General features: G+C 51.7%; 1 protein-coding gene across 1 annotated transcript; it reads left to right on the top strand.

Moving 5' to 3' along the window:
* Window positions 1-12038: 12038 nt before the first annotated feature.
* Window positions 12039-66573, top strand: Igsf3 (immunoglobulin superfamily member 3). Its single transcript, XM_090334090.1, is given in 14 exon segments — window positions 12039-12124; window positions 12763-13348; window positions 42320-42697; window positions 44462-44872; window positions 49143-49532; window positions 50975-51034; window positions 54484-54885; window positions 57072-57476; window positions 61491-61901; window positions 62771-62812; window positions 62815-62912; window positions 62914-63178; window positions 64007-64504; window positions 65381-66573. Coding segments are annotated over 13 exon segments (3654 nt in total). The 5' UTR covers window positions 12039-12124; window positions 12763-13305; the 3' UTR covers window positions 65632-66573.
* The last annotated feature ends 3950 nt before the right edge of the window (window positions 66574-70523 follow it).

Genomic DNA, 70523 nt, shown 5'->3' with positions numbered 1-70523 from the left:
TCACAGTTCAAAGCCAGCACAAGCAGGGCACGAAAGTCCATGAGACTTATTTCCAATTAACCAGAAATGGCGCTATGGATCAAAGTGGTATTTTGCTAGTATTGAGTTGAAGAGGTCAAGGAGAGCGCCTAGGCCCAGAGTTCAAGCCCCACGACCAACAACAACAACAACAAAAATGGAGTCAGCTTTAGTATAAGTTCTAGTCAATACACCAAAACTAAGCTGTTTATCTGAGTTTCTTGGAAATCAGAAGAAAGATGACAGCCACATTTGCTAAAGAGGACAGTTTGGGTCTGCATAATAATGAAGTTTCTTGGGCTTTAATCCCTGTGAAAGTGAGACAGAGACAGAGATAGTAGCAGAGACAGAGAGATAGAGACACGGAGAGAGAGCCCCTGAAATAGCCGGAAGTTAACGGATCCGTTGCTTTTCTATTGTTCTGTCTCCCCACCTGCCTTATAAGGAAAGCCATTATGGAATAAGCAATCTGCTTTTAGTTCTTTTTCTGCTTTCTTCAGCCTTTCTCTGACCATAAAACCAAACTCTTCCACTCAGCCCACTGGGAACATTGACTCTCCTTCGTGGAATGAAGTGTTTCTCCAATCACAAAGAAAGCCAATTAAAAAGTTTAAATCTCTTGTAATCTTGTCTTTGTGTGATACCGAGAGGTCCTTTCTTGTATAAAAGCATGGCAATAGCAGATACTCATTGGAATACATATTTGTGGCCTTGAAAGCCTTGGGTAAGTGGGACCAGCCTCATTCTGGAAGTGCCAGGGACAATTTCCAGCTCTGGCAAGCACTGGACTCCTGTCTCTGTTTTCTCATCCCAGCTCTGAGCCCCTCAGGCCCCTGGCACGGTGCTCACTCCCCTAAGAATGCTCTAGAAGTTAGGCCATAGCAAAGCACCAGTGGGTTCACATGTGTAAAACCAGCTACTCAGGAAGTTGAGATCTGAGGATCAAAAGTTCCAAGCTATACCAGCAGGAAAGTTCAAGAGACTCTTAATGTTCAATTAACCAGCAAAACCTGGAAGTAGAGTTGTAGTTCAAGTGGCAGAGCACCAGCCTTGAGCGTAAAAGCTACGGGATGGTACAAGGCCCTGAGTTCAAGCCCTATTACCAGCACACACAAAAATAAAAATTGCATCCTTGTTGTACAACGCCAGGCTTCATTACTCAATCTCTGTTACACAAATAAAGAACTATATTAATTCCCAGAAAAATTTAGTTAATGACTAGAATCTCTTTAGCTTTCAGTGTCATTTTTCCTCTCTCAACATTTTTATTGCTTCTCCACTGACCGGTGCTAACAGATGGCAGAAAGAATTAGCAAGTAGCAAATGAATATTAATGGAACCAGACATAGCCAACAGTGAGTGCTTAGTTTGACAGATTTTTTTTCTTTTGTATTTTTTTAACAGACAGGTGTTTGGGCTTATGGTTGTGGTTTGATATTGTTATGTTAGTGTCTGAAAATGTAATTAAATCTAACATTTTAAAGCAACTTAAGCATAAAGGTGCTAAATATGTGATTTTGTGCTAATTCATAAGCTATGTTTTGGCAAACACTAGTATTTCACAGCTCTTTGGCTGGTGAAAGGCATTGTGGCGTGAAAATACTAGAGCCTACAGGACAGAGATTCTCCATCCTGGTGTAAATCTGGGCTCTGGGGCAGGTTTTCATTGGCATGGGAGCCTCTGTGGTTACAGGAACCTAGAAGAAGCAATAGGATTCAGAGAAATGGTTGAGCGGGATAGCTGGATGTCAAGACAAGGTATCCACTGGGCTGGGAATGCGGCTTAATGGTAGTGTTTGCCTAGTATACTGAGTTCCATTCCTCAGTACCACATACACAGAAAATGCTGTAAGTGGCACTGTAGCTCATGTGGTAGAGTGCTAGTCTTGAGCAAAAGAAGCTCAGGGACAGTGCCCAGGCCCTGAGTTCAAGCTCCAGGACTAACCCGTCCCCCCCCCAAAAAAAAAGAGAGAGGAAAACAAAGACAAGGTCTCCACTAGGTCATGTTGCCTGACTCTAAGAGTGTGATTCTTATTTGTTGGTACAGAGGCTTTATTTAGGTATATCTCTACTAGACATCTGTGTATACTGAGAGTGTTGGTAAATGTTTAAAACAATTAGTGATTGCTGAGTGACTGACGGGTGGCTCATGACTGTAATCCTACCTGCTCAGGAGGCTGAGAGCTGAGGGCTGTGCTTTGAAGCCAGCCAAGGTGGGAATGTCTACCAGCAAAAAGCCAGAAGTTGAGGTGTGACTCAAGTCTCAACCTTGAGCAGAAAAACTAAGGGACAAAATCCAGGTCCTGAGTTCAAGACCCAGTGCTGGAACATAGGAACAAAAAAAAAGAGGAGCAGAGTGCTGGTGGCTCATGCCTATAATCCTAGCTACTCAGGAGGCTGAGATCTAAGGATAACGGTTCAAAGCCAGTCCAGGTATGAAAGTTTATGGAAGTGGTGCTGTGGTACAAAGTGGTAGAGCTCTAGCCTTGAGCTGAAGAGCTCAGGGACAGTGCTCAGACCTTGAGTTCAAGTCCCACAGCCAACAAAAAATGAAAAAGAGAGAAGAGAGGAAAGGGGAAGAGAGGGGAGGGAAGGGAAGGGCAGGGGAGGAGAGGGGAGGGGAGGAGCAAGCAATTATCTTAAATCCCCTCTTTAATAATCTTATCTATAATGAGAAACATCCTCTGCCGGGGCCTCTCTACTGTGTCCCCTCTCCCCCAGCAGTCCACAACCTTTTTGTCTTTCTCTCCAGTGCCAACATGTGTGGCAACTCCCACAGAGGAAGAGGAGTCCAGACCTCTGTCCACCCTCCTGAGGGAGGACAGATGAACACATTCTCGTGGGTCCCTGTGTTCTGTCCTCCCCCCTCACCCTCCTGTCTGCACTAGGCCCTAGCTCCAGGCTTGCTGGCTTCAATCAAATTTAGATCACCTGTGGGGAAAGAAGAGGGGAAGGGAGAGAAAGAGCTAGAAGGAAAGGGGGGAGGCCGGAAGCCAGGGGTGGTCCATCCCCTGTACACTTCCTCCTGCTTTACACTAGCAGCACGACCACCCAGCTAGGGTCTGGAGGAGGAGGGTAGGAGTGTGTATCTACACATGTGTCTTCATACCATACACACATTGCATGGACACACACATATACATACCACACACAGATGTACACATACACATCTACGTGAACGCTCTCTCTCTCTCTCTCTCTCTCTCTCTCTCTCTCTCTCTCTCTCTCTCTCTCTCTCTCTCTCTCACACACACACACACACACACACACACACACACACACACACACACACATACACACAACTTCCCGGGCTGTATCACCCCTTCCCTGGTGCCCCTGGGCGTGTGAGGGCTGGACCCCCAGGCTGAACTCAAACCTCTAATAAGCCTCACCAGTGGCTGAGTCTTGGCACAGCGCAGCACCCTGCCCTGGCCCAGGTGGGTTGGCTTTCTGGGCTCCACTGCTGGCCTCAGGCCAAAGGACTTATTTAGATCTGAGCTGGGGCTCAGAGAGTTCTGTGACCTCCACCACTGCCATGTGCTCAGAGAAGGAGGGCTGGCAGGGGGGGAAGGGGCACCAGTGGAAGCCAGCACTGGTTCTGACATCTGGCCACCAGAAGTGATGGGGGAGTCCACAAAAACCACACACACACACACACACACACACACACACACACACACACACACTGAAGAAATGTTTTTAAACAATGCAGGACCAAGATGGATGGCTGTGGAGGCTGGCAACTCCTTCATGTGAGAGGTCACAGGCAAAAGGGCTTTGTCCTGCCCTGCCCTGCCCTGCCCTGGCCTGGCCTGGCTCTGCCCTGCCCTGGCCTGACTCTGCCCTGCCCTGGCCTGACTCTGCCCTGCCCTGGCCTGGCCCTGCCCTGCCCTGGCCTGGCTCTGCCCTGCCCTGGCCTGGCTGGCATCCAGTCTCCACGAACCTAAATGTATGTGACTTCCCAGTGCTGACAGAAATACTGCACATACAAATCAGCCCCTTGGAATGCCTGCTGAAGGCCTCTCAGTCCTCCCCACTTTCTTTCCCCCTCCTCCCTCCTTCCTCCCCTTCCCCTTCCCCCCTCCCTTTTCTCTTCTTCCTTTTCTTTCCCTTCTGCCCCTTCTTCCTCCATTTCTGTCTTCTCTGTTCCATGGTCTCTCCCTTCTCCCCTCTCTTCCTCCCCTGTGCTCCTGTTGTGAGTGACGGGAGAGGGGATGGATAACTTTCTGGTCCAGAACCAGTGATTTGCATTATGACCATGGGAGCTGGTACAGGCTCATAGGAAGTGCTACTGCTAGGTCCTAGAAACTGGGGAGGTGCGGAGGACACGGCTGGCTGGGGACAGGGACAGGTCCTGGACTGGGGCTGGGCTGTGGAGTGGGCAGGTGTGGGTTTGTTAGGAAGATGGTCCTTGCCAGCGTCTATAGACAAAACCAGAGTGTGATTGCTAATTAAGGTTCTTGGTACAAGTTGAAACAAAAAGCTTCATCTCCTACTTGTTTGTGTGAATCACCTGCTCATAGCTGGTAAGGAGAGGCAGAGGCGGTGGGGAAGTCACCAGATAGAACTGAGGAAGTAGCCCAGGCCCCCAAAGCTGGCTGACACCGGGAGCCCCTGTGTGCCTGCAGGACATGGAGCAGGGTGTCCTTTCTTTCCACTCCGCTGACCCATGCTACTGTGCCTCACCTGAGTGTCTGCATGGCATGGGGAGATGACCCCCCCCACACACTCCGTGCTGGCTGTGGTGTCTCATGCCTGTAATCCCAGCTACTCGGGAGCCAGAAATCTGAGGATCACTATTCAAAGCCAGCCCAGACACTAAAGTGCATGAAACTCTTATCCCCAAGGAATCAGCATAAGCCAGAAGGAAAACTGGGTGTCAGCCTTGAACAAGATAAAAGCTCATGGACCGAGGCTAGGCCCTGCGTTAAAGCCCCAGTACTAGTACAAAACAAAACAAGTTAAGGGTTGGGAGTGTAACTCAGTGGTAGAGCATGTGCAAAGGGCATGGGTTCAATCACTAGAAAAATGACAATCCAAGCCAGGCATCAGTGGCTCATGCTTGTAATCCTAGCTACTCTGGAGGCTGAGATCAAAGGATTGTGGGTCAAAGCCAGCTTAGGCAGAAAAATCTGTGAGACTCTTATGTAGAATTAACCACCAAAGTGGTAAAGCACTATCCTTGAGGGAAAAAGCTCAGGCACCGCACCCAGGCCCTGAGTTCAAGCCCCACCAAACATATATATATATATATATATATATATATATATATATATATATATTTTTTTTTTTTTTTTAAAGCTATCTACAGTTTCCAACTGAACGCAGAAAACTGTAAAGTCTGAAATGAACCAAAAGTTCTATCTAAAGACTAGGCAAAAACTAACATCACAGACAGAGAAGAAACTGAGGAGTGAAAAGTAGTTTAGGGGAAACTCATGAGTGTGGGGTGAGTTCTGTTTGGCAACATCCATATGGAACATTCTAGAAGGCGCATGGCTCACTGCCTATCTAAAGTACACCATCTCAATCTAACGTACACCATCTTGCCTAAGCTCAAATCTCTCTCACCTGGACTATACAGTAATCTAGTTAGTAATCCTTCTCCTCTTTTTTCTTTCTGTATGTGTGTGTGTGTGTGTGTGTGTGTGTCTGTCTGTCTCTCACTTGGCTTTTTCTGATCAAGGCTGGCACTCTACTCCTTGAGCCACAGCTCCACTTCCAGCTTTTAGCATCTTGTAGACTTTCCTATCCAGGCTGGCTTTGAATCATGACCCTCAGAGCTCAGCCTCTTGAGTAGCTAGGATTACAGGCATGAGCCACTAGCTACTTTTGTTCCTCTATAGTCTAGTTCCTAAGCACAAGCTGGGTTGAACTTTTAAAATGTTTATTAAGCCATGTGTCTTTCTTCTCTGAAGTAACTATGGCTTCTTTTTTTGCCAGTCCTGGGCTTTAGCTTAGGGCCTGAGCCCTGTCCTTGGACTTTCTCAAGGCACTTTCTCTACCACTTGAGCCTCAGCACCACTTTCAGCTTTTTTCTATGTTTGTGGTACCAAGGAATCAAACCCGGGTCTTCATGCATGCTAGGCAAGCACTCTACCATTAGGCCAAACTCCCAGCCCCACTATGGCTTCTTTTGCTGCTAATATGGAACCTCAGGTTCCCCTGAGTGACACCTGGCCTGCCCTAGTTGTGCCTCCTCTCTGGAATTATTCATACCTCTGTCTCTTGCCCCACTACTTTCTAAAGAAAGTGTCACAGCCCTTGCATTGGCCTGGAACATTCTCCCCTAGGCTTTGACAAAGTTTTGAGTTTCTGCCAGAATCATCCAGTTCCTTCTTTCTTTTCTTTCTTCCTTTCTTTTTTTCTTCCTTCCTTCCTTCCTTCCTTGCTTCCTTCCTTCCTTCCTTCCTTCCTTCCCTCTCTCTCTCTCTCTCTCTCTCTCTCTCTCTCTCTCTCTCTCTCTCTCTCTCTCTCTCTCTCTCTCTCTCTCTCTTCCTTCCTTTCTTTCTTGTCCTGGGGCTTGAACTCAAGGTTTGAGCACTATCCTTGAGCTAGGATAGTGCTCTACCACCTGAGCCACAGCACCACTTCTGGCTTTTTCTATATGTGACACCAAGGAATCGACCCAGGTCTTTGTGCATGCTAGGCAAGCACTCTACCACAAGGTCAAAGTCCAGGCCCCTGGATTGTAGTTCTTTGAGCTTTGTAGACCTTACTCTGCCAGTCCTGTGCTGGATTGTTGCAGCATCTCTAGGCTGGGTGGGCCTGTCTCTGTCCCTATTCTTATTCCTAACTGCTTTTGATGTGCTGGGAAGTACATTGTGCAATAACTTGAGGTTCTGCCTCCGGGAAGGGCCTGCAATGGCTTCCTCAAGCCTGTTACTCTGGCTACTCAGGGTGTGAGGATCAAAGTTCAAAGCCAGCTCAGACAGATAAGTCTGTAAGATGTTCATCTCCACTTAACCAGCAAAAAGCCAAAAGTGAATCTATGACTCAAGTGGTAGAGCAGCAGCCTTGAGCAAAAGAGCAAAAAGAGAATTGAAGCCCCTGAGTTGAAGCCCCACTATTGGTATATACACAAAATGATTAAGCAATATGGAAATCTTCCCATGAGATTCTAGCTAGTCTCATTAGGAACATTGGTTCATATTTCCTGGTGTCATAGAGTACAGAATTCCAGAATTCCCATGGCTCTAGCTTTCATCTCTCTGTGCAAGCTTTCTTTGCTTCTTTTCTTCCCTTCTTTCCTTTCTTCCTCTTTTTCTCCTGCATTGTCTCTGTCCTTCTATTCTCTGATTTAATTCTTCTTTCCTCCTCCTCCTCCTCCTCCTCCTCCTCCCCCTCCCCCTCCTCCTCCTCCTCCTCCCCCTCTCTCTTTTGTCTAAGACTAGGGCTTGAGGCTTTTGCTCATTGTCTGGTGCTCCACCAACTGAGCCACACCTCCAATGCCTTGATTTCTTTTTCTCTGTGAAATTAACAGATATAGATATTAAATATTTGTTATTTTATTTTTTGTTGGATGTGGGCTGGCTTGAACTCATGGCCTGGACTCTGTCCCTGAGTTCTTTTGCTCAAGGCTGGCTCTCTACCAGCTGGAGCCACAGTACCATTTCCAGTTTTCTGAGGGTTAACTGGAGATGAGTGTCATGGACTCAAACCCCGGTCCTCAGATCTCAGCCTTCTGAGTATCATGAGCCACCAGCACCTGGTGATTATCTGATACGTGATGGCACACTCATTTGCTTTCCCTCCCACTGTCTCCCTAACTACATGTTATTTGTCATTCATTCAAGAAGTATCTGTTGAACACAGGCTAAGTGTGAGGCTTCATTCTAGCCATTGAGCAAGGGAATGAACCAGCCTCGGGGAACATGGATATTTCTGGAGGAGCCAGGTGAGAACCAGAGAAACAAATGAGACTCGAATCCTACCAGGACACAAAACTACCCGGGTTTCTTTACTGCTACAGGGCATGAACAATGCCTTACATTAATTGAATTAATTGAAAATATTCAAACAAAATAAAATATCTTATTCTGGTATCATTTTTCAGTATTGTTGAACTACTGCTATTCCAACGATCTTGTTAAAACTGCTTTTTGCTTCCACTTAAACGTGTAGCAATTCAGACACAAGAAGGGTTAAGCACGGGAGTATGTCAGTTTGGGAATATAATTAGCATTTATTATATTACTGTTATGGGAAAATATGTTCTGAGTTCCAACTGATTAACTTGCAAGTGAACTTTAGAAACTGTCAGGCAGGCTTGTGGATACTGGGGTGAGATGTGCCAATGGCTTTTCACTTCTTTGTAGGGAAGGCAGCCAGCCAGCCAGATCAGGCCAGACACCCTGGCTATCGCAGAGTAACATATGTCTTAGACGGAGCACCTTATCCAGTTCTGCTTTCAGTCATGATGGCTGAGAGTCTTAGAATCTTGGGTCCATAGTGACAAGCCCTTCCTTATGCAAGGACAGACAACTCTGGGAGCCAGAGGAAGAAGTGCCAAGACAAATTCTTGAGTCCCTCCTGGGTACTGGTGTTGTTCAAGCCTTTCATCTTAGTTACCCAGGAAGCTGAGAATATGAGGAACACAGTTTAATGGTAGCCTGGGGCAAACAAATCTGAGAGATACTTATCTCCAATTATCCAGCAAAAAGAAAGAAATTGAGCTGTGGCTCAAGGGGTAGAGCACCAGGCATGAGTGAGAAAAAGCCAAGCGAAGCCGGGTGCCAGTGGCTCAGGCCTGTAAACCTAACTACTCAGGAGACTGAGATCTGAAGATCATAGTTCAAAGCCAGCCTGGTCAGATAAGTCCGTGAGACTCTTATCTCCAGGAAACTGGAAATGGTGCTGAAAAAAGCTCTGAGGCAACACTCAGGCCCTGGGTTAAAGCCCTATGACAAACCCCATCCTCCCCCCAAAAAAGCCAAGCTGGAGCATGAGATCCTGCATGGACACGAATGCATGTATGCACTCACGTGCATACACATAGACACACAGAGATTATTGAATCTTCTACCTGGACCCCAGCATGGCTGAAAGTACACATAGCCTAAGTGTTCTGGGACATAAAGAGGGAGGAGGATTAGGGTCAGTCACTCCACCTCAGAGCGTCATTCCGCTGTGACCAGCACCCTGGCAGCCAGCCTACCTGCGGTCTCACTCTCTTCTTTCCTCTCTCTCTCTAGCAAAGGGAGGTCGGTCACAGCAGGAAGAGCATGGGCCAGGAGCCAGGGCTGTGTGAATAAGGTGGCAGAGCCAACGCTCTGACCAGAATCTGCTGAGATTTCAGAAAAGAGGAAGGGGGGGCAGGGGAGACAGGCACCCCTTGGCCATAGTGAAGACCTGGCTGAGCATGAGTGTGGAAAGATGAGCTCTTTTCATCTTGGCTGCCTCTGCATGATTAAGAGGCTTCTTCACTCATCACACGCGGACTTGGACCAGAGGCTTTGCAAGCGTGACTTTGCAAGGACCTTGTGTCCAGTTTGGTTTTTATTGCGATCTCATACCACCTGAGGCTGGAGGGTTTGTGACAAAGGATTACCTAGCTCAGAGTTCTGGAGGTCCAAGAGAACAGCATTGACATCTGCCAGCTTTAGGGAGGGGGTCCAGCTGCAGCAATGTAGAGGAGAATGGAGGGAAGTAAGGAGAGTGAAAGAGTGGGACAGCTTAGGGGCCGGGAGTTTGGCCTAGTGGTAGAGTGCTTGCCTAGCATGCATGAAGACCCGGGTTCGATTCCTCAGTACCACATACATAGAAAAAAGCCAGAAATGGTGCTGAGGCTCAAGTGGTAGAGCTCTAGCCTTGAGAAAGTCCAAGGACAGTGCTCAGGCCCTGAGCTCAAGCCCAGGATTGGCAAAAAAAAAAAAAAAGAGTGGGACAGCTTAAACCAGGTGGCAATCAAGGAAGCAGTCGCTTTATAGAAAATTATGCAGTCCCTCACCTGGGTGTGGCCACTGTGACCATATATGTGTGTGTATACGTAATACGTATATATTTATATATGTATATTTTATATACATACATCTGTGTGTACATATAGATATAATGTGTGTATGTGTGTATGAGTATTGGGGCTTGAATTCAAGAGTCTCACACTCCTGCTTGCCTTTTTCACTCGACACTGGTGCTCTACCACTCCAGCCCAGATTTTTTGCTGCTTAACTGTAGATAAAAGTCTCTTGGACTCTTCTATCCAGGCCGACCTCAAACCATAACCCTTCAGATCTCAGCCTCCTGATCACAGAAGTGAGCCTACCAGTGCCCACCCCTCTTGAAGGTCTGACCTCTAGTATGTTGGGTGAGTTTGGGTGGAGATAATTCCCCCTTAAATCATAGCATAAGCAAGGTAAAACGTTGGTCTAGAAGAGTCCTGAAAGGTCATCTGAGTCTAGGTTCTTACAGATCCTCAGAAACAGATCCTGCAGCCTGGGAAACTGCATTTGAATTGCACAGCTTGAAGTTTCCTAACCTTATGGACCTTATCATTGTCCAGAAGAAAGTTGGTAGAACAGAGCATCAGCAGCACAATCTAGAATAGAAGCTGGTTTCTCAGCTTCCCGGGGCTCTTGGACAGTGTGAAGAACACAGTAAAGAGAATGGGTACTGAGAACTAAGTACCAGGTATTCAGCTAAGTCCTCCACTGCATCAGATCACTTAATCTTTACAACTCCCCTCTGAGGTCATTGGCTCTTGTTACGCCCTTTTACAAATGAGGACACTGTCAGGCAAGGCAGGCTAAGTAACTTGACCAGGTGTCCAAAGTACAGACCTGGGACACAAATCCAGGCAGTGTCCTGGAAGCCACTGTCCTCTGTCAGTGGAGCAAAGAGGCAAGTAACAGCTCTGAGGTTTTGTAGCAAAGGAGAACATTAGCTGAATGGAATTTTATTTTTCCCATTAGGATAAACCAACGCTTGGAGGTCCCTCCAGGCAAACCCAGTGGCTCAGGTCTAGGCCCTACAATGGCAGGAACCTCTGGGAAAAGCCTTCACTGCTGTTCTTGTCAAGCCTGTTTTATGGTCTGGGTCCCTTCTGGTGTTCAGGGCTTGGGCAGGCCACTGTGGTCTGTGCTGCCGGGGTCAGCATCATGGAGCCAATGAGAAAGAAAGCATTACTCATAAAAGAAAGATCATTCGTATTTACCCACTGATTAGGGTACAGTGCTTTACAAGAACAGATATCTCATAATCTTATTGAGGATTATTTTCCCATGTAACAGATGAGGAAACAGAGGCACAGAGAGGTTAAACAATGGGGCGAAAGGGCTACAGTCAGGAAATGAGGCAGCCGAGGTCACACAGCCTAGGCGGTGGCACCAAACAAGGCCACCACATGGCTGGGCTCAGGGGCTTTGCTCTCCTTTCTGCGAGGACCCACGTGGTGTATGTGCGTACGTGTCTACACACGAGTGTGTGTGTGTGTATGCATGCGTGTGTATGTTGCAAGCCCCTGTGCTGGTCCCCAGGAATGAACTCAGGGCCTGGGCGCTGGCCCTGAGCTGCTTTTTCCCTCGAGGCTGGTGCTGTACCGCCAGAGCCACAGCCCCACTTCTGGCTTTTGGAGGTTCATTGGAGTTAAGAGTCTCTTGGCCTTCCCTGCCTGAGCTGGATTCGAACCTCGATCTCCAGGCCCTGGGAAGGGCCTGTGCGCCTCGCCTTCCGGCCAGTGTCAGCGTGAGAACCCCAGTAAACCTTCCCGTGTCGCAGGCCCGCAGGCCTGGCCTGGCGATCAGCTTGTGCAGTGCCTGGGCGGGCTGGCGGCGGTGCAGAGGGCCCCAGGCGGTGGGAGGTGGGCGTGGCCTGGAAGGGAGTGGGCGTCCGAGGGCGTGGCCTCCTTAGGCCACTAGGCTGGCCTTGCCGGGCTCAGTGGGGCGGGGCTGGAACTGGAGGGCGGGGCTTGGAATCGGAGGGGCGTGTCGATGGGCGTGGCTATCTTGAGGCCGGGTCTCCTGGGGGCGGGTCCTGGAGTGGGCGGGGCCCGGGCGGGGCCCGAGCGCGACTGCCCGTGCGGCGGCGGAGCGAGGAGGAAACCGCGGGTCCTCTGAGGCGCGCGTCGACCCGGTCGCCACGGACCGACGGGCGGACACGCGGACAGCGGGTGGGCCCGGGGAAGGTCAGGCTCGGCGCTCGCGGGCGGGCGGACGGGCTCGGGGCTCAGGCGGCGGCAGGGTGGGGCGGGGGCCCGGGAGGCGACCGTGACTCCGGCCCGGAGACCCCTGGTCGGCCGCGTGCCTGGCGAGCGCGCCCCGGCAGTCGCCCGCGGTCCGGACCCAGGCCTCCCCCGGGCTTTTCTTTTTAAAAGGCGGAAAATATATCCTGGCGAAGGTAAAACAATAGCGGGGCCACCTGGGGAGGCGGCGCGCGGGGCCGCGGCTGGGCCTGGGGCGGGGCGGGGCGGGAACCGCGGTCTCGGCCCGGGGGTCCCGGCCCCAGCGGAGCCCGGGCCCGGCCGAGTCCTCCGCGCGGCCAGGCGGAGGGCGGGGCGGTCGGCGCGGCGGCCGAGCCCGACCCGAGCCCGAGTTACCCCGAGAGTGAAGCCCGTGTGTTACGAACAATCGTGCTTCCCACGCCGCCTTGCCCGGGGCGAGGGGAAAACTGAGGCAGGGGGCGGCTGGTGACCGAGCCCAAGGTCAGAGTGCGGAGGTGGACTACTCAAGTGCCCCGACCCCGGGGTTCAAATCCTCTCCTCAATAAAACGTGGGGCTTTTGGTAAACCTCTGTTGTGTTCTGTTGTAGGACTCTGCTGTCTTTGTGGGGCCGCTGAGCCGAACCCCGCTTTGCTCAGGGCGTCTTGAGGCGCCTCGTGACCTGGCACCGGGGGATGGAGCTCTATGGGGCGCTGCAGAAATCCGACCTGTCCCTGTCAGCCTGGGGGATTTGACAAAACCGAACCCGAGTGAGGAGACAGACACCTTCACGGCGAAGCCAAGGACATTTCCGTATAATCAGAGGATGAAAGGATCTCCTCACTCCTTTCCCCATCTTTTTCCTTAAGGATTTAATACACCACAATCTACAGTTCCCGTGGAAGCCACCAGGCAGACAGTGTGGCTAGAGCCTGGAGTGCTTTGGAATGGCTCTGGGTCCCTCCCTTAGACTAGGATACCTAGGACTTTTCACACCTTGCCATCCTCCCCTTGTCCCCTCTCCCTCCTGCTGATGGCTCCTCTTCACGGTGTTTTCATTTCCTGAGTGAAGTTCCATTTCCTAAACTATTCTCTGGAGCTACAAATGGATTGCCAGAAATGAGAGATTAGGTGCTGGTGTTGAGTCCTCACCATGAAGTGCTTTGTCCCTGTGCTGAGTTATCTGGCTCTGCTGGGTAAGTGGCCTTGCATATCTCTGCAATCTGTGTGAAAGTCTAACCTGCCCTTGGTCCCTGTAATTCCTCTGATTCTTTTTCCATCAAGCCTTAGGCCTTGGGGTTGGGGGTGGGGGTGGGGACACCAAAAGGCTGCTGGTGTGTTACAGATTGGAATTCAGTACCTAGAAGCCTATTTCTGAAGGCGAAAGAATGAGTGAGATATTGTCTTTAAAGCAGGAGCATTTATTTGTTGGGTCTTGGGATGAGGCTACCCTCATGTGCATGAGGAGCACAAGTGTGTGGGCTGTGGACTGGCTTCTTGGAGTCTGACCACATGCTGCTTCAGTGTTTTCAGCATTTATGCCCTCTGCATGGAGTCCACTGTAGAAGGCAATGGCAGTGCCCATCATGCTAGGGAGAGGGGGTTCGATGATGATGATTTTATTTTGAAGAGGAGGTTGTGGATTGAAGGGTTGAGGACTGCTTTGTCTTACTTAAGCCATCAGTAGAGTGTTTGGAGGGTGCTAACCCTGAGTCTCCTCACCAAAGAAGCTTAGTTTATAGTCCTAGGAGGAGAGTAGACAGCAAGCATTGAAGCTTCCTGGGAAGGAGTGGAATGAGGTTGATTTTCATGCCCCCAGACAAGATCTGAACACTGGAGTGGGAGGAATTAGGAGGCCCTTGGCTCCTCTCAAGGAGCCCCCACATGCTCCCTGCAGCACTCCCCACCCTCTGCATTCTTTTCTTGTCTTGAAGCTCTTGTGAGGTGTCTCCTGTCTTATCTCAGGTCTTGAGTGATGCTGGAGCAGTTCTGGTGTCTCCTCTGCCTCTAGAGAGGGACACGCCCCCTGGGTCTCTCTGGAGGGGGACACACCCCTTCAGTCTGCAGGGGCTAGATCTCTGGCATTCCAGAGGGTTCAGGGTGATCAATCTTTGCACATCCAGGGGACCCACGGTGTTCCGGGGGGCTGTGGAGGCATCTTTCCAACATGGACCCACCACAGCCCTTTAAGAGTTCACCCATGTGGAATATGAATGTGGTAAACTTCAGGGGTAGAGGGAGGCCTCACCTCCACCTCAGCCTAACTCTGGCTGCCATTCAGGTGTCTGTCTAACATACCAGGGCTGCTGTGGCCATGGAAAGGGGCTGATATTTCCATTGTCATGAGGGTCTCTCATGGTGTTTGAAACTCATGAGAAATGTATTCTGTCAGTGTCTGTGAGATTTGGGTACAGGTTGGGGTGTCTGTGAGAGTTGGGTACGGGTTGGGATCATTAAAGGAACTTAAAAAAAAATTCTTGATAGTCAGGCATCGACCCTAGGCCATTTAAACCTGAATCTCTGGAGTGCCAGCCAGTTATCAGGCTTTGGGCTATCCTAGGACATTCCATGCATGACAGAGGCAGCGCGAGCGCGCGCGCACACACACACACACACACACACACACGTGGGTTCAGATACAGTGTGTTTCTCAGGCCCAGACAGGAAGGCCAGGAGCCCTCCAGCTACCTACAGTCTCTTAATATTGTGTTTGTATTTGTTAGACTGCATTTGCCAGTCACTTTGTATCTGGATTTGAATCAGCAATTAGTGATTCATGTTGATTCAAAAGGACTCAAATCAGAGGGAGTCCTGGAGGCCTCTGGGTGTAGGGTGGGGTGGGGTGGGGCGGTGGAGTGAGTGGGGACTGAGTGGATGGGCGGGGCCGGGGTGGAGAAGGAACCATCCAAGGGAAACCAGGAATGCAACATTTGGGTCTTTTGTCTTTTGGTTGTTCAAGAACTGTAAAGCTGTCTTCTGCTCTCCCTGCTGTTCACTGGCAGCTGAGGCGCTGGGGGGGGGGTAGCTGGCACAGGATGGGCGCTGCCATCTCGCCCCCCACACATATAGAGATGCCCTGGAGGAAAGTGGGCATTAAAGTGGCAGAAATCCAGACAATGCATGAGGGAGTGAATGTGCCAAGCTCACCCCACTGGAGGGGACCTCTTTTTCCATCACTGGGCCAGGGCAGAAGGCCTACTCCCTCCTACAGCCTCCACTCAGGAAAAGCAGAAGGCATTGAGGAATAGACAAAACCTAGGTTCGAATCTCCTGTTCTGTGTGTAGTCTGGTGTGGTCTGATTTGTGTAGCAGCATTCTTTGTAATGAACTGATGTGAATTCAAAACAGTAAACAATGCCAAAGTTTTGCCAGGCACCAGTGGCTCATGCCTGTAATCCTAGCTGCTCAGGAGACTGAGATCTGAGGATCATGATTGGAAGCCAGCCCTTGCAGGATTCTAATCTCCAGTTAAGAACTAAAAACTACAACCCAAAGTGAGCTGTGGCTCAAATGTTAGAGTGATAACCTTGAACAAAAAAGCTCAGGACAGTGCCTAGGCCCTGAGTTCAAGTCCCAGGACTGATACAAAAAAAGGGACGCCATAAGTTTGAGCCCACTCATGTGAGTCACATGCCTGGAATAAAATTTTACTTTTACAAACTTGTCTAAGGCTACAGTGCTTCAGGAGTGAGACCCACGAAAGGACCAGACTCCAGAAACGGAGGGAGTGGAGTCTGAGTGTGCAGATGGGTGGGGCACTGATGAACCTCTGAGACTAGACCTGGGCTCTTCTCCTTTCCTCGGCCCATGTCGAGTGAGTTCCTCTCGCTGTGATTCTGGGCCCATCCATTCCTTTGTCCTACTGCAGACCCAAGGCTTTGTGCTGGCATCCTGGCATAGCACACTCCTTTTTCTAGCCCTGCTGGCCAGAGCACCTTCTTTCCTTCTGTCCCGGCCTAGTGCCCACCCAGCTGGGAGCTGTTAGCTGTTGCCACCATTCTTCTTCCCATTCCAAAGCCACTTATGTGAGATCAGGGACATCTCTGCAGGAAAGAGATGGAGCTGGAGTGGCCAGAGGGTCTGAGTTGTGGGAGTGGGGAGGTTGGGGGGGTTAGGGGGGTGAGACTGGGACAGTCATTTTGTGTTGGCTCGCACAGGATGGTGCAATCAGTAGAGACTTGGCCCTTGGGTCTCACTGACCAGGAAGTTCTCCCAGCCTGGGGATCCACGTGACACAGCACAGAATGGCTTTAAAAGTGTTAGTGATAGCTCCACCCAGAACCTCTGGAGAGCACTAGAGATTGAGAGGTGTGTTCAAAGCAGCTTTGGGTTAGGGTGAGGTCACACCTGGTTTGGACTGCCAGGAAATGAGGAGAGGAGGATGGAGGGGCTGGGTCCTATTGTCTGCTTCCGGGTCATGAAGGCTGTGACCTGAAGACCCCTCAGACTCCTTGGAGCTTCCTGTACCTCCCCTTGCTGTTACCCCTGGGGAGAGAGCCTTTGGAACATGGGCCATGGGGGCCATTTCTGGTTCACTCTGTGGCATATTGCAGGGTGACCTGAGCCCTTTAGTCAGTCCTTTGAACAACCCTAACTGCTCCTCGGCCCCTTATCATCTTTATATAAATGAGGAGATCAAAGTCCAAGGAGATTTGAGTCACTCACCCTCTCCAGAGGTGGAGTTGTGTATGTGTTTCAGAGGGAGTGTGTGCGTGCGTGCATGTGTGCGTGCGTGCATACTGGGACATAACTCAGGGCCTTGCCCTCACTTGACAGACTTTCTTTCTTTCTTTCTTTCTTTCTTTCTTTCTTTCTTTCTTTCTTTCTTTCTTTCTTTCTTTCTTTCTTTCTTTCTGCCAGTCCTGGGGCTAGAACTCAGGACTGTCCTTGGACACTTTTTGCTCAAGGCTAGCACTCTGCCTCTTGAGCCACAGTGCCACTTCTGGCTTTTTCTGTGTATATGGTTCAGGGGTATCGAACCCAGAGCTTTGTGCATGCTTGGCAAGCATGCTAGCACTAGGCCACGTTCTTGGCCCTCACTTGACTTTTTCTAATCAAAGCTGGTGCGCTACCACTTGAGCCACAACTCCACATCTGACATTTTTTTCTGGTTAATTAGAGCTGAGTCTCACAGATCTGCCTGCCTGGGCTAGCTTTCAACTGTGATTCTCAGATCTCAGCTTCCTGAGTTGCTAAGATGACAGGCGTTGAGTCACTGGCAACACCTGGCATGAGAATGGTTGGCTTTTAGTGTAAGAAAATTCAGGATGCCTAGTGACGACCACCCCCGCCCCCCGATTTTCAAAAGAATCAGCGTATAGCTGTGGGAAATTACATGCTGCCAAGCCCCTTGTGGAACCCTCTATTAAGTGACTAATTGTGAGCCACCATGGCAGGCCCTGTACGAAGCCTGTGGTAGTAGGCCTCCCCCTTAGACAGGATCCTCAGTTAAGTGCAGTTTTTTTGGTCTTCCTGCCTTCCTACCTGTCTTTTCCTTTCCTTTTTTTTTTTGCCAGTCCTGGGCTTGAGCTCAGGGCCTGGGCACTGTCCTTGGACTTTCTCAAGGCTAGCACTCTACCACTTGAGCCTCAGCACCACTTCCAGCTTTTTGCTATGTATATGGGGTACTGAGGAATCAAACCTGGGTCTTTGTGCATGCTAGGCAAGCACTCTACCACTAGGCCAAACTCCCAGCCCTTTTTAAAACATTTTTTTAAAAAACCAATCCTAGGGCTTGAACTCAGGACTTGGGCACTGTCCCTGAGCTTCTTTTACTCAAGGCTAGCATTCTACCACTTGAGCCACAACACCACTTCTGGCCTTTTCTGTTTATGTAGTACTGAGGAATGGAAACCAGTGCTTCATGCATGCTAGGCAAGCACTTCACCATTAAGCAACATTCTTAGCTGCCTGCCTGCCTGCCTTCCTCCCTTCTTTCTTTCCTTCCTTCCTTCCTTCCTTCCTTCCTTCCTTCCTTCCTTCCTTCCTTCCTTCCTTCCTTCCTTCCTTCCTTCCTTTTTTGTGCCAGTCTTGGGTTTTGAATTCAGGGCCTGGGAGATTTCCCTGAGCTTTTCTCCTCAAGGCTAGCTCTCTTCTACTTGAACCATACCTCCACTTCTGACTTTTTGCTGGTTAATTGGAAATAAGAGTCTCATGGAATTTCCTTCCCAGGGCTGACTTTGAACCACTATCCTCAGATCTTAGCTTCCTGAGTAGAATTAAAGGCCTGAGCCATAGATATCCAGCATAGGTGGAGTTTTGTGTATATTTTCTATTTATGTCTTCTTTGGAAGGTGCAGAATCACACAATGAAGTGTAAAGGTTTTCCTAGATCGTACACTGTCAAATGAGTAATTCCAGGAACTGAAGACCCCACAAGTTCCTGAATCACAGATCCAGTTAATGTGGTCAGATGCATTGTGACAAGCTTTGTAATAGGCTTTAAAGAAAGAAGAGTTCAAGCAACGTTTCTGATCAAGTGTCCAGTTATTTCATTATTATTATTTTGTGCCAGTATTGGGGCTTGAACTTTCCCTTAGCTTTTTCTTTCAAGCCATTACACCTTAAGCCACACATCCACTTCTGGCTTTTTGTTGGTTCATTGGAGGTAAGAGCCTCACGGCCTGTGCTAGCTTCAAACCTCCATCTTCAGATCTTAGCTTCCTAAGTAGCTAGGATTACAGGTGTCAACCACCGGCTCCTAGCTTAGAGCAATGACATTCTAACAAAAGTGAAACTCAAATTATTACCTGGCCTCCTAGTTTTCTTCTTAATCAACTTTCTAGCCTGCTCTTTATTAAAGCAGGAATTTGCCATCTGATCCCAACTGTATTTTATTTCATATTTTGTTTCATATTGTGTGGGTGCTGATACAGAGATTTGAACTCATGGCCTCACACTTGTCAGCTTGTTTGCTCAGCTGGCACTCTACCACTTCAGACATGCTTCCAGCCCTGCTGTTTGCTGCTTATTTTTATTAAAGAATTTCTTAACATTGATTTTTACATCATATTTCAAATGACATGTTTAACAAGTGTTTAAGAAGGGAATCTCTATATACAATCACTGGTACTTAGTTTTTAGAACATAATCAAAATTAGGCTAAGGGTTTGTATATCATAGATACATATTAATTTATGAAATAAAACATTATATCTATAGAGTCATCGGTTTTTATGTCTATGTAGTTGTGTTTATATTTCCAATACCATGTCCACAGCATTGGGTATGTAAATATTGAGTCCTAGCTCTTGTACTGTTTGGATCTAATAGCCACATATTAAGGATACCATGAACCTTTTGTTCCTTTGGTCTTGACTTGTCTCACTCAACATGATTCGCTCTAGATTCATCCACTTCCCTGCAAATGCCATTATTTTATCTTGTCTGTTGGCTATGTAGAATTCCATTGTATATATATACCACATTTTCTGTATCCATTCATCTGTAGAGGGCATCTGGATTGTTTCCATCTCCTGGCTATTGTGAATAGTGCAGAGATAAGCATAGCTGAGCAGGTGTCCTTATCATCTCTTGGGTTATGATGTTCAGGATAGATGCCCAGAAGTGGTATGGCGGGATTGTAGGGAAGTTCAGTTTTCAGTTCTTTCAAATCACTGCTTTCCAGAGTGGCTGAACTAGTTTACAATCCCACCAGCAGTGTAGTAGGGTTCCTTTTTCTCCACAACCCCGCCATGTTTGCTGCTTATTTTGAAAATAGGGTCTTAATAGTCTTTTCTGCCCTGGCTGGCTTTGAACCACTATCCTCTGGATCTTAATCTTCTGAACAACTAAGCATGAGCTACTGGCTTGAGTTATGCTCTTTCTGCTCATGGTTCTCTGGTGTGTATGCCAAGGCTTGTCTTAAAGTTGCTGTTATTTTGATGTAGCAAATCCATTTTGCTTTTGGTTCCCGCCGTTGAGTGTGCTGCTGCCATGTGCATGGACCATCCCTGCTCTGGCAGAGCTGGCAGCCGTGATGTGGTTAGAGGCAGCCATGCCACCACCCCCTCTCAGGATCTGCTTTGTTCCACTCGGCCCCCAGGAATCCCACAGTTAGAAATTTGATTTCCAGAAAGACAATACTTAACTACTAGCCATGAACGGGTGTTTCCTCAGTGATAACCAGCATGATCACTCAGCACCCCAGAGCGTGGAGCTATAAGCTAAGTGCTGGGTGCTGGCTGCAGGGCCCTGGAGCATCCGTGGAACGTGGCACTCGTCACTGCCAGGTGACCAGCTTCCCCACTCCAAATGCTGCTTGGGCCTTACAGACTTCGGTGACCTGAGTGGTGCTGGTGCAGAATTGTCTGCCTCTGTAAACAGATCAGTAACTGCTTCCAGCCAGGAAGTGCTTTGAGTGGAGAGGGGGAAGAAGAGGGGAGAGTTCACACCTGGGTGAGGGTCAGGCCATGCTCACTCAGGTCAGCCCCAGCCCATGACTCCTTTTTATTTGTTCTTTTATGACTTCTAGAGAAGGTAAACATTATGTAATCAGGATATAATGTTTTAACTCATAAATGTATCCTAGAATTATATATCAATCCAAAAGGGGATAGAGAATATTATTTTTGACCCTCTTGGCTTCTTAGGAACAGATGTGGCTTGCATTCATTTTCTTAACGTGCTTGCTTGGCTGGTGCTCTACCACTTGAGCCACACTTCTATTCCAGCTTTTTTTTCTAGTTGGTTGAAGGTAAGAGTCTTAGACTTTCCTGGCTTGGCTGACTTTGAACCTTGATTCTCAAATCTCAGCCTCCTGAGTAGCTGGGATTAACTCTGGGCCTGGGTGCTGTCCCTGAGCTCTTCAGCTCTAGGCTACTGCTCTACCATGTTGAGCCACAGCACCACTTGCAGTTTTCTGGTGATTAATTGGAGATGAGACTCTGTGAACTTTTCTGCCTGTGTATTTTGAATCACAATCCTCAGATCTCAGCTTCCTGAGTAGCTGGGATTACAAGTTTGAGCCACTGGCTCGTGGCCTAAACAAATATAGAACTTTTTGTGTGTGATATAAATGCAGTTGTACAGAACATGATGTTCAACAACTTAATTAACATATTTTTGGTACCGGTACTGGGGCTTGAACCCAGGACCTTATGCTCTTGAACCACAGCTCCACATCTGGCTTTTTGGTAGTTAATTGGAGGTCAGAGTCTCACGAACTTCCCTGCTCACACTGGTTTTGAACCTGGATCCTCAGCTCTCAGGCCGTGTTCAGCAAAGAGGATGAAGGCCAATGGTCTGGTTGGTTGGAGGATAGGGTAGGGCCAGGGGTAAGGGGGAGCCCGTGGGGAAAGGACTAGAAAATGCCTTAAGGAGACTGGGCTGAGCTGCACTAGGTCTTTGTTTTAATTAAAATGTGACACAATACAAACTTTGCCTTTTAAGTCTTAAGCCTCCTTCTCCCCCCTACCTACCCCAGAGGAGCTATAGCTTTCCTTGTTTGGAAGAGAGGTGTGGGGGGAGGGAAGGCGGATTTGCTGCAGTGTTCCTGATCCCAGCCCTGTTGCTGGAGTGTTTATGGTGATGGGTGGCTTCTGAATCCCATTCCCCAGTCCCTCCAGTCCTGTCCTATCCTGCGCCCCTCCCCTCCTGATCCTGGGTCCCGTGGGATCCATGCTGTGGGGGCATGTGGCTTACTGTCACATCTTGGCCTGGGATGACAAGTCCTGGAGGATTTTAACTAATCTCTTAAAAGACACTCAGGTCCTAATCTGCCTCCCCGGCCCAGGGTCCCTCCTCCCATGGGGATTTGTGAGGCTCTATGGGGAGGATGGATGGGGACTGTCCAGCTTCAGAGGGATGTGTGACCTCCATGCTGGCATGGAGAGCAGGGATGGAGGGCAGTGAGGACTGAGGGCAAATCAGATGTGGACCCTACCAAGGCCCTCCAGTAGGTGCATGTGTCCTGGCTTCTGGGGGTCAGATCAGAGGCCCAGGCCTGCTGGCATTCCATGCCCATTTTCATGAAACTGCATCACCAAGTTGAAAGGTTGTGATGTAGGATCTGAGATTTTCATGAGCTTTGCTTATAATTTAAATGTACCTTGGCAGATAAATCATCTGTCAGAGTAAATCAGATGACAGTTGCTTCTCAACTGGTTGGTTTATTTATTCTTACTAGTCCTGGGGCTTAAACTCAGGGTGTGGGAGCTATTCCTAAGATGTTTCATTCAAGACTGGCACTCTACCACTTGAGCCATACCTCCATTTAAGTCTTTTTGCTGGTTAATTAGAGATTAAGAGTCTCACAGACTTTCCTGCCCTGCCTGGCTTTAAACCTGGAGCCTTAGATCTCAGTCTCTGGGAGTTGCTAGGATTACACTCCTGTTTACTTTGTTTTCATTCCTCTGATGTTATCTCAGTTTTCTGCTACCTGAGGTATGTCCTTCCAAAGCATTTAGGGAGAATGATCTACAGCCTGTGCTGTTTTCTCTTAATAGAATGATAAAAGCCCATTCAGTGTACACTAACGAGGAAGATTAGTTCAAATTAGTAAAATGCCTGAATTATCAAAGATTCTTCACAACTTTACTGTTAATACTTTTAAGTAAATTCTATAACTCAAACGAGGCTATAGAATGTCTAATAAACATCCTTCAGGGAAGAGTCTGCTTTGGGAGTAAAGTAGAATGATTTGCAATTAGTGCACCAATTGTTTATGTAAATTAAATTTCTGAAATACTAGAGCATCCTTTGTTCTCTCACATGTTTTAAGTAGTCCTTGCACTGGTAGTTGACCAGTTTTGTGAAGCACTGACTGCACTGTATCTGCAATACCAGAAATGCCAACTTACTAATAGCCCCAATCTTGCCAACCGAGAGCAGCTTGGCCTTCTAGATGGTAGATTCAGCAGATCTGGAGTGGGTGATATAAAGGAAGGGACCAGTAATGTCTGTGCCTGCCTGCACCCAGGTCCTGTGTGGTACACATCCACACAGGACGGCTGGATGCCCATAACTCTTACGGTGATTTAGTACCTCAAGTAGAACAGAGGCTGAGTGTCGTGGCTCACACCTGGAATCCTACCTACTCAGGAGGCTGAGATCTGAGCATCATAGTTCCAGCCTAGACAGGAAAGTCTGTGGGATTCTTAGCTCCAGTCAACCAACAAAGAGTCAGGTATCGGGTGTGGCTCAAGTGGTAGAGTACCACCCTTGAGCAAAATATAAGAAAGCAAAAGAGTACAAGAATCTGAGTTCCAGACCCAGGATTGGCTCTGAAAAAAAGCTGGAACGTGTGGCTGTCTGATGTAGCCTTGTGTCCTGCTCATGGTTCACTGAGTCCCAGCGCTTCCTGACCTCTAGCAACAGCTTGTGTTCTGGGGACTAGTGCTGTCTGTAGCCCTGGAAACCTGGGAGTGTGTGCTAGTAGATGGGGTAAACGGCAAGGATGGCAGAGGAAAGAGGGTGGAGTGGACTGGTAAGGCTGATGGTACCATCTCCATCAGCTTAGGTGATGGGGTGCGAGCTTTTCCAGACGAGTGTTCATGTACAGTTGTGCACTTAACAGGTGCATGTGAGTCCACATGCAGCATGTGAATGTCCTCTGGAGGCTCATGTAAAAGGGAGGTGGCTGGCCTGTGATGGGTGGGTCAGGAGTGGGGTCTGGAAGAAGTTACCAAGCACTTGTTTGTCCTCCACAAAGGTCACCCTTCCATGTCCTCCCCTGTTTTTTGTACCAGTCCTGGGGCTTGATCTCAGGGCCTGGGCACTGTCCCTGAGCCTTTTTTGTTCAAGGCTAACACTCTACCACTTGAGCCACAGCACCACTTATAGCTTTTTTTTTGTTTATGTGGTATTAAGGAATCAAACCCGGGGCGTCATGCATGCTGGGCAAACACTACCATGAAGCCACATTCCCAACCTGTCCTTACATCTTTTTAAGTTGATTTTCTCAGGTACAGAACTGCGTGTGTTGGGTGCCTGAGGGCCTGGACCTTTTGTGGATGAGTTCTGGGCCAGGCGGAAGACCATGAGAGGTGGGAGTTGAGCTGAGGCAAAGCCCCAGCTGGGTCTGCACTCAGGCCTTGGCCCGCTCCCATTTGGGGAACTTGGAGTCCGGCCCAGGCCTCTTGTGCTAGGGCAATTTTGCACCTGTTTGGGTCTCATGGCTCTTTGCTGTCTCTGCGCACACATGTGCAATTGTGCCCCTTATTACACCCGCAGGATAATTCCTAGTTCAGCCCAGTTCTGCAGTTATTTGTGTGCATCGTCCTGTGCCAGCACAGGATGGAGTGGACACCCGAGCACATGGCCTGGCCCTGTTCTTGGTGAACACCACGGATCTGCTGACAGCAGAGGCCCTTGGTACTCATGCCGTGTCGGGAAAGCTGACCTGCTTCTGGCACTTGTATGGGCCCCGGTGCACATACAGGCCTGTGACATGGGACTGGCCAAAAGAGGAGTGAGAAGTCTGTTGGAAAAGGCATCTCTCTTAAGAAGCATAGAATAACTGGGTGCAGGTCCTCATGCCTGTAATCCTAGCTACCCGGGAGGCTGAGATCTGAAGATCACAGAAGCCAGCCTACACAGAAAAGTCTTCAGTTAACCACCCAAAATGCCAAAAGTCGAGCTGTGGATCAGGTGGTAGAACACCAGCCTTGGGGGGAAAAACAAAAAAAGCAAGAGCATGAGGCTTTGAGTTCAAACCCCAATCCTAGCACAAGGTTGATTGAAAGTTGGAGTGGGGGTTAGAGAGGGGTAAAGCCTACAAGACTGTGGCTTGATTATCTGAGAGAGGTTAAACAGAGAAGAGGTGGATTGGAGAATGGGGTTTTGAGGTAATACTAAAAGATCCACAGGAGAGGCCTTGTCACTACTGTGGCTCGAGATTCCCAGCCCTGGTTGTCCTCCTCCTTACCTGCTTTGCTCCAGGGTCAGAGCTTGCTAGCCATGCTCTAGGACTGAGTGTTGTGGATGCAGCTGCCCCACTGGTCCCCAAAGCTCTCAGCTTTCCTGGGGAGGCATCCCTATTAATCAGTGAGGCAGGCTGCTCCCCACGGGGTGCCTGTGTTGGTGGCTTGTTTAGTTGTTGGCTTGTTAGTGGTTAGATCTACCAGTTACTACATGAGTGACTCAACATGGAGTCTGGAGAAAAGCCCCAGAGTTCAGGCCTGGACTGGAAGCCAACTGCTTTGGCTTATTCCTGTTCTCTGTAGACCCCAAAATGTGCCTTGTCTCGTTTTTGTGCCAGCCCTCCTAGACTTGAACTCAGCCTGAGCTTGTTTTTGCTCAAGGCTGGTGTTCTACCACTTGAGTCACAGTTCCACTTCTGCTTCTGTCTGGTTCCTTAGAGATAAGACTCTGTGGACTCTCTTGCCTGGGCTAGTTTTGAATCATGATCCTCAGATCATAGCCTCCTGAGTAGCTAGGATTTCAGGCATAAGCTACCAGAGTGCCCGGCACATTGCATCTTAAAGGCTTAGGTGTCCGGAGCTGGGCACCAGTCTGTACACTCTTTGTGAGGTGCTGTAGCATTGTGCCTGGCTGCATCCATGGTTATCCTAATGTCCAGGAAGCATTGGCATCTGGTTTGCCCATAGCAGGCAGAGGTGATTCTGCCTTAAAGTGGACTGGAGGGGAGGGAAAGCTCCACAGTGAACCCGTCCTATGTGTGAGCTGAGGCGCCTTCCCTCTTCCAACTGAACACCCTTGAATCCTGAGTACCCCAAAACTCCTTGAGCCCTGAAGGGGACAGCTAGCTTTCTAAGTTTGAAGTGTGTGTGTGTGTGTGTGTGTGTGTGTGCGCGCTCGCGCGCGCGCACGCGCGCATGTGGATGTGTGTGTGCCAATTCTGGGGCTTAAACTCAGGGCCTAAGCACTGTCCCTGCCCTTTTGTGCTGGAGCTTAGCGCTCTACCACAGGGCTAGTGCATATCGGCCAGTTGCCACTGTCACCTGTGATGAACTCTGCCACTTTCTGCCCATCCCTTCTACCACCACCACCTCTGACCAATCCATCCACCTGAACGCTGCTCCCACCTGCCTCCACCCCTCATCCTGGCAGGCAGGTCCCCTGTATGCCTGGGGCTTTTGCTGTCCAAAAGTGGCACTATGGGCGAACGTTCTTGCTAGCTCCTGGAAGGGCTTTTGGATCTGTCCACGTTTTGATCTCACCCCAGAACTCTTTCTTCCCCCTAAACAGAGTAGTAACAGACCACAAATCCCCAGGTACCCCAATGGAGACAAGCGCCCTGTCCCCTGCCAGTACAAGTGACAGAGTGCCCGTGCCTGTGCCCGGGTCATAGGGCCTCCAGGGTCGCACAGCCCACGGATCATAAAGGAGACTGCGCGTCTACACCAAGTGTGGGTGCCAACCTTGTAGGAAGGCGCTCGTGGCATATACTGAAGTCGGGCTGTGCAGGGGCCACCCTGCTCTCCAGTCACCTCAGCTGCCACCCAGGCCTGTGTGCAGATCTATGGCTCCATGGTATACAGCACGTGGAGGGGGGGCTGGAGCCCCCACAGGGCTCTCTTGGACACTGCCAAGGCGGGGCTGTGCTTCCCTGCTGCTTCTGTTTTGAAAGGACTGCACTGTTCTGTCTAGTTTCAGCCCGGCTGACTGCAGCCTGAGCAGGAGGGAAAGCCAGGAGCCGGCAGTGGTTGATAACTTGGGCATTCTTTGGTCCCCTTTTTGTTAAAGAAGTCACTGCAGGAGTGCCAGCACAGAAGCTTGTCCTACACACCAAGCAGTGTGTCCAGTGTGTGGGGCCAAGCCCCGGGGGCTAGGGAGACTGCCTGCTTGGCTCAAGATCCTGGCTAACTATGTGTGTACATGCATATGTGTGCATGTGTAAGCATGTGTGTATGCAAGTATATGTTGGTCCTGGGGCTTGAACTTAGGGCTTGGGCTCTGTCTCTGAACTACTTTGCTCAAGGCTAGCACTCTACAACTGGAGCCACAACTCCACTCTGGCTCTTGGCTGGTTAATTGGAGATAAGAGTCCTATGGACAGTACTGCCTGGACGGTCTTTGACCCCCAATCCTTAGATCTCAGCCTCTTGAGTCGCTGGGATTACAGGTGTGAGCACTAGTGCCCGGCCTGCTGTCTTTCTGACCCTGGGTTGCTCCTTGATGGTGGGGGATTCGGTCCCTTCCTATGTGTAGAGATGGTGTCTCTGCTGGAGGCTGGCCAGTGGCCGGAGCCCTGTGGCCCACCAGACTGCTAGGACCTGGCCATGGCCTCTGCTGATGAGTGTTTGGCCAGGGACACAAAGCTGGCACCAAGGCAACTACCTGCCACTCCTCTCCTGGTCCTGTCAGCCACTGTGCCTGCATTCCCGGAGGGCCCAGCTGGTGTGGGCAGTGAGAGCAGGCCGGGTCCCCAGCTGGCATCTGTGCACTGGTCTGGAACCTTCCTGCTGGTTCCTCAGGCTGACAGTAACAAGTGCAGGAAGAAGACAGAGCTGTGGGAGAGCCGCCTGTACACAGCGTGTCCCAGGAGTGGGTCAGGGCACCTGCCTGTCACTCCGGAGTGACCCCTAGTAGCTAGGATTTTGGAATTGACACTGAGGGGGGGCCTTGGTGGACGTTGAGGGAACAAGAAGTGTATTTGGGAGCCAGGAGATGTGGATTCTCAAACCACTGTGGGGATCCTGCTCTGGGACCCTCAGAGATTGTCCTTGATTTCCTTTTCTGTGAGTTTTTGCTGGGGCTTGAACTCAGGGCCTGTGTGCTGTTCCTGAGCTCTTTTCCACTCAAGGTTGGGGCTCCACCACCTGAGCCACAGCTTTACTTGGCTTTCTGCTGGGGATGGCTTTGAACCTCAATTCTCAGATCTCAGCTTCCTGGTAAGATTATAGGCATGAGCCTCCCAGTACCTGGCTGTTTCCTTTTTTTCTTTTTCTTTTCTTTTTTTCCTGTCAAATGAGGGTCAGGAACAATCCAATGAACCTCTGTGCTTCTGCCAGGGTTGACATGGGGTGGGGGCTATTTGCTCACTGTGTTTCTTTGGATGAGAAGTGCAGGAGCTTGCAGCCTCTTTGTGTCTGGTGAGAAGTCCCTGTAGTGGCTGAATGAATAATTTCTTAGGGCCCAAGGTCATGCAGTGTTGGCAGAGAGCCTCCTCCAGGGGGGAAGAGGTTCCCGACCACTCTGCGTGGGCACCTGGCAGGGACCTTGCCAAGCAGTTTGCCCAGCCTTCTGGCTATCTGCCCTGAGGCCCCACCTGACACCTGCCACCCCAGCCCCATGGCCCCAGCGCAGAGCCACACCGCCACCCAGAGCCATGCCGGCCGTGACCCTGGGCCCTGACACCAATCGCTCCCTCCTGCTTGCTGAGGGCATTTCTATCCATGTCTTGTCAGACCATGAAAGCTGTGTACTCCTTCCCAGTGTTTGTTCCCCCTTGTGCCCAAAATCCCACTCAGGGCATCTTTTTTCCCCCTGATGACTACAGCTCCGCATCCCTTTGCCTTATGCCACTGTTCCAGCTGCCCAGAAACTTCCAGAATCCTCCTGATATGGGTCAACATTCGGATGCATTGTTCGTGGTTTGGGTGAGAACTCCCGTCCTTACCAAGGCATTCTGGACTACAGCCATCCACCCAAGCCCAGCAGAACCCCATGACCAATTTTCTTCTTTAGCTAGAAATACTGTGTGTGTGTGTGTGTGTGTGTTTTAAAATAACCTGTGCTTCTGTTATAATAATACAGAAGTGAGGAGTATGAAGACAAATGGAATGGTCTGTATTCCATAGTAAAATTTTGGGAATTAAAAACTCAAGTGGCTAAGTGCCAGGAGAACACGTGTAATCCTATCTGCTCGAGAGGCTGAGCTCTGAGGAATGAGATTGGAGGCCAACCCAGGTAGGAAAGTCCATGAGGCGCTTTTTTTTTTTTTTTTTTTGGCAGTCCTGGGGCTTGAATTCAGAGCCTGGGCACTGTCTTGGATACTGTTTGCTCAAGGATAGTACTCTACCACTTGAGCCATAGCTCCACTTCTGGCTTTTTCTGAATATGGGGCACCAAGGTATCAAACCCAGAGCTTCATGCATGCTAGACGAGCACTCTACCACTAGGCTATGTTCCCTGTCGCCATAAGGCTCTTATTTTGCATTAACCAGGAAGAAGGCAGAAATGGAGCTATGGCTCAAGTGGTAGAATGCCAACTATGAATGAAAAGGCTAAGAGACAATGCAAAACCAAGCCTTAGTACTAGCATATGTATACACACACACACACACACACACACACACACACACACACACACAGATTATAGTAGGTGAGGGAGGCCCAGAACAAGTCAATTAATCAGTCCAGTGACAAACTCACAAGCACACCCCCTGTCCCCAACCCTTGTGTATAATTTCTAGATGAAGCATCCTCTTGGGAGATGGCGTCAAGGAGAATTTAAGGGCATGACTTGTGGTCATCTGCTCAGCTTTGTGGCCCAGACCCGTGGGGCCTCTTATCACAATTCCTTTTCCTTCCCTGAAGCTCCAGTGAGGAGGGACCCTGCTTTCAGGATGTGGAGGGGGCTCTGGGGATAGAGGGGCCTGGTGTGGGGAGGCAGGACCCTCACCCGCTGGCTGGTGACCTTGGTGAATCACACAGCCTGGCCTTGCGGCAGGGCAGACTTCAGGCCATCCAAGGCAGGGTGGCCACTCCCAGCATGCATCTATGCCCCGCACTGTGGGCCCTGCAGTGCCAGTGCTGTTTTTAGTGTTAGCAGCCAAGATACGTCCTCTTCACGATGCCTTCAGAGAGCAGTGTCGTGGCGTTGGTTTGGGGTTTGGGGATTTGGTTTTGGTTGGTGATGGTCTGGGGCTTGGACTCAGGGCCTCATGACTTTGCTTGGCTTTTCTGCTCAAGGATGGTGCTCTGCCGTTTGAGCCACACCTCCACTTCTGGCTCTTTGCTGGTTCATTGGAAATGAGCACCATAGCTTCAGACTAAGATCCTCAGATCTCAGCCTCCTGAGTGGCTAGGTCTACAGACGTGAACTGCAGCATCCGGCTCTGCCTTTGTTCTTGACCAAGCAGGAGGGAGGCCCAAAGAGGTGGTTACCAGTGCCACTGATGCGGGAGGACGGGCCAGGCTCGTGGGCAGGGGTTCTCCACAGGGGTGGGGTGCTCCTGTGTAGGACTGGGGGCTATTGGGTGAGAGGCCCAGGGAGGCTGAAGGGCGCCCTGGGGAGGTCTCATCCTGGGAAAGCGATTGCTAGCACAGCAGCTAGCCAACTCATCCTACAGGCGCGATTAAGGAGGGACAAAGATGCCTACGCACAGTCAGGCACCAGATGTGGAGGTGTCATTCCGTGTGGTTGCAGGCACAGGATTCGGTGAGGACCATTACCTGCCCATGGCGGGGAGGGGTTTTCTAGAGTGTAATTAGACATGGCTGGGTGTGGGGTACTGGGCACAAAGTGGAAGATGTGGGGTTCTGGGTACAGCATAGAAGATGCTGGGTGCAGGGTAGAAGAGGTGGGGTGGTGGGTGCAGAGTGAAGGACATGGGGTGCTGGGTGTGAGTAGAGGGAGCAGGATGCTCAGCATGGGATGGGGGATGTGGAGTGCTGGGTGCAGGGTGCTTTCGGGGGCAGAGGCCTTGGTGGGCTTTCTGCGCCCACCTCTGCTGTGTGGAGCTGGGGCTGGGTGTTTGATTTGGTTTTTGGAGCGGGGCTGTGTTTCGGCCCCTACAATGCTAGTCATTAGTGTTCTTCGTACTCGAGCTGCCTTTGTCTTTTCTGGAACATCGTGGGTGGGAAACCGGAAACAATCCTTTCTGCTTGTGTGTGGGGTTGGGAAAGGCGGTGTGCAAAGTGGGGTGCTGAGGTACCCCGGGCATGGCTATTGGAAGACAAGGTAAGACTGTGCTAACAGGTGTCAGGGATGTGCAGAAGCCACGCACAGCTCTGCACAAGGGCTTGCTGGGGTCCAGCGTGGGGAGGTGAGGGCCTGGCAGGTAGGAGGTGGTGTGGAATGGGGAGGCTGGCTGAGGCCTCCTTATAATGTTGGCTGCTCAGAAAGAGTCCTGGGCACCTAGCATTGTGGTCTTGGGGTGTCATCTATGCCAGTCTCGGCCTCCCAAGATTGAGGGGGGGGAGGAAACACTGCCCCCCTCCTCCATGGACAGGGTGGAAGTCACGGCCTGCGGAGGGCAGTTGGTCAGAGTACCTTGGTGAGTCTGCTGAGCCTCAGTGGACACCCTAAGACCCAGCAAGGCCAGAGGCACGAGTGACCAGGGAGGTCTTGGGACGGAGGTGGAGATGACAGAGGTGTTGTGGGGACAGTGCTAGGCTGTGGGTCCCCCAGGCAGATGTGAGCCAGGACAGGGGGAGGAGGGTGTCGGAGGGCCACGTGGGAGGACTCCTGTTTTCTAGTTGTTTCCCTTCAGCTCAGCCACCCCCTCCCCCACAAGCCCTTCCTTAGACTTCTAAATAACATTTTATTTGAAGAAATTTTAAATTATCTATTTTTTTTTACTTTCTCCTGATTTTGTTTTGGCATATGTTTTAATTCATTTATTTTTGAGTAGGCAATGCATGCCATGTTTAATTTAGAAGGAGAGCAAGGATGTGTAGACAGTACAAATTAAGTCAGCCTCACCCCACCCTCCCAGAGGCTCCATGGGTCTTTTGGAAACCATCTAGTGCCTTTTTTTCGCTCACTGACGTGGATGCCCCACACAGCAGGGTGAACCTTCTGGTCTGGTCTCAGGTTTCCAGGCTCCCTAGGCTGATGGGGAGGGGGGCATCTCCTGTTCCCCCTCCCCCCAGGAGAAAACAGAGCTCATCCCCCTCTCCATGCCGTCCCCCCCCCCCCCGCCTTTCTCCCTCCCTCCCTTCCTTCCTCCTTTCCTCCTCCTCTTCTTCCTCTGTTTCCTCCTCTGTGCGTGTGTGTGTGTGTGTGTGTGTGTGTGTGTGTGTGTGTGTATTGGGATTCTAGCTTGCTTTTCTGCTTAAAGCTGGCACTCGCCTGAACCACACTTCCCCTCCAATTTTTTGCTCTACTTCTGCCTTTTTGCTGGTTAATTGTAGAAAAGAGTCTCACAGACTTCCCTGCCTGGGCTGGCTTTGAACTATGGTCCTCCAGATCTCAGCTTCTTGAATAGCTAGGATTACAATTGTGAGCCACCAGTGCCTGGTTCTTTCTTGCTCCTCAAGACAACTTTGTGTTTTCTTGAAGTTTGGCCTGCAGCCCTGCCAGGCTCTGTTAAGCAAGTGAATTGCAGTGTCAGCTCAGGCTGATGGGGGCAGTCACTTTTTTACCTCCTACAGTGTGAACTTCCTCTAGTGTCCTTCCATGGTTTGTGGAGACTAGACTGCCTGCAAGGTATGGCTTAGACCTGAGTTAATCTTTCCTTGTCACCTGCCAGTTGTCCATGCCTGTGGGTTTGCTGGCAGCTCTGTCTCTGTCGCTGTCTCTTAGGGCTCCTCATTCTGAATGCTGGGTGTTGTTTCTGGTTATCTATCCATAAATCCTGGAGAGCTGTCACTTCCAGGGGTGGGCAGGGCAGCTGCTGAGCCCGCAGCCCCTCTCTCCATTGCCATCTCACCTTCGTGACACTGATGACAGGTTGTGCGGATCTGTGGACCCGGGTGTATGTACTCCAAGGTGCATGTATTCAGATGTGTGCCTCTGGCCCCATGCCAGTCTCACACTGTGCCTCCAGAGCCCTCACTACTAGGGATTGAAGTCAAGGCCTGAATGCTATCCTTTGGGGGTTTTTTGCTCAAGGCTGTTGCTCTTCCCCTGGAAGCCGTGGATGTCCTGGCCTGGCTAGGCCCCTCCTGTCTGGAGATCAGGGGGGTGAGGGCTGTGTCTGATCCCACCTTAGGCTGGCAGCAGGAAATTGTTCAGGTTCACCTTGTCCAGAACTGATTATTAGCAGAGATTTGGATAGAGTTTAGCTCCACCCCTGGCTGCCCTCAGCTCCTGCCTGCACCCTGCCCCTCACTCCTGCTAAGTAATCCATACCACCCCCCCAAGATCCTCAGTCAATGGCTCTTGTTCTCAGTCATTACCCCCTGCCCCAGTGTCCACTTCCCTTTGCATTCTCTTAGTCTGACTCTATCCCTTGTGCTAAGCCCCTGTGGGGCTTGCCTCCCTGTCTCCTTCAACTGGAAGCAGCTCCACCTCCTAATTAGAACCTAGTCCTAGAAACTCTTCCCACCTGTGCTAGTAGTCTAGCTACTCAGGAGATTGAAATAGGAGGACTACAGTTCAAAACCAGCCCAGGCAGACAAATCTGAGAGATTTTTATCTCCCTGTAGCCAATAAAAGCCTGGCCTGAAGTAGAGGTGTGGCTCAAGTGGTAAAGCAGCAGCAGCTTTGAGCAGAAAAATCCAAGAATTGACACAAACCAATCAACCAACCAAAGATGGCGTCTTAGTTCTTGGTTTAAGCTTGGAAGTCACTTGCAGAATCTGAAGTGGCTCTGCCACCAGCTGGCAGAAGCTCTGACCTCTCATGACTTGCCATCTCAGATGCTTCAGGGCCCTGGGTAGGGTTAGATTTAGCCATGCAATATTGGTCCTAGACTTGGCCCTATGGCTGTCATCCCACCGGGATCCAGACTTCCGTTTCCTGGGATTTCTCAGACCATCTGTCCCTAGTGCCTCTCTCCACCCTGGAGGGAGCAGAGGAGGAGAGAGACGTTCAAAGGCTGAGAAAGGATCAACCAGAATTGAACGTTTAATAACTTGGAAAAGGATATAAGTAATTTTAAAAACTAAAACATCTTAAAAAGTAGAGGTCAGACCTGTCCGGCCTGGTCTTGAGAAGCAGCTGGAGGCTCAAGTAGAGGGTACAATTACACGGGCCCTCTGTGTCCCTCGGCCACCTTCCTCTCTGCAGTCTACTTTGCATCTGTCCCCATCTGCCCCACGCCCTGTCCTGACCCTCCTCTTCCCCAGGGGCCCCATGTCCTGTCCTGTCTCTCCTTTTCCCTGTGGACTCCAGAGGCATCAGAGGCCTGCTGCAGGCCCGCTGTGAACCCTGCCGGACAGAAGATCCGATCAATTGCCCTAATTAGGAAAGAGCTCATACAGAGTGCAGAATCTGAGAAAACACACAGTTCAGAGAAAAATCAGCCCCTGCCTCTCAGTCTCCCTTAGCATTTTCTTACTGAGGCTAAGAAAACCCCCACATACATGGAAATGTATAAGGGGCTGTTTGTATTTACAATTTTTTTTTTTTTTTTTTGGCCACAGCCTAGGCACTGTCCTTGGACTTTCTGAAGTCTACAACTCTACCACTTGAGCCTCAGCACCACTTCTGGCTTTTTCTATATGTGTGGTACTGAGGAATCGAACCCAGGTCTTTGTGCATGCTAGGCAAGCACTCTACCACTAGGCCACACTCCCGGCCCCTACAAAAATGTTGTTTTTTTTTAAATTTTTTTATTTTTTGCCAGTCCTAGGGCTTGAACTCAGGGCCTGAGCACTATCCTTGAACTTTTTCCTCAAGGCTAGCGCTTTGCCACTTGAGCCACAGCACCACTTCTGGCTTTTTTTTTTTTTTTTTTCCTGTGTATGTGGTACCAAGGAATAGAAACCAGGTCTTTGTGCATGCTAGGCAAGCACTCTACCAATAGGCCAAACTCCCAGCCCCCAAAATGTTTCTAACCCTGCCACTATTGAAAATTATTTTGCTGTACTGGAGTTAGAACTCAAGTCTCATGCTTGCTATGCAAGCACCGTACGCTTGAATCATGTCCCAGGACTTTTTGCTTCAGGAGAGTCTTACACTTTTTCCCAATCTGGCCTTGGACTGTGACCCTCTGTGTCCACCTTCCATGTGGCTAGGATTACAAGTGTGTAAAACTATGCCTGGATTGTTTATTGAGATTGGAGTCCTGCTAGCTATTTTTCCCCGCTGGCCTTGAACTCCAATCCTCCTATTTCTACCTCCCAAGTCAGTATCTGAGATAACTGGTCTGTACTGCTGGACCTGGCCATCTGAGGGTGGAGAGAGAGAGAGAGAGAGTGTGTGTGTGTGTGTGTGTGTGTGTGTGTGTGTGTGTACTGGGGCTTGAACTCAGAGCCTCATGCTCTTACGTGACTTTTTCTGCTCAAGGCTGATACTCTATGATTTGAACAACTTCTAGCTCTTTGTTGGTTAATTGAAGATATAAGTTTCAGGGACTTAGTTCTTCCCTGATTGGTCTAAACTGAAATCTTCAGATCTTGCCTCCTAAAATCCAGGATTTCAGGTGTGAGCCACTGGAAGGTGTTTACTCTGATTTTTTTTTTTTTAATTGTGTCTGTCATGGGGCTTGAACTCATGGCCAGGGCACTGTTCCTAAGCTTTTTTGCTCAAGGCTAGTGCTTTTCGACTTTGAGCTACAGCTTCACTTCTGGCTTTCTGGTGGTTAACTGGAGCTAAGGGTCTCATAGATTTTTGTGCCCAGGCTGGCTTTGAACCTCCATCCTCAGATCTCAATCTCCTGAGTAGGTAGGATGACAGGCGTGAGCCACCAGCACCCAACTTTCTCTGATTTTTAATGGCTATGTAATGATTATCCCAATGTCTTTACCCTTCTTCCATTCATCCATGCCTCCCTCCATTTGTTTTTGAGATGTAGTAGTCCCAGCTGGTTTTGAACCCCCAATACTCCTGCCTTAGCCTTCAGAGGGCTGGCTTTGCATCCTCACTCCCTTACCCAGCAGATCCATTCTTTCTTGGTGAAAGTGGGGTCTTGTTCTGACAAAGGTCATTTATGATGCCCCCCCCAACTCCCAAGTGGGCAGCATGGAGACTGCCTGTGCTCAGAGGAGGTCCCCGTGGGCCTGCAGCCTGCCTGCTTCCAGTGGAAACAAGGAGGGGTGGGGTCCCCAAGCCGGGCTAGGAGGGGCTGCAGAGTGCAGAGACTGGAAGCTGAGTCTGGACCTGAACACCAGACGGAAGATCTGGGTTTAGAAATGAAGCTTAAAATAGGAGCAGCAGAGTTGGGGTGGGGGGTGGAGGCCCTGGTTCCGACCAGGACCGAGGCCCCTTCCTGGAACCTGCGACACCCGGGTGTTCAGGAAGCCCAGAGGACGGACGGGAGCTGCCCGCCCGCCCTGATCTCCGAGACAGGAAGGAGGCAGCGGTCAGGGTGATTACAGAGAAGCATTGACTGTTAAGTAATGCGATCTGCCTTTTAATTTCTTTCTCCTGTCGAAAACGGGAGGCAGGGCCTGGTGCTGCTCTCCAACCGGAAGCACTTTAATGGGCTGCTGCCTGAGTTTCCCCCTCCCCTCTCCAGGCCTGGACCTTGGGGATTCAGCCTTTTCTGGGGATAATGCAGGGAGACAGGAGGGGAGGGGCAGAAAGCCAGGAGAGCAGGAGGTGTGATTTGGGAGGGCACTTCTTAGGGGTCAGATATATATAAGAGGGGTAAATGCCCTGATTGCTTTTGACAGTTTTTGCTGGAACCCATGCCAAGCTTGTGGTGAACGGAGATACTGAGCCATGGGTGTAAATGTTTGTGGGCAGAGATTCCTCACATTCAGGTGAGGAAAAGAGAAGAGATGAATGAGGTGTGGAGAGAAGGACTTGTTATAGAAAAGAGAGGGAGGGAAGATATCCATTGGAGCAATAACAGAAGTAGGACTTTATTTGGTCAAAACAGTGAAGAGTCTGGGCGCCTGTGGCTCACGCTTCTTTCCCCAGCTATTCAAGAAGCTGAGATTTGAGGATCATGGTACCAAGCCAGCCCAGGCAAGAAAGTTTGTAAGACTTTTACCTCAAATTAACAACCAGAAAACCAGAAGTGGAGCCGTAGTTCAAGTGGTAGAGTGTTAGCCTTGAACGCAAAACCCCAGGGTCAGCACCCAGCCCTGAGTTCACACCCCAGGACCACCGAGGAGAGCCAGGGTGTGTGCCAGGTCAGAGTGTCCTGGGTACTTTCATGGATGGCACCTGCACCCGCCCGTGCATATTTAGCCATGAGTTCAGGAGGCATGGCCAGGGGCAGAGGGCCGGCCCAGATCTTCAGAACCTGGGGTCTGGGTGGTGCCAGCATGCAGCAGGACAGCTGCAGGAAGACAGAGGGCAGTGCGGCACTCACACTTAAATAATTTAACAGCCATTAATCATCTAAAGACTGGCTCTATTTTTAAGTTCCGCTGGAGATTCAGATATAAAAAAAGACTTGGGGAAAAAAAGATGAATGAATGATATTTTTGTCTTTGGTGTGCACACTGGGATCATTGTGCCTCCCTTCAATACTAATTGGGTCTCCATGTTTCCAGTCGCACCCTCGCCTCCATCCCCCAGTGACATCCCTTCCCCCAGACTGCAGATTGGTAGGCTTGAACCGAATAGGACTCCCAGCTCACCTTCGAGAAACTTTCCCAGATGGGGCCCTTGCTCTTATTAAAGTGCTCCCCCATAGCTGCTGTGGGCATGTCCTTGCTCGTCCTGGCCCACAGGACAGTGCTTTTGCTGGCTTGGTTGGGCTCTCCGATTCTTAGAGACCCGGCGGAAATCAGCATCCTGTGTGGCCTTGGGCCCAAACCTCTGCAGCCTCCATGGCCCTTGTGTGCATGCCAGCGAGTCCTCAGGCCTGGACCCGTAGGGAGTATCAGCTTAGATTAAAACCATGTCTTTAATCTCCAGCTATTGCTCAGTAATCTTAGTGCCTGTCATCCCAGCTACTCAGGAGGCTGAGATCTGAGGATCTGGGTTCTAAGCCAGCCCAGGCAGCAAAGTCACTGAGACTCTGGTCTCCAATGAACCAGCAAAAGTCAGAAGTGGAGCTCTGACTCAAGTGATAGAGCACCAACCTTGAACAGAAGAAGTCAAGGGGAAAGTGAGGCCCTGAGTTCAAGCCTAAGCACCAGCACACAACCAACACATATGTTCCTTTAAAGAAAGATGTACTAAGGTTATAAATACAGAAAAATATATACCTAGCAATCAATCATTTTCCCCTTTTTATTGTATTTTATTGTCAGGATAATGTATAGAGGGGTTACAGTTACATTCGTCAGGTAGTGGGTACAATACTTCTCAATCCTTGATATCCCATCTCATGTTTTTGTCAATCAATCATTCTTATTTTTAGTTCATGTTCATCTCAGAGGACTAAAGGCAGGGGGTAAAACGTTAAAGAAGAAAACGACCACCGTTAAGTTCCAGCGTTTTCCTCTAGTCCTTCACGAGGTTCTATAGAACGGGAGACTGTCTCTTTTTATGGCAGAAGTCATTTGCGTATTGATTGTAAAGTTTTATAGAGCATAGAATACCTAAAGTAAAAGTTACTGCATTTAAGAAATGGACCAGCGTGGCACTGGGGGCTCAATCCTGTCATCCTAGCTATTCAGGAGATTGAGATCTGAGGATCACAGTTCAAAGCCAGCCTGGGCAAGAAAGTCTATGAGACTCTTATCTCCAGTTCACCATCCCCAAACTGGACAGGGTGCTGTGGTTCAAAGTGGTAGAGCACTAACGTAGGGCAAAAAGCACAGGGACTGTGCCCAGGCTCTGAGTTTAAACCTCAGGACCAGCACAAGAAAAAAGAAAAAAGTGGGCCTTTCCAGGAAAAACCTTTGCAGGGAGATAGTGTGCAGGTAATGGGTCAGGCAGCCCAGAACAAAGGGCCTGTGGGGAGGAGGCCTGAACTGTGGAGGAGAGAGTTTATTCATTTCTGTTCCTAAGAGCAGCCTGGTTCTGGGATCAGAGGCGGTTCTCCCAGCAGGGAGGTGGAGGAGATTGTCCACAACAGGTGAGGGGAGTCTGTGTGAAAGCTCAGCTATGGCTTTATTTGTTGAGGGCTCTTTAGGGCCAGCTTCTGGAGGGTCAGGTCATTTTAACTTCCTGCCCCAGCTCTTTCCGGCTACTTAACACTGTTGACTTGGGATGGAGTGCCCACAAACCCCCTCCACTCACTGAGTGCTTTATATCCACTTTGGTCCAGCCCATGAGGGCCCTGAGAACACTGCAGTGCGAGTGTGCGTGCATGCATATGTGCTTGTGCATGCCTGAGTGGGAGGGCACTGGTACTGGGGTACGCAGATCCTCATGCACTCAACTTTTTTACTCAAGGCTAGTGTTTTACCACTTGAGCCACGCCCCCATTTCTGGCTTTTTGGTGGTTCGTTGGAAAAAGGAGTCTCACAGCCATTTCTGCCCAGGCTGGTTTCGAACTATGATCCTCAGACCTCAGCCTCCTGATTGGCTGGGATTATAAGCATGAGCAACCAGAGTCATGCTCTGAAACTGTCTTGAACTGAACAACTGTAGGGTCTCTAGAAGTGGGGAGCTTTCAAGTGTGGAGAGCTGGAGGCAGAGCCTCTAGCTGGTGCCTGGTGAGTCCCCTGGCAAGTTAAGAGCAGCCCTATTGCCCAGGATGCACCCTGGGAAGGGGCAGGCCCTGATGTCTTCTAAGATATCCCTCCTATGAGGCCCTCGGGGTTCCAGTGTGGCCAGGTTGAGAAGGAGCTGCGGGTACGGGGCGCCCGATCCATCTTCAGCCTCCTTTGCCTTGTGGCTGTTCAGGCTGCATGTTTCAGGAAAGCCATAAACATTGCGTTGAGCTGTCATAATATGCGTGTATGTGTGTGTGTTTAAATTGTCATGGAAAATGCACACATCACTGATGCTCTTAACATACTGAAAATTACTAATGACTCATCTGCTTTGTGACTTCCAATGCAGTAATAAGCTGGGCACTAGGGCTCACACCTGTAATCTTAGCTACTCAGGAGGAAAATGAGATCCAGAAGATTGCATTTCGAAGTCAGCCCAGGCAGAAAAGTCCTTGAGCATCTGTCTCCCATTAAAAAAAGTAAGACAAAGGGCCTGGGTGCTAGCCATGAGCAGAAAAGCCAAGAGCTTAAGGCCTCAGTACCAGCATACATGAGCGTGCACTCACACTCACATGCACACACACTTACATGCACACACACACCCCTCTGCAGTAATGACCATCCTTGCCTGACATAACACTTGGTTGTCTGGGTATCTCTCTCTTCCCTTCCTCCCCCTTCCCTCCTCTCTCCCTCTCTGCTCCCCAGCGTGCAGTTCTCAGTGGGAAGCTTCTGCAGGGTGGAATTCTGTGAGCACCGCGTTTGAGCTGTTTTCTTGCAGGATAGATCTGCAGCTTCCAGGCACCATCAACCCTGGGCTGGGCAGGGCCGGGCAGGGCCGGGCAGGGCTGGCCTGGGCCTTGGCCAGGCAAGTGGGGCTGGGCAGGGCCTGGCTTTAGCCTCTCTCTGGCTTTGAGCTGTGGCCTGTTTACTCCAGGGATCCACTTGTGACAGGTTCTGTGAGCAGCCACCCTTCCCTGAGTCTGGCATTGAAGCCGTCCTGGGGCTGGGCTGCAGCTATGCATCGAGGCTAGGGCCGTAGGCATGCTGTTGTCAGGAGCTTATTGAAACATCCATTTGTGGGTTTTCTTTTTAATTTTTAAAATTGTGGTCATAACAGTAATGTACAGAGGGGCTACAGTTACATGCATCAGGTCAAGATGTATGTAACATTTCTTTTTGGACAGTGTCACCTCTTCCCTCACTCTCTCCGTTTTCCCCTCATTTTTGGATTTATTTTTTTTTATTTTTATTTATTTATTTTTTTTGGTGTTCTGGTCCTAGGACTTGAACTCAGGGTCTTCGTGCTGTCCCTGAGCTTTTTATTTTTGCTCAAGGCTAGTGCTCTACTCTACCACTTGAGCCACAGCTCTACTTCTGGCTTTTTTTTTTTTGTCAGTCCTGGGCCTTGAACTCAGAGCCTGAGCACTGTCTTTGGGCTTTCTCAAGGCTAGACTCAAATCGTAGCATTTAAGCCACAGAACCAGCTTTTTGTATGTATGTATGTATGTAGTACCAAGGAATTGAACCCGGGTCTTTGTGCATTCTAGGCAAGCACTCTACCACTAAGCCAAACTCCCTGCCCTCCTTCTGGCTTTTTAGTGGCTAACTGGAGATAAAAGTCTCAGGGTTTTTCTGCCCAGGCTGGCTTTGAACCTCTATACTCACATCTTAGCCCCTGAGTAGCTAGGATTTCAGGTGTGAGTTGTGGGTACCTTCTTTACGGGCCCTTGGCCAGCCACCGGCTGAGGTCCGTGGTCTGTGGATCCAGAGCACAGTGGCTTTGGGAGGCCAATAGTGTTTTACCGAGAACTCATCTTTTCCACCCCCCCCCCAGGCCTTCATTACTGCTCTGTCCTGCATATGCGTACTGAGGACATGGAGGGGCAGGGATGTTGGGTGACATATCCCAGGTCACAGCTAGTGAGTGGCCCCATCTCCCATGTCTGGAGAAGGAAAGCAACTGTGCCCAGTGTCAGGCCAGTCTGGTGCCCACCCCGCTCCTACGGCTGACACTCAGCCCCTTCCACACAGCTGCTGACTGCCACCACGCCCCCGCCGCCCCAGCAGTGGGGGACACGGCAGCACCCTCTTCCCGCCTGGGGGTGGCTCTGGCTTGGTGTTGGGTGTAGGGGTTCATTTTCTATTACTGTAAGGAAACGCCTGAGGTAGGGTACTTTGTTTTTTAAAGCAGTTCTTTCCCATGTTGGTGTTGAGAGCCCTGCTGCTGGGTTCATGGGTTCTGGTCCTCTGAAGGTCCATGTCACAGCAAGGTGACATCGAGACCACACTTCCCAGCCTGGACCCTGTGCCCACCTCACCTTGCAGTCAGCTCCACCTCACATCTTGGGCCACAGAGGCCCGAGTTCCCAGGGGACTCAGGCAAACTAGACACAAGCCATAGTGGCCAGCCTGTCCACCCTTGCTCCAGCCTTTGCCATATGGTCCAGGGCTGGGCTGCCCTGGCCCCTCTCCTTCCTCCATCCATGCTTTGTTCTGTGGCCATAGCTCCTGGAGCAGGGCTTGTGGAGTGGTTTGAAAATGACAAGAGTGACCCCCAAGTAAAGGCCAGGCCGCTCTGGCTGCCCCTCTTCCTAATCACAGACTTGGTTTTATTTGTTTCCTCTGTGTTTGTACCAGGGATTCAATTTGTCTGCTCATTTTACCCACAACTTTGTAAAGAGCAAGGAAAAGTAGATATCAAACTGGTGGGGTGGGGCAGGCTGGAGGGAAGGAAGGGAGGGAGGGGATGACAGCCATTCAGTGACATTAACCAGGGTGAGTGGCTGACCATATTCCAGCATCCTCAGATTCCCATGCATGCAAATCAGAGCCCCGCCCCTAGCCATGTAATTAGCATTGCCAAATCACTGTGGCCCCTGCACCTCGTCCCCAGGCCTCAGTGCTGTCTCCTGTCTGGCCTGCAGGTGTGGTGACAGCGCAGAGGCAGGTCACTGTCCAGGAAGGACCCCTGTATCGCACCGAGGGCTCCCACATCACCATCTGGTGTAATGTCAGTGGCTTCCAGGGCCCTGCCGAGCAGAACTTCCAGTGGTCCATCTACCTGCCGTCCGCCCCAGAGCGCGAGGTCCAGATCGTCAGCACGGTGGATCCCTCCTTCCCCTACGCCATCTACACGCAGCGCGTCCGTGGCGGCAAGATCTTCGTGGAGAGGATCCAGGGGAACGCGGCTCTGCTGCACATTATGGACCTCCAGGCCCGTGACGCGGGCGAGTACGAGTGCCACACGCCCAACACCGACGAGCGCTACTTCGGGAGCTACAGTGCCAAGATGAACCTCGTGGGTGAGGGCCTTCTGTAGCTGTGCACCATGCTTTGTATTGTCTACACGTTTTATTTTATTTTTATTTCATTATTTGGTTTATGTGTTACTTATTTCATACTTTACTTTAGTTCTTTATTTCATTTTATTCCATTCTTTGTATTCTAGTTTTGTATCTTGTTTCAGTACTGGGACTTAGAGCCTGGGAGCTGTCCCTGAGCTTTTTCGCCCAAGACTGGGGTACTACCACTTGAGCCACAGCCCCATTTCTGGCTTTTTGCTGGTTCCTTGGGGATAAGAGTCTCACAGACTTTCCCACCTGGCCTGACTTGAAATCACGATCCTCCGGTCTCAGCCTCCTGAGTGGCTGGGATTACAGGTGTGAGCTACTGGTGCTGACTTGTTCTTTAATTAACACGAATACTGCCCTAGCTTATTTTTCCTTTCCATAACATGTCCGTGTTCTATCAGGAGGACATTCAGACTCAGTCCTTGGAGAAAACATACTCTAGGCCTACTTGAGATTAAACTGTCCTCATCTGCAATGGGTGGAAGGGTGGGGAGGGAGGAGATGTTTCTTCTTCAGAACAATTTAACGGTGGGGGTGAAATTCCAAGCCCTGGGCTGTGGGGCAGAGTCTTCACCTGTTTGAATTGTCCTCACACTGAGACTTCCTTCCACGGAGGACTGCTTTGATGAGTTCTGTAAAAATTAGCTTACTAAAAATAGAGGATGAAAATGTTGGAGAAAAAAAAAACTTATCATGATGATGATTTTTCTATACAAAAAAATAATAATTTTTTAGTCTTCTATTCCAGGCATGATACTACATGCTTGCAATCCCAGCATGTAGGCTGAGGCAAAGGGATCATGGTTTAGAATCCATCCTGGAGTGCCTCAAAATAAGAGAAGCTTCCCTGGGGCTCTTCCATGCTGAAGTACATTGGGGAGTGAGGAGGCAAATGGGATGGGGAGGAGAAGAAGAAGTAGGAAAGTGTGTACAAATGTAAAACTAAGGCTGGGCATGCTGGAACACTCCTGCAGTCCCAGGTACTGAGGATTGGGAAGGTTTCAGTTCAAGGTCAGCACAGCAGAGAGTGAAAGTGGAGCTGTGGCTCAAGTCGTAGAACACTAGCCTTGAGTGAAAAAGCTAGGAGACAGCATGGAGGCCCTGAATTCAAGCTCCAGGGCACACACACACAGGATTAGAGGTGTGGCTCAGGTGGTAAAATTCTTGTCTTGCAAGCATAAAGCCTGAGTTCAAACTCCAGTACAAAAGGTAGAAAGGAGGGAGGATGGCAGACAGGCAGGCAGGCAGACTAATACTAGAAATTCCAGGAGCTTGTGCCACCTTCAGATTGCTCAGAGGTGACATTCAGGCTTCTCAAAGCAATACCACAATCTTACCAGGTATAAAAGAAAGTGATTCTCCCTCCAGTACACGGGGCGGTTGGGTGCTGTGTTAGAACTTCCCAAGTGCAGCCCATGTTCAGTCTGAGCATGATTAAAACACCAGGGACAGTAAGTTTGATCAGGGCGTATCACATGCATGCATGGAAATGTCACAGGGAAACCTGGACTTTCACTGGATGCGAAGCTGGACACTGGTGGCTCATGCCTATAATCCTAGCTACTCAAGTGTTGAGGATTGCAGTTCAAAGCCAGCCCAGGCAGGAGAGTCCATGAGATTCTGACCTCTAGTGAACCAGCAAAAAGCCGGAAGTGGAGGTGCAGTTCCCTGCGTAGAGCTCCCTGTGACCTGAGCTACGGGCGTTGTGTGTTGCAGTCATCCCGGACACCCTGCAGGCCACCGCCTTGCCCCAGACCCTGCACAGGGTCGAGCAGGACACCCTGGAGCTCAGCTGCGAGGTGGCCACGGACACAGAGCAGCACAGCCACGTTTCTGTGTCCTGGCTGCGGCAGAACGGAGGCGAGAAGCCGGTGGAGGTCATCTCCCTGAGCCGGGACTTCGTCCTGCATGCCAGCAGCGACTATGCGCAGAGGCAGAGCCTGGGCGAGGTGCGGATGGACAAGCTGGGGAGAACCACTTTCCGCCTCACCATCTTCCACCTGCAGCCCTCCGACCAGGGCGAGTTCTACTGCGAGGCCTCCCAGTGGATCCAGGACCCTGACGGCTCGTGGTACGCCATGACTCGAAAGCGTTCTGAGGGCGCCGTGGTCAATGTCCAGCCTACCGGTGAGTCTCTGGGCCTCAACCCTGGTGACATAGGGACAGTGTGGGCAGGGAAATGGAGGGATGGACAGGGCACAGGTCTCTAGGATAGCAGATTCCTGCTAAGCAGGTCCTAGTGCCAGGCTTTCTTTTTCTTTACTTACACAACCTGTGCATTTGAAGAAATTCCTTTAAGAACTTAAGCTCTAAGTAACCATCAAGCCAGAAGTGGAGGTGTGACTCAACTGGAAGAGTTCCAGCCTTGAGTGAAAAGCTGAAAAGCCAAGTGAGAGTGTGAGGCCCTGAGTTCAAGACCCCATACTGCCCTTCCCAAAAAGGACTTGAAAGATTTCACTGAAAACGTTTTGATTTGGGGACTGTGGCTCCTCTCCTCTGATCCTTTCCTGGCTTGACCTCCCTCTGCTGAGGCCTGGGGAGGGGAGGGGAGATTCCTAAGTTTTCAGAGAGAGCAGAGAAGCTGGGCTCCTGGCTTATTTGTTCTGCTTCTGTGTGGTCAGCTAGGCTCCTGGAGAAGCCGGGCAACACGGGGCCCCCAGTTAGCTAATGGATGTGAGAAATACCTTCCCAGCAGCCATTTCTGGATGAGGAGCACTTAATCTGCTCTGTAGGACCAAGGGCTTTTAGAAGCTTCTAGACCATCTCACATTAAGAAGTCTACTGAAGGGGCCTTAGTTGCTGTTTATCATTTCCCTTCTTAGGTGGTTTTAAGGGCAGTTTGAAAAGTCTGCACCACATTTTGAATTTTAATGCTTTAAAATTAGGTTGCAACAGTTAAATCTTCTTTATTTTAATCTTACCAATTTGGAATTAGGACTTCTCGAATTTGCCCTGCAAATGTATCCAGACTAAGCTACCAAAGGGAAATTTTTTTTTTTTTTTTTTTGCCAGTCCTGGGCTTGAGCTCAGGGCCTGAGCACTGTTCTTGGACTTTCTCAAGGCTAGAGCTCTACCACTTGAGCCTCAGCACCACTTCCGGCTTTTTTGTATATATGTGGTTCCAAGGAATCGAACCCAGGTCTTTGTGCATGCTAGGCAAGCACTTTAACCACTAGGCCAAACTCCCGGCCCCCAAAGGGAAATTTTTAACAGGAAAAAAAAAAAATAGAGTTGACGAGCTCCCTGTGTGCAGGCTCAGCGTTTGCGTCTCCCAGTTTGCTTCTAGTTTGCTTCTATAACTTGTATTCAGTCTGGGTAGCACAGTAGGTCTGGGTCGCTAGGGTACACTTAGTCTGTGCACTCAGGGGGCTTGCAGACCTGGGATCCAGTGTCCACGCACAAGTGCTCTGTGCTGGGATGTGTGTGCAGAGGAAAAGCCATACCTCCTGAGTTCTGGGCTGAGGGGCAGGAGCCCAGATGCTGAGGCAGAGCAGAGACTGGACTCCTCAGACTCCTCCGTGGACTCTGGACAGGGACATTCCAGAACCCAGGGGCATCTCACAGAGACTGAGGTGGCCCTTGGCTCTGCAGGAGACTGGGTTTTTATATGCCAGGCCATGGCATATAAAATGAGGTTTTATATAAAATGAGGTTTCTCTATAAAGTCCAGCAGGCCCAAGCAAGGTCCAGCCCAGCCCCCGCAGGCCACATAAAGAGACGCGGTGAGGCGTGGAGAAAGGAGATTTTCTCCAGGACAGCTGTGGGAAGACGGCTCACACAGCATCCCAGTCTTCCGGGTGCAGACACTGGGCTCAGGCTGAGTGGGGAGAAAGGCCTGCGGGGTTCACACAGTCCCGGGTCACCATGAGGCCTGCTGGACCCTGAGCTCCGTCATCCTTGGAGGAGTTCTGGAGAAGTCCTCGAGGGGCTGCTGGACAGAACAGAAGCAGGGGTCTCCTGCCGTGCTGGCTGTTGGTGTTAAGAAGGCCCGGCCTGTGAGGGGCGGTTTGCCTTCCACCTGAGATGCTCATCTGCACCTTCTCTTTCCTTCTAGAACCAGGTGACTGGGAAGGGACTGCAGCAGAGAACAGCTCACTCAGATCGTGGGCACAGATACAGAGTTGGGGACTTCAGTCAGTTCTCAGGGCCTGGCAGAAGCATGTTCTCAGTTGTCTCTTACATGTACATGTATTCTCATGCATGTGTGCATGTCAAGGAGTGGGGGCCAGGCACACGAGGACCTGTGGAGCTCCATTCTTGCTTCAACCAAATGGAGAGCCCCTCCTGCAGGGGGTGATGGGCAGAACTTTGAAAGTAGGAATGACAACTGATGGGGATTTGGAGGCAGAAGTGGGAGGCCACCTGGAGGGCTGTTAGGTCTGCAGCTAAGCAGCCAGGTAGGGAAGTGCACTAGCCCTAGAAGCCCATGGATGGGAGGCTGGGGTGGGGGTTCTGGGTGAGGCTGGGCCAGGGCGCCTGTGGGTCTTGGCGTGCACAGCTCTGCTGGGAAGTCTGGCCCTTCCCCCCACCTTCTTGTCTTGCTTTTCTCAGTTTTAGTTAGGGAGTGGCTCGTGCAGGCCAGCTGTCCGGAGGCCAGCAGCACTGGGCCTCACTGAGCATGGCCTGGTTGGAAGGTGAGGCAGGGCAGGGCAGGGCACAGTCAGCATGGCTTGGGTTTTGTTTCTGGTGGAGATGGAGAAGGTGAACCATGGGTGCTGCTGCTGGAGAAGCCATAGCTGAGTGTCAGGGAGCCAGGCATCAACATAGGCCAAAACCACGTACTGAGGTTTCACAGACCAAGCAAGGCAGCAGAGTGTTCTGGGAAGGACGGGTGTGTCTTCCCCCAGGGAGCAAGAAGACACAGCCCGGGGCAAATGACAGGTCTGAATATCCTCAAGTGCCCAGGTCCGGCGCACCCTTGTCTGGTCACACATCACTGTCATTGTTTGACCAAAGGGATAATGACAGAGTGAAGGGCACAGGCTCAGTCAGTCCTGAGGGGTGTTCTTATAGCAGATGGGGCCTTTGGCTCTGGGGCAGGGTGATGGCAGCCATGCTGGCAGATGAGTCCAGAAGTGCTGAAAGGTGCCTAGGAAAAGGCTTGGGCATTGGGGAATGGCATCTTGTGGGTTGGCAACCAGGTGGGTGGAAAGCTGAGCTGGCCTGGAGAGAAGAGGGTGAGGGGGGTCCCGGTTAGCCACCTGGCAGGGGGTAGGAGAGGGGACCAGTCCTGAAATGTGGGAAAGGTCTGTATCTGCCTCTCACAGCCAGGCTCTGTGATCATTTCCTCCAGCACTCAGCTCTGTTTCTTTTCCCCTCACTTCTGCCAAGGGGCCTATGAGGCCCAGTGCCAGTCACTGGGCACAGAAGCTAGAGCCCTGCTGGGCCTTCACTCTCTAGAGAGTGCCCAGTTCCGTGGCTGTCAGCAGATGTGGCAGGTATTCATTCATCCAGTAATATAATGCTGTTAGTTTGCCTTGCACACTCACTTGGCATTTTCACTCATGGCTGGTGCTCTACTGTTTGTTTTTTGTTTTGTTTTGTTTTGTTTTTTTGCCAGTCCTGGGCTTGAGCTCAGGGCCTGAGCACTGTCCTTGGACTTTCTCAAGGCTAGAGCTCTACCACTTGAGCCTCAGCACCACTTCTGACTTTTTTCTATGTATGTGGTACCGAGGAATCGAACCCGGGTCTTCATGCATGCTAGGCAAGCACTTTAACCACTAGGCCAAACTCCCGGCCCTACTGTTTGTTTTTTTGCTGATTGACTGGTAATAACCATCAGGCTTTCTTCAAATTGGGATCCTCGGACCTCAGCTTCATGAATAGCTGGGATTACAGGTGTGAGCCACTGCCCAGGCTTGCCTTTACATGTCTTATGTCCATGTCCCCGTGTGGAGAGAAGGAATGTCCTGGGTATTTTCTAGGATTAAGGTCAGTATGTCCAGTGCTATTCTTTGATTTTTGCCCCACAGATCTTCTGGGAATAGTTCTGCAATATCTGATGGGCATATTTGCGATTTTGTTGCTTCAAAGGAATTCCAGGAGTGATATATCAGACTTGGCCTCTGCAGGCTTCATTCATAGGGGAGGCCAGGCATTGCTGGTGGGTTCTTTAGACCAACCCAGTGGTCTAAATAGGAGTTTAGGTTCCGTAGATGCTCCGGGCCCAGATGGCACTCTGATAGTTCAGGGTTGGGTGGTGAAGCAGAGGCAAAGATGGTTTGAAAGTAAGAGTAAGGTACCAGGGAAACTGAGGTAAGCCTCTCGGTTACTGGAGGGTTGGGGGTGGAGGGGAGAGTGCTGATTGCCCCATGAGAAGGAGGCTGGGAAATGGCCTTGTGGGGTCCCTCCTCTGGGGCAAGGGAAGACACACGTATACGTGCCATTGTTTTCTCAGACAAAGATTTCACGGTTCGGCTGGAGACGGACAAGCGACTGCACACGGTGGGTGAGCAGGTGGAGTTCCGGTGCATCCTGGAGGCTCAGAACATTCCAGATCGCTACTTTGCTGTCTCCTGGGCCTTCAACAGCTCACTCATCGCCAGCATGGGCCCCAATGCCGTGCCCGTGCTCAACAGCGAGTTCGCCCACCGGGAGGCCAAGGGGCAGCTGAAGGTGTCCAAGGAGAGCGACGGCGTGTTCGTGCTGAAGATCTTTCATCTCCGCCAGGAGGACAGCGGCAAGTACAACTGCCGCGTGACAGAGCGCGAGAAGACGGTCACCGGTGAGTTCCTGGACAAGGACAGCAAGCGCCCAAAGAACGTCCCCATCATCGTCCTCCCGCTCAGTAAGTAGAGACACAGTGCATGCTGGGGCCACGCGACCCGGCCAGCATGGCGGGGAGGGGGAAGACACTGCAGATGGAGTATATAGACTGGAGATGGGGTGGCAGAGTAGAGACACAGCTGTGCCTCCTAGCCACAGACCCTGGAAGAAATGACCTTCAAATCCAGTTAGCCTTTTACCACCAGGGTCAAGTCTACACGTGAATTACTAAGGGTTTGCTGCCCGAGTGTTTTCTAGGCATAATAAGTCTCTTGCCCACTGAAATCGCATTACTAAAAGTCAGTGGGTTGCCGGGCACTGGTGGCTCACGCCTGTAATCCAAGCTATCCAGGAAGCTGAGAGCTAAGGATCACAATACTAGGTGAGCTTGGCAGGAAAAGTCCATGGGACTCTTTATCAACAATCACCAAAAGCCCAAAAGTAGAAAGAACGATGGCTCAAGTAGGAGAGCACCAGCCTGGAGCAAAAAAAGTTAAAGGACAGCAACCAGGGCCTGGGCTCAAGCCCAGTACTGACACAAAGACGAAAACAGAAACAAACCCCACAAGTAAGTGGGTATTTAGAGCAGTTGGTTAGCATGTGCCAGCCTAGGTTGATCCCAGAATTATAAGATACAATTCAGTGGTCAGGATCTCGGGATCTCTCTGAGCATGCCTGGCAGTACGGCAGCTGGCACCGGGAGGGAGGGGAGCACTTCTGGGGACCCCGGCACCCCCAGTGTGGATTTTGTTGTGTTTCAAATGTCCATTGTGTCTGATGTTCTCATTAACTTATTTTCTCTCATAGTTCTGTTTTTAGTAAAATAATAATAGACACTTAGGATGCTCTGATTTCAACAAGAGGGTGAAGTTTTACAACTAACCTTTAACCTTTCCTCCTCTGCCAGATCGCCCTTTCTCTTAGCCTTGTAACGACTTTCTTTTAGCCTTGTAACAATTGTTTATATTTCATTTTCATATCTACGTGGTCCCAGTATGCTCCTTCAAGTGTGAGGTCGGAAGTGTTCTTTCTATTCTCATTAACAGGATATTACGATGCATACTATTGTTAAGCACACACACACACACACACACACACACACCCCTACACCTGCCTGCCTGCCTCGTCATCTTGAACTTCATCTGCCTCTTCCCCTTCTCTCCCTGCAATTCCCGGCACAGTGCTTGGCACAGGCCAGGTGCTTGCTCAATAAATGTACAGTTGAACTAACAATGCCTGCCCTGCACTTCTCTCTGCCTCTATCGGTCTAACCTTGCGTTAACCACAGACTCTCTTGGACATCTGTGACTAACTCCTCCTGGTTTCGAAAGACAGAGGAGAGGAGGGAAGGGCAGCCTTGCTTGCCTGTCATGTCCCGTCCTCTCCAGTGCAACATGCCGCCCCCCCACCCCCCCCCAGCCCTTTGCAAGAACTTGTTTGATGATCTGTGGCCTGCTTTTCCAGCAGATGACTGGGTAGTTAAAGTTCCCCAGCACCACCAGAACCTGTCCCAAGGCCACTTGGGTAAGTCTGCCAAAGATCCACTGCAATCACACCACTAATGATGATGATGCTAACAATAAATCAGATCTTAATGGGGCTTTTTCCTTCTTGCGAGTCCAAAGTGCTTCCTCATATGAAGTGATCTCGCCCCGTCCCTGGAGAGGGCAGCACTACCTCTGTGTTATGAAAGAGGACAACCCGGGGAGGAGCACTGTACAGTGAGTCCCACCCAGGGAGGAGTACCACTCCGGGAGCACTATGCTGGGAGGACCACACAGGGAGCACCTGAGCTGGACTGAGCCCACTATCCAGTTGGTCATCAAGCTTGCAATGGCATTGGAACCGTTAGCTACTAACGCCAGCTCCAATGCCCTGGCCTAGTCTCTGCTCCCCCGCCCCACGTTCTCCTGGTTAGACACTTCCAGTGAGCATGCCCTGTCTTGCTCATTAGCCCCATCCTCTTTTCACTCAATCCAAGAATCATACTTATTAAAGTCTGCCTGGTTGCTAGCCTGGAAACTCTAGTGGCCAGTGCAGTGCTAGGTTTGGGCTGTGTCTCAGCTGCCAGTGGCTTTTCTTCTAACCATGTGGTTTTTCCAGACTCACTCCAAACAGCAGAGCAGCCCCTTTATAAAGAACAATTCAGAACTGCCCAAGAGTCCAACAGAAGCCAGCACCCATGGCTCATGCCAGTGATCCTAAATACTCAGGAGGCTGAGAGCTGAGGATCAAGGTTCAAAGCCAGCCTCAAAAGTAAAGTCCATGAGCCAATTAGCTAGCAAAATCTAGAAGTGGGGCTATATCTTGTGGCTTAATGCTATCCTTGAATAAAAATCTAAGGCCCTGAGTTTAAGCCCCAGGATCAGCACAAAAACAAAACAAAACCAATCTAGCAGGGTGGAAATGAGGGCCAAGTCCTGCATGGCCATGTTAGCTTAAGGCAAACAGCAAGGTTTCCTCCTACCTCGGAATTGACATCAAACCCCTTGGAATTTATTCTGGTGGTATTGAGTCTATAACCCGAAGAGGACGTTGTTATTAATAAAGCACACACATATCTCATCCTTCAGTGTCCTGACTGGAAGATGGAGCCATAGGCAGTACAGTTAGGAAGTTCCGAACCTACCCTCCACACCCCTGCTCTTTGTTGTGTTGTGTTGTGTTGTGTTTAGTTGTGAATCCAAGCTGGAGCTTGAATTCAGGGCTTCACACTCTCACTTGGCTTTTCTGCTCAAGGCTGGAGCTCTACCACCTGAGCCACAGCTCCGTTTCTGGCTTTTTGGTAGTTCTTTGGAGATAAGAGTTTCACATTTCATAGCCTTTCCTGCCTTGGCTGGCTTTAAACCAAGATCCTCAGATCTCAGCTTCCTGAGTAGCCAGGCTTACAGTGTGAGTCACTTGCACTCAGCCTCCAGCTCCTTGCTCTGAACTACAAATGCTGGAGATGGAGGCTCCAGTCTCCAGGAATGGAATGGTCTCCAGAGGACTCCTGGAGAATTGTTCTTCTCCACCCCTCCCGACTGCTTTAATGAGAAACAGATCTAGATAATACCAGAGCTGATAGAACCAGAGCTGAATGCTGAGACTCTGTGCCATCTTTGTCTGCTTCTGCCTGTCAGGGAGATTAAATGCAGAAAAGTCGATTTGACACATCCTTCTCTGTGTGTGTTTGGTGTTTCCCTTTGTGATTGGGTGTGCTGCTTAACTTGGGATTTGATTTTCATTGATTGATTTAAAATGATTGAACATGTTTCATGAATAAGTGGGGCCCAGAAAATTAGAACCCCAAATTAGTTATGGCATTACAATTTATGTTTTTAAGACTTATTTGCCTTTTGAACTCAATATAGGTGATATACAATAATTGATGCATAAAGATACGCTGCTGTTTATAAAGTAGTGAATGGAAATAATAAAATTATTCTTGTCATTGCCCATTTTTAGAAACAGGACATATGGTAGGTGATCTGTGTCCATTACCTTCACTTTTCGGTGTCTTAAAAATTGTGTAATAATATCCAGGTGCTGATGGCTCAACATCTGTAATCACAACTACACAGGGGGGCCGAGATCTGAGGGTCGGTTAGGAACAAACCTGTGCAGGGAAGTCTGTGAGAGACTCTTAGGTCTAGTTAACCAGTAAAATGTTAAAAGTAGAGCTGTGGCTCAAGTGGTAGAGCACCAGCTTTGGAGCAGCAGCCAGACCCTGAGCTCAAGCCACAGTACCAACACACACACACACACACACACACACACTTCTCAATAGAAAATAACATTTTCCCTGCCTGACCAGAGGCAAATAAGCCTCAGGGGCTTGACTAACTCGGTTGAGCTCAGCTAGCTAGGGGATAGCAGAGGCCACCAGACCAAGGTAGGGTAGGAAGAGTCCATCTTCCAGACAGTTGCAAGACAGAGCAGAGGAAGCAAGCCCAATGCCAGATGAGGCCAGGCAGAGGAGGTAGAGGATGAGCTGCTGGCTCTGGCACCTTCCTCCGTGTGGCAGTGGGAAAGCTGGCACCCCAAACACTGGGGTCCATTTGCCCACACTCGGGCACTGGCCAGCCTTCCAGTACTTCTTGCCACTTTTTTCCTGCTTCCTAAATATTACCCTGAGCCACTCAAATGCCACACATGAGCACCTGGTCATTGATGAGGAAGAAGCTGGGGGAGTTTTCATTGCTAGAAATCAAGTCAAAAGTTCAGGGGCATGGGGCCGGGAGTTTGGCCTAGTGGTTAAAGTGCTTGCCTAGCATGCATGAAGACCCGGGTTCGATTCCTCGGTACCACATACATAGAAAAAAGCCGGAAGTGGTGCTGAGGCTCAAGTGGTAGAGCTCTAGCCTTGAGAAAGTCCAAGGACAGTGCTCAGGCCCTGAGCTCAAGCCCAGGACTGGCAAAAAAAAAAAAAAAAAAAAAAGTTCAGGGGCTGCCAAACAGGGTCTTACCCCATGATTTGTCTTAAGCCCTAAGTGTCATGTCATTGTATTGTGTTTCATTTTCAAGTTTTAGGACCTGATTATCCCAGGCCTCTGCTTGTAACAGAGAACATTCTAGGCTCTAATTGCAAAAAATCTTACCAGTCAGGACATAGAGCAGTCGGTGTCAAGGGTGTTTCATTGCCAGGTGCTGGGGGCTCACACCTGTAAGTCCAGCCACTCAGAAGGCTAAGATCTGAGGATCATGGTTCAAAGCCAGCCTAGGCAGGAGTGTCCGTGAGAATTTTATCTCCATTTAACCAGCAAAAGCCTGAAAGTAGAACTGTGGCTCAAGTGGTAGGTAGAGCATCAGCCTGCGCAAAAAAGCTCAGGGACAGTGCCCATGCCCTGAGTTCAAGCCCCAGTACTGGCCCCCAGAAGTGTCTTCTTATTCTCCACGTGCTGTGTCCCCAAGGGTGGTTCCAGTGGCACCCATCCTCTGTGGGAGGGTGCGTGGTGACCCTGAGCCCCAGCACGGTCCCCTCTCCTCCCCAGAGAGCAGCATCTCGGTGGAGGTGTCAAGCAACACCAGCACGATCCTGGAGGGCGAGAGCCTGCGCTTCTTGTGCAGTGTGCGTGCGGCGGGCCGGCCACAGGGCCGCTTCTCAGTCATCTGGCAGCTGGTGGACAGACAGCACCGCCGCAGCAACGTCATGTGGCTAGACCGAGATGGCACAGTGCAGCCCGGCTCATCCTACTGGGAACGCAGCAGCTTCGGGGCCGTGCAGATGGAGCAGGTGCAGCCCAACGCTTTCAGCCTGGCCATCTTCAACAGCAGGAAGGAGGATGAGGGCCAGTATGAGTGCCACGTGACCGAGTGGGTACGGGCTGTAGACGGCGAGTGGCAGATGGTGGCAGAGCGCCGAGCCAGCACGCTGGTCACCATCACGGCTCTGGGTGAGTGAGGGGTGTGGCCACTGTGGGAGCCCCATGTCCCGCCCCCTCCCCTGACTCCTGTCAGTCATGCAGCTTCAGAGGGTGTGTGTGTGTGTGTGTGTGTGTGTGTGTGTGTGTGCAGGGTAATGTACTCGAACCCAGGGAACACACGGGATAAGGGTGTCTGGGCTAGCGGCTGCTGGATTGGGGCACTGAGCATCCTATCCTTTATTTATTATTTATATCTGGCGGGGCCAAGCCCTAGAGCTCAGTTGTCTTCATTAAACCCTCACTTAGCCAAGAGACAGCCATTTTTATTTCATAAGCAAAGGAACACTAGCAGGTTAGTGAATTTGCCCAAGGTTATAGCTTTGTGTGTGTTGTATGCCAAACGTGGGGCTTGAACTCAAGGCCTTGTGCCTTCTCTGAGGTTTTTTGTTGAAAGCCAGCACTCTCCCACTCAACACAGCTCTACTTTTGGCTCTTTCCTGATTAAATGGAGATGAATCCCCTGGATTCTTCTGCCCTGGTTAGCTTTGAACAGGGATCTTCCGACCTCAGCCTCCTGGGTAGCTAGGATTACAAGTGTGAGCCATCAGCACCTGGTTAGGGCTTTCAAGTGACCATGTCAGAAAGTCAGAACCCAGAAAACCAGCGCCCATCCTCACCTTCTTCAGGGCTCTGTTTTATCTGCCTGGGACCCTTACTTGAGGAAACCATTTCTTCTTTAGCACGCAATGAAAAGATACCTTGAGGTTGGTGAAATCCAGAGAATATGAGGTAGGTAAGGATGCCCCTGAGGTGCCATCAGTGTATTCACATGTGAAGAGAACAGTGCGGCTAAACAGAGATACAGGCTGATGCTGTTCAACCGCACCTTCCCTCCCATTCTGGGGACCACGCCGCCTTCTTCCCGCAGGTGGCGCTGTTGGAGCTCCCAGTACAAGCTGTGAACAGCCCTGCCCCAAACCAGTTAGTTCTTCCCATCCCACCCCAGATTACAGTTGAATTTGCTTTTCACAATCCTAATCTTGAAGATGCTCGTGCTTTCTACAGCACTTACATAGTTCATGTCTCAGTCTCCAGAAACTTCCTCCAGTGACAGAATTTCCTGGATTTCTATCGCCTGTACCTGGGGTGGGTCTTCGGAGGTGGCACCGTATGCAGTCACCTTCCATGTGTGTGTAAGGCAAGGGGCACTAGGCAGGTCCCTTCCCCTCAGAGCAGACACTCAAGTCCTGCTGGGGCTTCCGAATGTTCAAGGAGCAGCCTCTGAGGCTTCAGCTTTTGCTGGCTACTTGGAAATAAGAGTCTCATGGACTTTCCTGCCCAGGCTGGCTTCAAACTACAACCTTTACCTCTCAGCCTTCTGAGTAGCTGGGGTTACGGGCATGAATCACTAGTACATAGCTATGCCTCTGTCTCACAAGGTTGTTAGATTCAGTGAAAAGGGCTGAGAGTGAAGCAGTGTGCCCGCGCCCAGCACCTGGGCAGTGCCCACCTAGCACACAGCAGCGCTCACCAGTACTGGCTGCTGTTTTATGGTTACAGTCAGTGCCCAAATTGGGGTTAATATTTCACACTGGCACTGTGCGGAGCTAAGGTTTGGGAAGGGATACGAGAAGCTCTCAGCCCAGAGATTGTAGCACCCCAAAGTTCAGACTTGCCTCTCACCCAGGGTTGCCACCTGCTGAAGGTCAGCCCTCCTGCTATGGCCCCTCATCATCACCCCCAGGTTTTGTGGGAGAGTCGGAGAGGGACAGGTGACCTCCAGTGCCCCCCTCTGGGGCGTTGTGCACTGAGGGCCACGGCCACATGGATGTTTATAACATTGTTCTCCATCCACACAAAATCACGAGCGCAGGCTGAGGGACTATGGGCAGACAACTAGGGCAGGCCTAGAACCCAGCACATATTGGTGATTCTGAGGGCTTTCAAGATGGGGCCGCCCTGAGGGAGTCTCTAGAACCTTCGTTCTTGTAGGGGGTTCGCCACACATGCCCACGTGGTCTCTGGGAGGGGCTTGGGCTGAGCCGGGGTGGCTTTCCCCTGAAATAATGTGCATACACGGCAGAGGGAAGCCCAGAAGGGAGCTGTGGGCCTCTGCAGCTGGCCCCCACAGGTCCCCCTGCTCCAGGACGGTGATCTTAGGGAACAAACCAGCTCTAGAGGCCAGAGCTCCCGGTTGATCCCTGCTTGCCCTCTAGACACAGGCTTTGCGGTGACAGCCATCTCGCGGACACCGGGGGTGACCTACAGTGACTCGTTTGACCTGCAGTGCATCATAAAGCCACACTACCCCGCCCGCGTCCCTGTGTCCGTGACATGGCGCTTCCAGCCTGTGGGCACTGGGGCCTTCCACGACCTGGTGACCTTCACACGGGATGGCGGGGTCCAGTGGGGTGACAGGTCCTCCACCTTCCGGACACGGACTGCCATCGAGAAGGCCGAGGCCAGCAACAGTGTCCGCCTGAGTGTCAGCCGGGCCAGCGACACGGAGGCGGGCAAGTACCAGTGCGTGGCGGAGCTCTGGCGCAGAAACCACAACAACAGCTGGACACAGCTGGCTGAGAGAGCCTCCAACCTGCTGGAGATCAGGGTGCTGCAGCCAGGTGGGTATCAGCTGAGGCGTGAGCACAGAGGGATATGGGGACATGTGTGGGGGCATTCCACATCAGGTGACAGGAAACTAGGAGTGCATGTGAGCCTCACCCCTGTACCTGTGTCCAGTTCTTCATTTTGCGAGTCCTACAGTACTTACCTCTTCCTTTCTTTCTTTCTTTTTTTTTTTTTTTTGCCAGTTGTGGGACTTGAACTCAGGGCCTGGGCGCTGTCCCTGAGCTCTTTAGCTCAATGCTACCATCCTACCCCTTGAGCCACAGTGCCATCTCCAGTTTTCTAGTGGTTAATTGGAGATAAGAGTCTCAGGGACTTTAGCGCCTAGGCTGGCTTTGAACCGGGATCCTCAGATCTTAGCCTCCTGAGTAGCTCAGATTGCAGGCGTGAGCCACCAGTGCCCAGTGACCGCTCCCATCCTTGACAGCCCAGCCCTGTGCCCTCCTGTGTGCCATGGTGCCATTTTGGAGCCATTCGCTGGCAAATTTGTGGTAATCAGGGCACTGACTGACTCCTCATCCATGTCCCCAGCATGTCTCAGCGGAGCCTTCCTCTAGTGTCCCCCCCTCTCCTTCCCCTCTCTGTCTTTTTCCTTGCCAGTCCCAGGGCTTATCTCGGGGCTTCCTGCTCTCCCTTAGCTCTATGCTCAAGGCTGAACCACTACCACTTGAGACATGCCTCCACTTCCAGCTCTTGCTATGGAGTGGAGATTTAGAGTTTCCAGGACTTTTCTACTTAGACTGTCTCCAAACTATCCTCAGCCCTCAGTCTCTTGAGTCATGTCTTGTGATTTTGAACATGGAGTCGTTTCTGTTGCATTCTCATTGAGACTTGAGCTGTGGTCGGCCTAGGGACTTGTCACCTGGTCCTGGGAGGTGGATGTGCCAAGGGAGGTGCCCGGGCCAGGGTCCCTAGAATACAGAGGTACTCCCTTAAGTGTTGCTGTCTCATTAATTATATATTGAGTGGCCGGGAATGTGGCCTAGTGTTAGAGTACTTGCCTAGCATGCATGAAAACCCGAGTTTGATTCCTTGGAACCACATACACAGAAAAAGCTGGAAATGGTGCTGTGGCACAGATGGTAAAGCTCTAGCCTTGAGAAAGCCCAAGGACAGTGCTCAGGCCCTGAGTTCAAACCCCAGAACTGGCAAAAAAAAATTACATATTGAACACTTAATGTTTACAAGAAGCTTTGTGTTTCATGTATGTTTATGTGTGTGTATGTGTGGGTGGGTGGGTGGGTGCATACATGCGTATACGCTTACCATTCCTGGGGCTTGAACTCAGGGTTGAGACGCTATTGCTTAGCTTTTTTGCTCAAACCTGGCACTCTGCCATTTAGACCACATTTAGGCCACCATCGCTGTCCTTTGGCTGGTTAATTGGAGATAACCTGGTGGCCTTTCCTTTGAACTGGGCTCCTCATTCAGATCTCAGCCTCCTGAGGACAAAAGTACCAGTGGCCCACATTTAAGTGGTAGTCTGGGTGTAGTCTGGCCTCAGGATCCAAGTTCTTAATTTTATTCTGTTATGTACTTGAGGCAAAGCACTTTCATATTTTATATTCATATTTTAATTGTTTTGTACTGGTACTGTGATTTGAGCTCAGGGCCCCATGTTCTCACTTGGCTTTTGTCTCAAGACTGGCACTCTACCACTTGATCCATGCAAGCAAGTCAAAAGAAAATGCCCTTGGTCAACTCAAGCTGCCAGCTCAGCCTTGAGAAGCAGAAGCCCGTGGATTTGGCTCTGCTCAGAGTCTTAAATATTGCCCTGAGTCCCCATCTCCCTGATCCGTGGAATCCTCCACTGGCGAGGCAGCACTCCACACAGTAGACTATCCTCCGGGAAGCTTATTGCTTTGTCGATTTTAATGCGGAATCTTTAATAGCCATACCAAGAGACAGTCGTAAACATTTGGAAAATGAGGGCTGACATTTCCCTCATCGCTTCTGTGTTAACAATGCATAATTGGAGTGTTCTTGGGGCTTGAGGAAATCAGCAGGAAACGTGGTACTGGTGTATAATTCAAAAGAGGAAAGAACAGGACCAGGTGTATGGCCTAATGGTAGAGTATTTGCCTAGCATACATAAAGCCCTGAATTCGATTCCTCAGTACCATATACACAGAAAAAGCCAGAAGAGGTATCGTGGCTATAGTGGTAGAATACTAGCCTTGAAAAAGCCCAAGGAGAGTGCTCAAGCCCTGAGTTCAAGCCCCAGGACTGGCCAGAAAAAGGACAGAACAGCTTACGAGTTAAAAATGCCAAGGGTGCCCTGGCTCTCACCTGGAATCCTAGCTGCTCAGGAGGCTGAGACCTGAAGGTTCTGGTTCAAAGTTTGTGGAAACTTCTCTATTTAACCACCAAAGGGCTGAGAGTGAGGCTATGGTGAAATGGTAGAGCATTATCCTTGAGCAGAAAAGCTTAAGAGACATTGTCCAAGCCTTGAGTTTAAGCCCCTGTACTGACACAGAAAAGGAGGGAGAGAAGAAAATTGAAAGAGAAAATAGCCAGAATTCAGGGCTGTGGGAGAAGGTGAGGCTCCGACATGTCCCTGGCCACAGGTGATGGGCGCGGGGGCTACCAGGCCTTCCTGGGCTCGGGGCTGGTCCTTCCCGGATACTGAATTGTGGTCAGCCATGAGCTGACCCTTTCCCAAGTCAGGCCTGCAGCACATCTCAAGGTGCCTGTCTCTTCATCTCTGGTCACTTCCTAATATTCTGACATGCGAAGGGATTGCTTTGAAGCCCATGACCCTTTCTTAGGTTCACTCTCAGAGCCTGTGCCTGAACTAGAGTTGGGTCATGGGAGGCTGTTACTACAGCAACAGAGGTCTCCTTAGTAACAGCTGCAAATAGAATCTGGCCGGAGAAATGATAAATTACACAGCAAATGATACATTACACAGAGGGCTGGGCTTTTTATACATTACACAGCGTCTTTCTGTTCTGTACCACTCAACTTGGCTTGGGGGCAAGCACCAGCTGATGCAGGTGGCATGGTCTGTGCTGCCTCAGTGACTCACATCCTGAACATAGTGGGAAGGGATGAGAGGGGCTGGCTAGGCCTACAAACTGGCCCAGCTGTGGCCAGCCAGCCAGCTGGGGGCCTCACCATAACCTTGCACTGGGTCTCAGGGTGCCCTGAAGGACTTGCTGTATGTAAAGGATGAGGCGGGGAGAAGACAAGGAAAGGGAGCCAGGTCTCATTTGGCTTTTTTGCTTAAGGCTGATACTCTACCACTTGAGCCACAGCTCCATTTCCAGCTTTGAACCTCAATCCTCAGATCTCAGTATCCTGAGCTAGGGTTTCAGGTGTGAGGCACCAGTGCCCGGCTATTCTCTCTGGCTGGAGGTCTGTGTGTGAATTCAGAGTCCCTGGAGGAAGGGAAGTCTGCCTAGCAGCAGGACATGCATCCTCAGAGCTGGCTGTGCATGAAGTCCTGTTGCAGGGAGCAGCCACATTCCAGCAGGCTGAAGACTACATCCATCCAGAACATTTTCAAGGGTTGCTGATGCCAGGCTGGAGCTGTAAGACAAGGTGACCCCCATGACTCGGTGCCTGGCACTGGCAGAGAGCCTTGGCCACAGTCAGGGATGCATCCTGGGTTTGGGTGCAGCTTCTGCTCCTGTGGCTAGAATCTGGCCTTAGACAAAGAGACCGCCAGGAGCCGATGCCTCGGGCCTGTAACCCTAACTATTCAGGAGCCTGAGATCTGAGGACAGAGGTTCAAAGCCAGGCTGAGAAAAAGTCAGTGAGACTCTATCTCCAATTATCACACCCCTCCCCCCAAAAACTGGAAGTGTAAATGGCAGCATGGCTGCCCGCACAGTTTTAGGCCAGGATGGGGTCCGGGCAGGACTGTGCGGTAGCTGTGTGTCTCGGCGGCCAGGGTGCGGGAGGTGGCCAGGGCCTGTGCCAGGGAGAGTGCCCGATAGCAAGCTCCAGGCCCCGGACTCGGGTGGGGTGTCACGTCCCCGCTGACCCTGCGCCCCCGCCCCCCGCAGTGACGAAGCTGCAGGTGAGCAAGTGGAAGCGCACGCTGACGGTGGTGGAGGGCGGCTCCATCCAGCTCAACTGCTCGGTGCGCGCGCAGACCAGCGTGGACTCGCGCTTCGCCGTGCTGTGGTACGTGCACCGCGCGGCGGACGCCGACGGCAAGCTCATCCTCAAGACCACGCACCGCGCCGCCTTCGAGTACGGCACCTACGCCGAGGAGGCGCGGCTGCGCGCGCGCCTGCAGCTCGAGCGCCTGGCGGCCGGCGGCCTCTTCAGCCTCACCGTGCACCGCGCCGAGCTCGGCGACAGCGGCAGCTACTACTGCCACGTGGAGGAGTGGCTGCTCAGCCCCAACTACGCCTGGTACAAGCTGGCGGAGGAGGTCTCCGGGCGCACCGAGGTCACCGTGCGCCAGCCAGGTAGGGCGACGGGGGCGGCGGGGGGCGGGGCTCGGCGGGGGGCGGGGCTCGGCCGGGGCGGGCCTGCGCGGGGGGCGGGGCTCGGCGGGGGGCGGGCTTACGGGCAGGACTGGGGGTGGTCGGCCTCGGCTCCTCCCCTCGCTGAGCACGCGGTGGGTCGGGGTCCGTGGACCTTGCTGCCTTCTCTGGCCTCCAGTCCCAATCCTTCCCTCCTCCGATAGACAGCCGTCAGTGTCCGCTTCCCCGTCATTCCCCTGGGAGCCCTCCGCCTCCCGCGCAGCCAGGCCCCTGTCACGCCGGGGCCCACAGAGCTCGGGTCTGGGTTATGTCAGGATACTGCGCCGAACGTGTGGCCCGGGACCGCGGCCTGGCACACGCGTGCTGCCCGTACTGGGCTGTGGTGGGAAGGGGCGTGGGGATGCCCCAGTGTGTGCCTGGGTGACCCGTCCCCGCCCCTCTGTGTGCCTGGGTGACCCGTCCCCTCCCCTCTGCGTGCGTGGATGACCCGTCCCCTTCCCTCTGTGTGCCTGGGTGACCCGTCCCCTCTCCTCTGCGTGCGTGGGTGACCCGTCCCCGCCCCTCTGTGTGCCTGGGTGACCCGTCCCCTCCCCTGTGCGTGCGTGGGTGACCCGTCCCCGCCCCTCTGCGCGCGTGGGTGACCCGTCCCCTCCCCTCTGCGTGCGTGGATGACCCGTCCCCGTCCCTCTGCGTGTGTGGGTGACCCGTCCCCGTCCCTCTGCGTGCCTGGGTGACCCGTCCCCGCCCCTCTGCGTGCGTAGGTGACCCGTCCCCGTCCCTCTGTGTGCGTGGGTGACCCCGTCCTCGCCTTGTGTACGGGAGTGTGCTCATGTCCTCGTCTCTCTCCACAGACAGCCGCCTGAAGCTGAGCCAGGTTCAGGGCAACCTGTCAGTGCTGGAGACGCAGCGGGCCCAGCTGGAGTGCGTGGTCCTGAACCGCACAAGCGTGGCATCGCAGCTGGCCGTGGAGTGGTTCGTGTGGAAACCCAACCAGCCCGAGCGGGAGACGCTGGCGCTCCTGAGCCGCGAGGCCACCTTCCGCTATGGCGAGCAGGCGGCCAAGAACCGGCTGCAGGGGCGGCTGCACATGGACAGCCCAGCCCTGGGCGTGTACCGGCTGCAGGTGGACAACGTGGCCGTGCAGGACAGCGGCACCTACGGCTGCCGAGTGGAGGAGTGGCTGCCTGGGCCTGGGGGCGCGTGGTACAAGCGGGCAGAGGACACGGCAGGCCCCACCACCCTGACAGTGATGCGGCCAGGTGAGGCACCGTGCCGGTGGCACCCTCGGTGGTGCAGATCCCTGCAGACTCCCGCCCACTGGCTCTAGCAGATGACCTGTGGAGACTTGGGCGTGTTTGTGCACATCCACGCTGCCCGGGGCTTTCTTGCCAATGGGGCATTGCAAGACTTGGGCCCGAGGTGATTGGAGTTGTTTATGTTTTTGGTCTGTTTTGTTTGCCAGGTCTGGAGCTTGAACTCAGAGTCTCCAGCTCTTGTTCAATTTGCTTGTTAGGCTGGTGCTCTACCACATGAGCCGCATCTCCAGCCTAGCTTTTTTCCTGGTTACTTGTAGATGGGAGTCTAGCAGACTTTTCCACCTGGGTTTGGCTTCAAATGGTTATCCTCAGGATCTCATGGGATTATAGGTGTGAGCCACTTGGCTTGAACTAGTTTTCTTTTTCTCTTTTCTTTTTGCACTACTGGGGCTTGAAGTTAGGGCCTGGTCACTTTCCCTTGGGTTTTTTTTTTTTTTTTTGCTCAAGGCTGGTGCTCTACCACTTGAGCCATAGATCCACTTACACCTTCCTGATAGCTAATTGGAGAGAAGAGTCTCATGGACTTTCTTTCCCAAACTGGCTTTGAACTGTAATCCTCTGGATTTTAGCCTCCTAAGTGGCTAGGATTATACAAGTATGAGCCTGGGTGTCTGGCTGGAACGTATCCTCGCCTACACATGGCCCTGCCTCATGTTTCTGGTGGGTACGCGGTGCTCAGGTGTGGATGTGCCTACAGAGTAGTCGGTGAAACACCTCTGGTGTGTGTGTCAGTAAGTCAGCCTCTCTCCCTTCTCTGCCTTTGCTACCTAGACGCTGCCCTCCAGGTGGACTCGTTGGTCCCCAACGCCACTGTGTCAGAGAAGGCCGCTTTCCAGCTGGACTGTAGCATCGTATCCCGCTCAAGCCAGGATTCCCGCTTTGCCGTGGCCTGGTATTCCCTAAGGACTAAAGCCAGAGGGAGAAGGGGAAGCCTTGGCATGGAGGGGGAGGAGGAGGAAGAGGAGGAGGAAGAGGATCAGGAGGACATGTTCGGGCAGGACAAGGAGCCGGAGGAGCCTGCAGAGCGGACTGTGCTGCTGAGCGTGGGCCCAGATGCAGTCTTCGGCTCTGAGGGTGGCCCCTGGCAGGGCCGGCTGCGCTTCCAGAGGGTCTCTCCCGTGCTGTACCGGCTCACCGTGCTGCAGGCCAGCCCCCACGACACCGGCAACTACTCCTGCCGTGTGGAGGAGTGGCTGCCCGGCCCACAGGACTGGTACCGGCTCACAGAGGAGGAGTCTGCCCCTGTCGGCATCCGTGTGCTGGACACTGGTGAGTCCACTCCCAGGGGACAGTCACAGCTCACTTCAAATCTAGATGTGCCCTGGGGTTCACATGTGCTTGTTGGCGGGGATGGGGGAGGCAGTCGTGGGGCTTGACCTGAGCACTGTCCCTGAACTCTTCAGCTCAAGTCTAGCTTGCTACCATGTTGAGCCATGTCACCACTTCTGGTTTTGTGGTGGTTAAATTGGAGTCTCATGGACTTTATTGCCTGGGCTGGCTTTGAACTGTGATCCTCAGATCTCAGCCTTCTGAGCAGCTAGGATAATAGGCGTGACCTACCGTGCCCAACTATATTTTTCTTTGTCATACTGAGTAATGGAAGGGAAAGCAGACCAGGGCAAGAATGCCGTGAGCAGAGGAGGGAGCATGGGTTGGGTTCCTGGCATCAGGGGCTTAGAGATGGACTGGGCGGCTCCAGCTTCCAGAGAAAACTGAGGCCCTGAGTGTTGGGGGACAGGGTGGGCTCCGGCGGTCTAGTGCCCCCTGGTGGCCCAGGATGGCATTGGTGCAGGTCTCCCTCACTGCTGCTGGGCAGTGGGGTGGGGGTGGCATCATTAATCCAGAGCTGCATCTGGCCATGGGAAGGCTGCGTGCAGTGCCCCTAGAAGGACATTGGTGGCAGTGTTGAGTGCAAGGAGACAGGAGTCACGCTGACTGCACTGGCTTCCATGGCACATTAGACGTGGTCAGATAACGGCCAGCTTTGTTCTGTGAGACAGGCGGAGAGTGGGGTTGTGTTGTGGGTGGGGAGACGTGGCCTCAAGGAAGAGGCGGCCCCGTGGCGTGTGTTGGTTGGGCTGGGCGTGGTCTTCAGCGTGGATGCAGTTGTCTGGCCTCAGGTTCATGTCCTCATGTCCTTACCAGGCCCTTCGCTGCAGTCCCTCATCTGCTCCAACGACGCGCTCTTCTACTTCGTCTTCTTCTACCCATTCCCCATCTTTGGCATCCTTGTCATCACCATCCTGCTCGTGCGCTTCAAGAGCCGGGGCGCAGGCCGGGGCTCGGATGGGAAGAATGGGGTGCCGCTGCTGTGGATCAAGGAGCCGCACCTCAACTACTCCCCGACCTGCCTGGAGCCCCCTGTGCTCAGCATCCATCCGGGAGCCATAGACTAATGGGGCCCACACGGGCCCCCAGACCGCGCTGGCACCCGCTGCGCCCGCTGCGAAAATGTCCCTTGGAAAGTGTCCCCGTGGTGCCGCCACGGTGTGACATGCCACGACGGCCTCGGGGTCCGGCCATTCATTGTCGGCGCCGTGTCGGGGCCTGGCCGCTGTAGCTTCCTAATTTGGGGTCTGTGTGTTGCGATGCCACGCTGGGCTCCTTCTAGACCGGTCGGTTTCCTCGGGCAGATCCCCGACCTCTCACAGCAAGGGGTCCTTCCAAGACCTTCTGGATTTGCACACTTGAAAATGCTGTGCCGGAACCGAAACACGCCCACACTTTTGGTTTGGGTTTTGTTTTGTTTTGTTGTTTTCTTTTTTCTATTTTAACAAAACTTGGAAACTGGCATGGCCCGTGCTTGGTGTGGCCCAGCGTGGCTCATCTCTCCTTGCCAGGAGCACGGGAGCGGCCCTGTCGTGGGCAGAAGCCTTGTGTTGTGCTTCCAGGACCTCTACAGGACCAGCCCTACACCCCCATCCACTGGGGCCACCACACCTGGCAGCCTCGGGAACCAAACAAGGTACAGCTCATCCTTGCCAAAAAACTTAACCACCACTAAGAAATCACCACGGGCCGTGATCCACGCTCCAGCACCCGAGGCTGCTGTCAGCAACAACGAGCGAACCTGCTTGATCAATGCTAAGGACTGGAGACACCAGGCCGTCTGATTTGACCGGTCAGCACAAGTTGGCCTCGAACCCAGGGCTGGGCACACAGCCCTGTTCTCAGGTGCTTTGCCAAACTTGGAAGAAGCACAGCCAGGGCCAAGCTGGGGCCCACACCGTCATGGTACCCCCCCCCCCGTGTGGGATGAACTCGGGTGGGGGTCCTGCCTCCTCCTCTCCCTTCCCCCACACTGTCCCCAGAGACACTGACATCTTCCTTTCCCCTGCCTCACTCACTGCCAAAGCAGAACAGGCGGAGGGAGTCCCCACCCCCTGGGACTTGGCCAGTGAGCCAAGCATACACCTGCAATCCGGCACCCAGGAGGCGAAGGCAGGAGGGAGAGTTTGAGGCCAGCCCGGGCTCCACAGGAAGACCCTGTCTCGAGGAGGGTGAGAGGGGAGCAGGTCCTCGTCCTCACCTCGTCTCAGCAGGGAACACTGTTGGGGGAGGCAGGTCCTTCCCTTTTTCCCCCCTTCTTTTGTGTTGGTACTGGGCCTTGAACTAGGTACTGTCCACTCGCTCCTCTGCCCAACGCTAGCGCTGTACCACTTGAGCCAGCACTCTGCTTCCAGCGTTTGGCTGGTTTGTTGGAGGTCCATCTTTCAGACTCTTGTGCTCAGGCTGGCTTCGCACTGCAGTCCTTGGACCTCAGCCTCCTCTGTCCTGGTTTTAAATTAGGTGCCCCGTGTCGGATGAGGTGCTTTTAGCTCTCCCAGATGTGGTCAGCTGCCCCCTGGAGGGACTGCTGAGGCCACGTGTGCCCTCCCATCCACACCCGCGTCCCCTCAGGGCACCCACTGGGGAGGAGACTTGTGGGATGAAGTCTGAGGATTGTCCTGTGGAATGGGTCGCCTCGGGGGAGGCCGGTGCACGAATGCTCTGCCCCATTCACTCATTCAGGGAGCAGTGCCAACTCCTGAGAAACAAGGACTACTCTTTGCTGGCCCAGTGGAAAGGCGCTGTGGCGGGAACCTACACTTCAGTACAAAACTGCAGGAACCTGGGAAAGAAAAGAACCTGGATCCAGTATTTTAATAATTATGTTTTCCCCCCTCCTTTCTATGGGACTGGAGAAAGAGGCTGAGCTTTTTGAGCTTTTCTATGAAAACCCCCCCAGGACCTTGGTTCTGTAAGCATTTCTATGGAAATGTGGCGTCCTGATGGTGGCTGTGTGACCTCATTGCACGTCATCTGCCCAAGTCTCGCTGTTGGAAGGAAAACGGGCACTTTTCAGTGGCCTCTGGGTGGCCTGTGTGAAGACCTGCAGTGTGCACTGTGCCGTGTACCCCACATGCAACCCAAGACCCCCCCCAGGACAGGGACCTAACTTCACCCCCTCTTTCGCTGGGGTACTTCCGTAGCAAGTTTTCATATTCTTTAAAACAATGGTTTCTCTGCAGTTAATTGCTGAGGCAGGGGGGTGGGGGGGAAGATGGGGTAAAAGCCCAGTTGTGGTAGAGAGCTGTTGTTTTTTGTGTTTTTGTTTTTTTAAAGGAAAAACTATTTGTAAGATGTTGCACTAAAACGTTTTTATATAACCTCAGAGAAGTGTAGTAAATTATGTTGACAATACTTCTGTTTTCTGGAGTCCACTTTCTTCCTTGTGCACTGGCGTGCTAAGGCCCAAGGTCCATAAGTCCATAGGCTTGCTTGTTAGGCTGGTGCTCTACCACTTGAGCTGTGCCTGCAGCCTAGTTTTTTGCTGGCTAATTGGAACTTGAGTCATTTTTTTTTTGCTTGCACTGGCTTTGACCCTTCGGTCCTCTGATTCTCGGCTTTCTGAGTAGTTACAATTAGGCACGAGCCTCTGGTACCTGGCTGTTAGGTGTTATCTTTTGCCTCTTTTTCTCCCTGCATGCTTTCTGCTAGGAACTTAAGGAAATTCAATGTGTTGCAGGATTCCCTGTGGGAAAATCCACCCAGTGTACAGGAATGAGTGTGTTTCCATGAGGAGTCCAGTGAAAATGATGGAGTTTGTGCAAGGTGTGAGCAGGGTCTTGCCCATTCTGTGGTGGCATTCTAAGCTTTGTAAGTATTTCCAACCAGGCGCTGGCAGCTCACACCTGTAATCCTGGCGGCTCAGGAGGCCGAGATCTGAGGATTGTGGCTTGAAGCCAGCTGGGCAGGAAAGTCTCAAAGCACATGAAGTCAAAGGAAGCCGTCAGCGGGCCTTGTGGTGGGCACTGCTGCGCAGGCATGCCTCCAGCCCTGGGGAGAGAGCTGGTGACACCACACCCCAGTTCCTCAAGGCAGCGTTATGGTACCCCACATCTCAGCTCAGAAGTGAGGGCACCGGGAGCCAGAGGCCGGTTCTGGAGCTACTGCTGGGGTGCAGTACCACACACGTGCACTGGGTGTTGCTCTTGTACAAGAGCAAGCCTGGCTGCAGGTCCCGAGGGGAGCCGCTGGGGCTCTAGGGAGCCAGGCAGGGCTTGGCCAGAGCCTGGCACCCACATGCACATGTCTCCCTGAGAAATCCGTTCCAGCCCGGTGCCAGCGGCTCAGGGCTATGCCCGTAGCTGTTCAGGAGGCTGACATCTGAGGACCGCAGTGCAAAGCCCGGGCAGACAATTAGCCATCCAAAAAGCACAAGTGGGGCTGTGGCTCAAGTGGTAGAGCACCAGCCTTGAGCAAGGAAAATCAAGTGTGCAGACAAGTTTGTGAGTACACACACCCCATGCCAGAACCTGAAGAAAATTCGACTTTTTCAAACAGAAAACACATGCATGAGTGGTAATTATTACCATTATGGTTGGGGGTGGGGTAGAGCATCAACAAAACTTGACCTAGAGACATCAACCAAGAAGACATCTGAGAGGATTTATTTCTTGGAAGCCCTGAGCATGACTAATCTGATCTGGGCCCTGAGCTGCCTCGTGGCCTCCACTGGTTCCTGTTAACCTTTCCATCCTTCCATAGCACAGCTGCCGCCAGCTCCAGCCAGTCCTCATCTCCAAGCTGCAGCTACCCCTGCAGCTCCTCCCGGTGTGTGGTGGCTGCACTTGGGACCCTGGGATTCTAGCTCCTTGGGGACAATGGCGGGGGGGGGGGGGGGGGGGCTCGACCTGTGAGGACTCTTCCCCTGGGGGAAGACAGCTGCAGCCTGCTACAGCTCATGAGCCTCAGGCTGCAGCTGCTGAGGCCCCTGCCATTGCGCTTTATCTCCCCGCCTTGGCAAGAACTCTCTGGAACTAGAGAAAGGGGAGCGTGTAGCCTGGGTGGGGTGGGGGGGGTAAGGGAACATTTGGCCTCTCCCCATCTCAGGCACCCACAGGACAGGGAGGGCCTAACACTGGCCTTTGGCTCTGTCTCCAAGATGGCCGTCTGAAGCCTCCAGGGCCAGAGTTTGGGTTCTGATCTTTTGTGACAGTCCTGGAGGAGCCTGGCACCAGGGCACCAGTGCTACTTCCAGCAGGGAGATGAGGTCTCTGCCCTCTGTCCTCTCTCTTCCTCTTTTTTTTTTTTTTTTTTTTTTTGGTGGTGATGTCAGGGTTTTAAACTCAGGGCCTTACATTGCTAAACTGGGACTTTCCTGATGTGTCCACTCCCTTCCTCTGGCTCTCCCTCCCTCCCTCCCTCGTGCCCTCCCTCCGGCCCTCTCCTGCAGTGATTTATGCAGTGAAGCCCCAAGCCAGGCCTCAGACCAGGATCCTTCTCTCTGTGGGCTCCTGTGTGGCGGGGACTACGAGTGTGACACCCAGGTCCCCCTGTCCTGGTCCTCAGCCCCCTGGCTGCTTCCTGTGGAAATGTCAGGTTGACTGACAGAGCACAATCAAGGCCATTCCTGTCACCTCTGGTGATGCTGACTGCCAGCCTGTCACCACAGACAGCTCGGAGCAGGCATCAGTGACCTGCAGCCCCTGGGCACCTTCAGGGTGGGCAGGCAGGAAGGACTTGAGGGCAGGGCTCGGGGCCCTGGGCCTGGCTGGCATTTGGGCGTGGCCAGGACAGGAAGGGGAGGAGGAAAGGGAGGGAACTGGTCTGGGCTGGCTCTGGGATTGGCTACAGAGCTCTCCTCCCTACCTCCCCCTCCCCGGCAACCCAGGAGGAGCCACAGGGGACCTGAGAAGCCTGAGTGGGGAAGGAAGTGACTTGTGAGGAACTCTGCCCCAGGCAACTCAGGGCAGTGATTCTGCCAGGCTAGGCCACGCTACCCAGAGCTGAGGGACAGGTAAAC

The sequence above is a fragment of the Megascapheus bottae genome, chromosome 6 (genome assembly GCF_031878675.1).
Source record: "Megascapheus bottae isolate mThoBot1 chromosome 6, mThoBot2.hap1, whole genome shotgun sequence".
Classification (NCBI taxonomy): Eukaryota; Metazoa; Chordata; class Mammalia; order Rodentia; family Geomyidae; genus Megascapheus; species Megascapheus bottae.
This window is presented reverse-complemented; position numbering and strand designations above follow the sequence as displayed.